The 72,089-nt window shown below is 31.7% G+C and overlaps 1 protein-coding gene across 1 annotated transcript; it reads right to left on the minus strand.

Annotated features, from left to right (window-relative positions):
* Window positions 1-5,430: 5,430 nt before the first annotated feature.
* LOC145269239 (developmentally-regulated GTP-binding protein 1-like) lies at window positions 5,431-30,279 on the minus strand (the record flags this gene model as incomplete). Its single annotated transcript, XM_080124861.1, has 8 exons — window positions 5,431-6,079; window positions 10,463-10,596; window positions 18,592-18,714; window positions 20,455-20,567; window positions 22,606-22,791; window positions 24,056-24,225; window positions 26,481-26,550; window positions 30,139-30,279. Coding segments are annotated over 7 exons (903 nt in total), but the record flags the coding sequence as incomplete, so codon positions are not given.
* Window positions 30,280-72,089: the final 41,810 nt, after the last annotated feature.

The following is a 72,089-nucleotide window of genomic DNA, read 5'->3' on the forward strand; positions in this document are numbered from 1 at the left end:
AAGGCACTTTGCCACTATCAGGGGGAAACATCTACTAGGGTACTATGTAGGGATTTGGGCAGGGAGGTGTTGGTTCACGTTGCACTTGAACTTATGCATGTCAGTACAGTTGGGGAAGCAGTGACCTGGAATGGAATTCCAAATTCTAGCAGTTCTGGGGAAGAAACTACTGGAGTAGAAAGATCTTTTAAATGTAGGGATCTCTACAGTGTGGGGGTGGGATTTTGCAGCTTGTCAGGTCTGTCGAGGGTGTTTACGTTGTGGGGGCACAAGTGCTTGCAGTTCATCAGAGCATTCACCATTATAATACTTGTAGAACAGGCAGAGGGATGCAACGTTTCGACGATGGGACAGAGGCTGAAGCTTAGATGCCAGTTTAGGGCCTATCAGATTTGCGACTCTCTTTTGAACCCTGTCAAGGAGTGAGAGACTAGTAGCCGATGCACCAGCCCAAATATGACAGCAATACTCCATACATGGGCGAATAGTGGCCTTGAGAGAGAGCCCACCTTCCTCGCAGCGGCCCTGGCAATGCTCTCGATGTAATTGTTCCAGCTATAATTATCATTTTCATTATGGATCAGTAATATAATTTTACTACTGTTAATATATTCTAATAAATTATAATATATTAAATAACTATAAAAACTAAAACTAATAATTAAAAACAAAAAAAATCATGATTAGATACTAAAACATAACTTATAAATTAGCGCTAAATTAAATTATAACTGATCAAATAATAAACACTAAACCTCGACATAAATGTAAATATCAAAATGTTAAATTGTATAAATACTGAAAGATTAAACACTAATACTAAAATAATACTTTAAAACCAAAAATATACCAGAGAATAAGTGATAAGCTGTTCTAAAAATAAACTTATTACTAGTAAAAATATCTTGCTGATCCATATAAGAAAATGATGATAATAATAATGGCATATTAAAAATTAGCAATTATTAGAATAACGATTGCGCTCAAATTCGAGTTTGCCCTTTACACGCCTTTGCAGTAATATTTATGCCCCAAAACTGAAAAATGTGGCTGATTACTTGGACCTGAAAGTTCTAAACTAGCATAATTGTCTGGCATCTCAGTACTTTGTACAAAACTAGCATTTTAGCCGTGGGAGTTTGGGGGTTTTGTGTTGAGCCAAACAAGGAAAAACGCGTGGTAGCAGGGAGGAAGGCTAGAACCCGTTACGTGTTTGCGTGTATGACCACTGGCAGTGACGTAGGTTTAAATTAAAGCTAGAGAAAAGAAAGCACGGCATGACTTACAAATACATCGTGGATTAAAGCAACCCCCTAGCTATTTGTCGCGTGAAGTAATAATTACACTTATATATATTTTTCCTTTATTTTTAACTTTGACACAGTAACCATTATTGATTAAGGGTCATATGAATTTATTACGTTAGATCCATGGCCAAGGAAACTATATCTAACATTTCAATGGTTTATACTATAAGTTGTACACTTTCACTTTTATAGATATATCCATTTCAAAATTACTCGGACTTGTAGCGACATGATTCCATTTCCGTTGGATTAAAACTTGTCTCTTTTTTCTTTTTTTTTTTTAGCAACCAGCCGAAACTTCTCCCAGAAGAAGACCACTCCCATCCAAAATTTCTACAAGAACAGGATAGCCGCCGCCACTTCAGGGTCCTGGATATGACCTTAAACTGTATCCGATGGTAAAGCTCCATAAGCGGGCTTGGGGAGTGTGGAGCCACCCTTTAATTACCATTGCTCCCAGGTCCACTCTGACCCGGAGTGGTAGTACCTGTTAGGGTCCCCACTGTGGGTTACATATTTTTCTTCTAATAAACCTTTTAAAACTATAAGTCTATTTTCTGTGTTATCTATTTGTTATACATCATGTTTATTGATATCTGGTAAACGATTTATAAGCCCAGAATTTAATTGTGATATTCGTTTTCAGCATACTCGAAAACATTAAAAAAAATCGACATAGAATTACATATCAAATATAAAAAAAAAAAAGAAGCTAACCCTGACCCCCAACCCTAATCCATCCTAGAGACAATTTGATCAAAGAGGAGCAGCATGAATATCAGCAATAATGTATGCAAAAAAAAAAAATTACTTAATATTGGTTTGAACTATAAAGAACTCTGCACTTGGTGAGTTTTGGTCATTTTTGGATATATTACTATTTTCGGCATGACCATTAAATACTTAATATTGGTTTTGTCTTTAAACGACACTTAAAGTCAAACAGCATTTTTGAAGTAGTTTTTAACAAACATACAAATTACTTTGAACTATAAAGAACTCTGCACTTGTAGAGTTTTCGTAATTTTTGGATATATTACTATTTTCGACGTGACAATTAACTACGTATGGAGGTTGGCTTTGTTTTAATATGCAGGGAGACGACGGTCTCATGACAGTCACCTCGGTCTTGTTCTAATTTGAGCCTGAACACTTGTTATGTTCCAAAGTAAATAAACGCTTTAAAATAAGTTAAAACAAAAAGAACTTCTCAGATATTAATCAAGGCAGATAATTCAAGTCAGAGTTACCTTTAGGAAACCATATGAAAATATACTCACAAATATATGTATATATATATGTGTGTGTGCTTTCTCAAGGGAGATAATAAAAATAAGAGTTATCTCCCTTTAAAAAAACATGAAAATGTACTAAAAAATATATATATATATATATAGTAATTTATGAAATATATATGGCGATTAAGCTACACTGAATATTCGGCGTTGCATCCACTATAGGATTTGTCAGGCTAACGAATCCTATAGTGGATGAAACGCCGAATATTCAGTGTAGCTTAATCGCCATATATGTTTCATAAATTACTAACGAGCTCTACCAACGTATTGAGCAGTTTTGAAGTAAATACTTAAAGTTTATGCATAAATCTATACTTTCGTATATTAATTTTATGTGAGTAAATGAAGTAGTTATATATATATATATACAACTTCTTAATTTACTCACCTAAAATTAATATACGAATATTCGTTTTCAGCATTCCTGACCAAATTGAGGGTTGGCCCCTTTCATATTCCGGCTGTACAAACATGGTCACCAGTGATTTGGTCACCAAAAATTATATATATATATATATATATATATATATATATATATATATATATATATATGAGCAAACACTTAATAAAATATATGAAAAAAACACTTTGAAATGAGTTAAAAACATATTTAATCTGAAAAGGAAACACTAGATAAATGGATAGTCCTTAATCCGCGGAGTTTTGAAGAAATACTTTCCTTCTCATCAGAGGGTAGGAATTAGCAAAATGCAGGATCGGATTTTGCATGCAGAAGTATTTGATGAAACAACAAGTAAGTCAAAGATCTTACTTGAAAACGAAAAAAAAGTGAAGCAGAGGGAATATGGTGAAGAAAAAGGTGATTACATATTATAAGCTCTATTTCCTATTTGGTTTTATCGAGCTTTTACATCTGGCTGAGATCATTTTATGAATATTAATTCTTTAATATTTATAATATACTTTAATTTTACTATCTTGGATCATTTTGGTAAATTTAATTGTAATTTATATATATATATATATATATATATATATATATATATATATATATATATATATATATATATATATATTGTTCTCCAAACGAGGATATAATTCCACTTAGTCTTTTTTGCTCCTAATGAACCCTGCTCTAGATGCCGCATCTTCACCATGCTACCTAGCATCTTCTCTACTATTCTGATGAGAAGCATTAGGCTTCGAAATGCCCTGGCATTAATATTGGCCATGCAGACATTAGATGGCTTGCGCTTTCAATCGCTGAGTGGCAAAACCTACACTGGCCATTTGTTTGTAGGCCAGCCATTTTTTTAAATCCATTTGTAAGTAAGCCCTGATCTTGCCTGGCTACAATAAGTCTTTCCTCATCAAATGGCAGTCTCCCACTCTTGAGCCATTGGAGTGAAGCATCTTTGTCTATGTATTGCTGGTTCAGCTCCTCCAGGAACTTCCCTGCTCGCTTATTTTGTTTCCATCCTTTCTATTTCGGTGTATTTTTTTCTTGTGTATCGTCACGTGTGTATATAGATATGTGTATACAGATAAAACACATTTACCTTTCAGTTATGAAAGCATGAACACAAACAGTTTACAAAATATGATAACTCTTTATTCTACCAGCCAGTTGATTGATGAATCAACAATTCAAGCCTTTGTTGTATCTTCCCATCTTCGCTTCAAGAGGGTTTCAGCTAACTTGACTCTCCCTAAGTTGCTCCTCAACTCTGTCTTTCTTCTTCTAACTGACATGAATCCATCTCAATATATTGGAATTTCCCCCTTTTAAAAGCATGCCTCGCCATGTGAATTTCATTCACGTGGATTTCACCTATGTATGTCCAAGCATGCCTTTAGCAAACAAAGAAATTCCTAAATGAGTTGTTTCATTTATAACCTATTTATTTCATCATTGTTTCTAAACTGCATTGTTCATATCTAACTCTGACATAAATATTTAGTTATTTCCAAGAACAATGAAAATCGTTCTACATTCCTACGATTTCAATATGTATTCTTTTTTAAACTTTTCTTACTGGGTTCGATTCTAACCTTTTCCAAACATCATTTTCAAACTTATCTAGTTTGCTCTTTTAATTACTGGGGTCTGTGGCCTTTGCTTTTTTACTTACGTCTGTCCCCTTCTCATGTAACAATACATATGAAAGTGGTATGAATGTCCTGTTTCTTTTTTTCTAAGGGCATAGCTTCACTCTCTGACTCTCTCTCCCTGGCTGTCAGTGTGACTATGTGATTATCTCTAATTATTATCTCTGATTATCTGCCCTAACTTCGAACCTTGTTTCAATATATTGAGAATCACCCTTGTTTATGACGTCAGAGGCTTTCAATATGTATTCTTTTTAACTTTTCTTACTGGGTTTAATTTTAACCTACTTTTCCGAATCTCATTTCCAAACTTATCTAGTTTGCTCTTTTAATTACTGGGGTTTCCGTTTCACATGCAACGTCATGATAGTTCTTTTATCATTATGTTAATACGGAGCTGAGATGAGAATGATCCGATGAGTAATCTGAGTCCTTTAGATCCGACGACCTCAGTAAGAAAATTAAATCTCGACAACATAGAGAGATGGTTTGTCCACGTTGAAAGAACGGACGAGAGTTCCTGGGTTCATTGATGTCGAGCAGTTGAGGTAACATGTTCAGTTCACAAAAGAAAAACCAAGGAAAACATAAAATAAGAGTGGACTTGAGAGAAAGAGGGATAAATAAAGACCTGACCAGAGATAGGTCAGTTTCGAAATCAATTTTTAAACCAAACATTACACTGAATATGATGACAAAGCAACCAGAAAAAAACGGAACATAATAACATGTTAAAGAAATATGGGCACAAGAAAGAAATTTAACCATTTTTTTTTTTTTTAAAGAACAAGATTTGGTGTATTTTTATTAAAAATCTCCTGCAACAACCAGAAAAAAAAAATAAAAATAAAAAAAAGAAATAATAACAAATCACTTCTTTTTCACGTCTCCTGACGTCACGAGAAACTCAAATTTCATCATTTTTATCATGGGAGGATGGAGGGAGAGTGACAACTCCTTATATCATTGTTTTTGTTTTGTTTGATTTTCTTCGAACGGGGGGGGGGATATAAGGGTACCGTGAGGGGTTTCTTAAAAGATATATATAAAAAAAAGGAGGGTGGGATTAGGATTAGGGTTACTGCGTTTTTAAAATCTTTTTTTTGTGTACTGTGTTTGTAAAAGAAAAGAAAAACGCTTTCAGAATGCGAGGAAGGAGTACTGTGTTTTCATTTTTTATTTGTTTATTCATTTTTTTTTTTACTTCATCATTTTCCCATGTTCATTTTTGGTGGATAAGGAATTGCGAGTGTCAGAAGGAGGAGGGAAAGGGACGTGGTAACTGGAAGTTGAGGGAATCCTTTCTTTCTTTTTTTTAAATTTTATTTCGTTCTATTTTATTTTTTCTTAAGTCCGAACTGATTCAGCAGAGACCGTAAAGGGCAGGCCAGAAGCTATCACAATCTGAAAAAGAGAAGAAAAGAAAAACACTTAAAGTCTTGATTAACCTTTTCTTTTTTTTTTTTTTTTAACTCATGCTCATCTATAACAAGGCATATCGCCACTTGGACCTAAGGGGCTACTATCATGGATATCGGTGATTGGAGAGACGTCTTTTAATTGTTAAAAGAAAGCAGCTTAGTTTTACTAGCATTAAATGTTACCATCCATTTGCGACCCCATTCCATTACGGTCTGGAGGTCATTGTCAGAACAGATGTACATAAATCTAAAACAATGGCAGAATCGTTACGTTTTAAATTTATGTACATCTGTTCTTCCTGCATATTATAAAGTGTTGTATCATCAGCAAATATACCCATCTCGGACACAATATTATCATGCATGTTATATTGTGTCCTCAACAAATCTTCCCATCTCGGACACAATGGTGTCAAATAATAGAGAATCATTTAAATACTTCAAAGTGTAGTATCTGTTCCGGCAGATGCTGCAAAGCTATGACTAGCACAGACCAGCTATGACTAGCAAAGATCATATGTGGGGGTAACCCCACATATCTGACCTTGGTCACTGAAGGGGCAACCCTTCATACCAACAGTTTCTAATCCAGCTCCCACCTCTCAGGAGCTGGATCCCCCTTTCCCTCCCCCTTCCCCCTATCTCCACATTAAAAAACGGCCTCCTGCCTAATTTGCTCAGTAGCAAAACCCTGGTTGTTTAATGTTTAATATTCAACATCTATATAAAAACTGAACAACCGGTAATTGAGCATTACATGGTAGCTTAACTTTCAAACATTGAGTTATGAAAGCAAAAAATTTTTTTATTACTTTTTTGTTTTTAAATAATTATGTTTATTTAAATTATTGCTATATACGATGGTAAAACTGTTTAGATATTTTAAAAATTATTTTCATTTAAAGAACTATAAAACAAGTATGCATGGTCCGCCACTCCCCCCACCCCATTTAGCTCCAAGAGTCCCCAGGGGTTGTCAAATCCTTGTGAAAATGAACGGTGCAGTTTTAAGCCTTAACATATGTAAATTTGAGTTCTGTACCATGCGAAAAAAAAAAAAAATGACTAAGTCCATCATTTATCTCCACCCCCCCCCACATTTAGCCCCAAAAGTCCCCAAGACCTTAACATATTTAAATTTGAGTTCAGCACCATGCAAAACTACTAAATAGACATACACAGGAAATTTTGGACAAATATGGTAAAATAGTCCCAAAAATGGATTGTTTTTATTAGCCCTAAAAGAGCCCCTGGGGCACACCCAAGAGTTATCGCAAAGTATAGACAAACAAAATTATATAGAAATCAGTTAGTTACAACTTTTCAGAAAGTTTTATAAAAATCCAAGGCATCATTTTTTTTTTTTTTAATAAGCACAAAAGTCTCAATTTTAGCCATTTTAACCCGAAAGGAACCCCTGGAAGGGGGGGGGGCAACCAGAGTTTTCCCGGAAAATCCGTTCTGTTACATTTTTACTCATATCATGTTCAATGTTTGTGCAAAATTTCAAAAAATTCCAAGGTGCAGTTATTGAGAAAAGTGTGGACAACGAACAGACGCATAGACAAGGGTGAATTTACAGCCCTCCCCCACCCATTTTGTCGGCGGACCAAAAAAAAACAAAAAACAATGAAACATTCGCAGCAAACACTCGTCTGGCTACAACAACTGCCAATAATTTCCCTTATAATCTATCTGGGCTTAAAAGTATTCCATGAGCAAAACTTCTTTCCTAAAACTAACCATCTATGGAACACGGACCGCTTTCCAGCTAACTATAACATGGTCGTTTTCAAGTCTAATGTAAACAAGTTTCTGTTCAGCTGTTCTCTTTAATAAACTTACCCAAATATCAATAGTATGTGTGTGTGTGTTAGAAACGACAATAACCCTATTCAGGTTTAACTGGCTTCCTCTAAAGCAAGTTTGATGCGATTATGAAATTCACAAGCGATTCCCAGTCGTGTGTATATCCCCGATGATGATGTTAGGTTTTTGCAACTTTTGCAGGAGGGTGTCGACGTCTTCCTACATACAGCGCCTGAAATTCTCAAATTGGTCAAGTCCTTGACTTTTGACCACTTCTCCACCGTCCTTTCTCTTTTTTCGAGTCTGTGCAAACCCTGGCGCCATAAAACATATTTAGCATCTTCTTTTCTGTTTTGTAGTTTTTTTCTTTTTTTTAATAAATTTCAAATCTTAGCGTTTGCTGTGTAGCAGGAGGTTCATTATTCAGGGACTAGCGAGGGGTACCACGCATTGCCCAGGTGTTTGGAGGTGTGTGTGGAAACTCTCGGGGGGGGGGGGGGTAAAATAATAAAAAAAATGTTTTGGTAGGTAGAGGGGGGGGGGGTAAAATAATAAAAAAAAATGTTTTGGTAGGTAAGTATGAGGATCGAACCCGAACCCTTGAGGCAAAGTTGGAAATTAAAGTGTGAGAAAAAAAACCGTGCGACGTTAACCATTGCGCCACCGCGAGATGCTAACGGAAACACGTTTGAATTTATTTAATTACTTAAATTGGCCGGTGCACATTTTAATGACTTAATGAGGTTAACTTTTGACTGTGGGGTAGCATTTCATTTAGTGCGGGAATGCTTTTTTTTTCCCCAAGATGTTGGAGGGAAGGGGGGAAACATTATAGGAAAAGGCCTAACCTACATGCGGCGAGCGAAAACTGTTGAATATTTATCTTCCCGAAGTCGAACAAATTAAATAGACAGGCAAGCTCCGTTGTTAACTGTGAGATATTACGATTTACATGTGATATAAAAATTTTTAAAAAGTTGTGAAGCAACTGACCGCTTCTCTGAAAAAGCCTTTCTTGGACATACACAAAAAGCCAACATACATTTTCGCTTTTATATATACAGATGGCAAGGAGTTCATATTGGGCGAATACATATAACGGATATAACGATAGTGATAAGGGAGAGGAAGAGAGGCATTTAGATGCACAGTCCTTATATTTCTTACTAGCATGGGTGCCCGGCATTGCCCGGGTATTTGGAGGTGTATGTTGAGCAAAAAGAAAAAAAAAGCGGTCAATTTTTTTTAACTTTGACCCCTATTATGACCTCTTAACATTTATTGTTTTGTGTTCAAATCAAGTTATTAAGTTAGATCCATGTCAAAGAGACCTATATCTAAAATTTCAAGTGTTTAAACCCAAAATTGTCGGAGGAGTTTGGCAGAGTTCTCAAAGGTCAAATCGTTGAGCTTTGACCCCTTAATTGCCAAATTTTTGGTCGAAAACCGATCACGTCGATTTTCCCAAATCTCAGTACCGTGTATATCAAATTTCGAGTCTGTAGACTTAAAATTGACAGAGTTATTGCATAGGGAAATGTAGACACACAGACACTTTCACTTTTTCACTTATCTAATGTTCTTATTTACATGGAAAGGGACAGCCCTTTTTTCTGTAACATGTTTACTGAAGACATTTCTTTATTCAAACCAAACCGGTCTATCTCTCACATGATAGTTATTCATTCCTGTGTTTAATCCCCCCCCCCCCAAAAAAAAATAAGCATCTTATTTGTTTGTAAAAGAAAAAGAAAAAAAATGAAAATGGCAAAAGTCCTTCTGAAAATATTTCAAGATTATTATTTCACTTTCTGTGAAGTATTTTATTTATTTGTTTATTTGTTTATTTATTTATTTGTTTATTTATTTATTTATTTATTTGTTTCTTTATTTATTTGTTTATTTGTTTATTTATTTGTTTGCAGACTATTATCCTCATCTTCATTGTTGCTCTTGTTTCACCACGTTTCGACCAACTTATCCTCTGGCCTTCTTCATGTGGTTAACCACAATGGTATAGGAATGCTGAGTTTTGTAACTTCCATAGTTGTCGTCGTCTCAAGTTCAATATGAACAGACATCTTGCTGCTCAACTCCCTACATAGTATCCCTGCAATTATGTCCTAAATACCACATTAAAGTGGCACTGTGCTGTGCCTGGGGTAAAAAAAAAACCCAAAAAAATTTAAACAAAAAAAAAAATCTGAATCTCCTAACTGCATTCTCAGCAACTACTGCCATCCATAGTTATTGTCATCTCAACACGTTCTTAAAAGTCCAAGGAGGTATTCAACGTCTCTATCCGGGGCCCGTGGCGCAGTGGATAGAGACGTTGAATCTCTACGGTTTTGTCTGAAGATAGCGGTTTCAATCCTACCCAAGGCTGGCCAGAGGCTTACTTGGCCAAAACGTGGTGAGACGCAACAACTATGGAAGGCAGTAATTGCCGAGAATGCAGTTAGGAGATTCGGAGTTCCTATCTTGTCGCGAAACAACGACTAAGAAAGATGAGGATAATAGTCCGCAATAAATAAATTAATAAATAATTGTTACTTACAATTTGCATGGAAGTTTAAAGGTTCGTATAACCCTCACTTCTTGACGATCTGAACAACGTCTTCATCACAAAGGACATGGTCTTTTCCGACCTTCTGGGGTTGATGCTTTACTGAGCTACCCCAAACCAAAGCACTGAAAAAAAAAAAAGAAAGAAAGAAAAAAAAAAGATCAAAGATACGGTTATCAGGGATGTCAGTAGCCAACAACAAAGAAGGCTGAAAGTGAGATTGATTTCCCAACGGGGCCATGACCTCACTAATTTCCCAACTGATGGTTAGGGTTATGAAATGACAAAATGTAGGACAAATCTCTGGTGATTCAGTAAAAATCAGTCTTTGCTTAAAAAAAAATGTCAACTCTGGATAGTTCAGTCCTATCCGATTGAAATAATGAAGAAATAAAGGAGAAAAGATTTTGATGGTTGTTTATTTTGTTTTTTTAAACAAACGCATTTCAGGTGAAAACATTACATACTTGCATGTCATGGAAAAATTAGTATAAATTACAAACAAAAGAAAATGATCCAGTAGAAAAAAATTAAAATTAAAAAGAGAATTTATTCCGTTTTATCGTCTGTTTTTACGTGAAAGAGTTGTGCAACCAATTCAGTATCAAAAACAAGGGGGATAACCTTTGACTTAAATTGATAAATTAAAGGTCATCCATTTTAAAACCAAACATAATTTTGGATGACTTTTTTGTCAAAATTACATCTAGCAAAACTTCTAACGAATCATGTGTCGTAATTTTTAAAAATTTATTCTAAATTCACCATGACACGTAAGTATGTAATAATCGTTTTATTTTTAACTAAAAAAAAAAAAATCAAATTTCATGAGTAAGCAAAAAGGGACAGTTTCTACATCGCCATCTTGAAGAAACATAAGATAACTCCACAATAATTTAAACTTGTGAGATTAGTCTAAAATTTAGTATTAATCGTTTCAAATTATCTAAAAATGATTTTCTTTCTGAAAATAAAACTACCTGATTTATGTGACTTTTGGAATATGATCTTTTTGTTCTATCACGGAAACATACATCAAAGATTTTTCTCGGCAACCATCCAATATTTATTTCTGAGAAAAGTGTTAATTTGTTGCATATGAAAACTGTATATGACATGTGCATTGAAAGTTGGATCAAAGGGGGAGAACTTTGTCGTATGTTTCGCTAAAGTTACCCAATTATTTTCACATATCAAAAAACAAAAAAAAACAGTAAACAACCCCAAGAATACGAAACCAGAAATGAGGCCATCCATTTTTAAACCAAACATAATTTTGGATGACTTTCTTGGTCAAAATTACATCTATATATATATATATATATATATATATATATATATATATGACACATGCATTGAAAGTTCAATCAAAGGGGGATAACTGTTGTATGTTTGACTAAAGTTATTCAGTAGGCATGAAGTTGTCATGTCACAGTAATGAACATATCCAAAACTTAAAAAAAAACGATGAGATAGAAAATTAATTATTAATGAAAACTGTTTTTGAAGACAATTAGCGAAAACAAAGTTTTGCAGAAAAAAAAGAAAAAAAAACATTACTAAGCTACCACCTTACATTCATTAATCCTTATCCTCGAATGGCCATTGGACCTTGATAAATGGTGACTCCCAAGTAAAAAAAAAGGGGGGCAGTTGTGTGTGTGCGTGTTCGATCAGAAAGTCAGAAACTACACAGTGCACATTCACAAAGTTCATATTCTTTTTCGGCATTTTCTCACAACGAATACGAACATACCTTGTTTCTTCCCTGTTAATGTACCTATTCACAATGCCTCCCAACGGGAAAGAGTTAGACACCAGGGTCGTTTTTTAATGTGGAGAAAAGGTACAAAAATAAAAAAATTGTCTCAGTCGTGAAGGACTGCTCCTCCACCGAAAGAGAACAAGAAATGGAAGCGCATCATCAGAAGAACAGATACTACACTTTGATCTTGGCCAAGAAAATTCGAAATATTGAATTTCAAACGAAACCAATGGTATCTACTTAATTGTCATGTCCCAGTAATGAGCATATCCAAAAATTATGAAAAACGATAGGGTAGAATATTAATTATTAATGAAAATAGGTTTCGAAAATTGAGTTTTGCAAAAAAAAAAAAAAAAAAAAAAAAAAAGGGAGGGGGGATGCGAGTTTTAATTTTAACAAAGGGGAGGTAAATATTTTTCTGAAAATCTGGGCCAATTTAGCAAAACTTAATTTCCCCTAATCGTCTTCAAAAGCTGTTTTCATTAATTACTAGTGAGGGGTACCCGGCGTTGCCCGGGTGTTTTTCGGGGTATGTGAAAAAACCCAGAAAATGTGAAAAATAAACGAAGCCTTCACGACGCACAGTTGGAAAAGTGTTTTAAAAAAAACAGGTGCGCGTTTTTGATTGACGTGATGGCGATAGGTATTCAGCAGTTAGAGTTTTGTGCGGGACAGTTTTGAATGAGGTGAATAAATCGGTTTATTTGTTTTTAAAAACCCGCTCCCTGTTTATTAGGAGGAGCGAAATGAAAGCTACAGTCTGATATGACGAAGTCGACATTGAACAAACGTTACTTAGTTCTCTTGAGACAACTGGCTTTCGGCCTGTGATTAGAGTCAAGTTTCGCTTTTTTTTATACCGAATGTAACGCGTGCCGATGCGGGAAATGTGGAATAATTAACGTTTGAAAGTCAATAAAATTAAATAGACAGGCGAGCTCCATGGGTAACTCTGAGATATTACAATTTATAGATGATATAAAAAGTTTTAAGAAGTTGCGAAATGAGCGCTTCTCTGAAAGAAGCCTTTTGCGGACATCGAGGAAAAGCGTACATACATACACACATACATTTTCGCTTTTATATATATAGATTATCGTTTCGTAATTTTGGTTTGTTGGTTGTTTTTGTTTTACGGCATATCAACCCCTTTTCAGGTCATTTAATGCCAAATCCAATGATTTTGAAGAAAATTTTTTTTTAATAGAATATATTTGCTTTTTTTGTTTTTCAAGTCGGTTTCTATTTAACCCATAGTTGGGACCCTAACAGGTACTACCACTCTGGGTCAGAGTGGACCTGGAAGTGATGGCAATTAAAGAGTGGCTCCACACGCTCCAAAACCCACAAGCTGGGGCCTCACCATCAGATATAGTTTAAGGTCATATCCAGGACCATGTAATTTTGGGATATTTTCATTACCGTGACACGACAATTCAGTAGATATCATTGCTTTCGCTTGAAATTCGATATTTCAAATTTCGCTAAAATAACGAAGAAGACAAAAAAAGGCAGTTGTTTGTGTGTGTGTGTGTGTGCGTCCCATCTTTAAATCAGAAACTACACAGTGTACATTCATGAAGTTTATATTCTTTGTCAGCATTGTCTCACACAGAATACGGACATATCTTGCTTCTTCTTTGTTAGTGTAGTGAAGTTTGAAAATTTGAAATATTGAATTTTAATTGAAACCAATGGTATCTACTGAATTCTCATGTCGGTAATAATTTATGAAAACTTAATTTTCGCTAATTGTCATCGAAAACTGTTTTCTTTAATAATTAATTTTCTACCTTATCGTTTTTCATAATTTTTGGATATGTTCATTACTGTGACGTGACAATTCAGTAGATACCATTGGTTTCGTTTGAAATTCAATATTTCAATGTTAGAATTTCGCTACACTAACCAACTAAGAAACTCAACAAAATCAAACACTCGGTTGAGTTGGGTATTCTTGGGTTCTATTATAACAAGGATTAGTTGCACCACATGCAGAACAACAGGTAACTGGTTGGTTGGTTGTTTTTGTTTTACGGCATATCAACCCTTTTCGGGTTATTTAATGCCGAATCCAAAGATTTTGAAGAAAAATTTTTTTAATAGAATATATTTGTTGTTTTCACGTCGATTTCTATTTAACCCATAACAGGTACTACCACTCCGGGTCAGAGTGGATCTGGGAGCAATGGTAATTAAAGGGTGGCTCCACACTCCCCAAAGCCCATAAGCTGGGGCCTCACCACTGGATATAGTTTAAGGACCCCCATTGAGGGACTTTTACCCTCTGCAGGGGGGCAGTCGGCGTATTCTAATGTCCTACCGACAGGGCCACAGGTAACTGGACTACACTATGTCACACTTTGATGATGGCAAACCATTCCTGTAATGATCGGGTCCCTGTTGATTTTGTGGTGGGAGTTTAGTTCTGTGCAGTTCTAGGAGGTCCAGGCTTCATCTTTCTTAGGCACCCTTACAAAGGAATGCCAACGGGGTTGCTAGGCACTTTTTGCAGGGGCACTGACTTATCAATCACACTTTCTGACCCTGGTGTCGGAGTTCTTGCAGTGGGGGAGAACTAAACATAATTTATAGTGTGTGTGTGTGGGGGGGGGGGATATTGTAAAGAAAGTTTTTGATGCAAGGGAAGTAACTCTCGATCAGCAAGAAATTTATAAAGTTGTTCCAAATAGGAATCAGACGCTAAAACCAACCTAACTTGTAGTAAGTGACTAGTGTTTAGTCCGTAGTAGAACCAAGCCAAGCATACAAGGTCCCTCTCCACAAGTGAAAAATTTACTTTCACCATGACTAATGTTTGAGCAAAATTTAAAAAAAAAAAAAAAAAGTGTGTGGTCATTGAGAAAAGTGCAAAAAAAAAAATTAACAGATGGAACGATTCGGGAGCAATTTTTACCCCTATAATGGACCCTGGAAGAATAACCAGAGTTATTCCGGAAAAGCCATTCTGGCAAAAAATTGATTTTCATCATAACTAATGTTTGAGCAAAATTTCAAAAAGAAAAAATAAAACAAAAAAACAAAACCAAGGTGTAGTGATTGAAAAAAGTGCGAACAAATGAACAGATGACGATTTGGGGCCAATTTTACCCCTTTAATGGCTGCTTGAAGGGCAACGAGAGTTATACCAGAAAATCCATTCCGGCAAAAATTTACTTTCACCATGACTAATGTTTGTGCAAAATTTAGAAAAAAAAAAAAAAAAAAAAATCCATGGTGTGGTTATTGAGAAAAGTGTGAACGGACGAACGGGAATAATTACTAGGTCCAATTTCTTTGTTGGAGGATGAAAAACAAATACACAATCAAATAAAACATAACTAAAACACAAATTACTAAACATAGTTTGTAGTGTAAAAGAAAGGTAGTTTGACATGTTTAGTTGTACCTATTTACAATGCCTCCCCACCGGACAGAGTTAGACACCAGGGTCGTTTTTTAACGTGGAGAAAAGGTACAAAAATAAAACTTGTCTCAGTCGTGAAGGATTTCTCTCCCTCTGAAAGAGAACGAGAAATGGAAGTGCCGCATCTGAAGAACAGATACTACACTTTGATCTTGGCCAAAAGGCCAAGTTTGTAGATATAAAAGAAAGGTGGTGATGCAAGGGAAGTAACTCTTGGTAAGAAATTTATCAAATTGTTCAAGATAGAAGTTGGATGCTAAAACCAACCCAACTTGTAATAAGTGAACAGTGTTGAGTTCGTATTATAAAATTAAATACAAAATCAAATAAAGACTTCATCTTATATGGGGTGGGGGTGGGGGTCAAAAACAAAAATCTGTATAATGTATGTACCCATGACAGAATGAAAAATGTCATATTCCAAAAGTCACATAAACTGATCAAATAGTATTAGTTTTAACTAAGAAAACAACATTTTATGAGGATGTGAGAATGAAGTGTGGCGCTCTACCATCTTTAAAAAATAAAGGGAGATAATTTGAAATTTGAGAGATCAAAATAAGCCTTGTAATGGCTACGATTTGCCATTAATCACTTAAAATTGTAAAAAATAAAATAAAATAAGAAAATAATTTTTTATATAAAAAAGAAAAACTATAACAGCCGTTGCATTGTTGTTGTTATAAAAAAAAAAAATGTTTGATGCTAAAAGTAGATAGTGCATCCTTTGCTCAGATGGACGCAAACCTGGTTAAGATTTGAAAATTTGGTACGTGTACAGTTTTAATGAAGACATTAAAAATGGAAATATTTTTAAAAAATGTTATATTGTACGTACTCGTTATGGAATTGAGTTCTCTGAAAAAAAATTCCACTTAATTTGAACAGGTATTTTTTGGGACAGCGAAAAAACAATTTTTTATGACAATGAGCTGAAGGTAGCCATGTTTGAATTTAAACATGTAGACGGAGGGAGGGAGGGATACGAGAAGATAACTCAGTATAAAGTGCGAACACCTCCCCTCTCCCCATGTTAAATAATAGTTTCTCTTCCTTCCTCGAGGTCTCAAAATCGAAACATGGCTACCTTTTGCTCGGTGTCATAAATTGTTTTTCTGCTGTAAAAAAAAACAAAAAAAAACTACCTAATTAAATTTTTTTTTTATTAACATGCTTAGTGTAGCATTGCAGACATCTTGATAGACAACTTCAAAGAAATGACCAATTTCTGCCTTCAAGTATGTGGATATTTTATAGTTAGACTAGCAAGGGTACTGGGCGTTGCCCAGGTTTTTAGAACAAGCGAAGTAATAACTCTGTTTAAATATTTAAAAAACGAACAAAAACAAAAAAACGTTTTAGGATGAAGGTAGGCTCGAACCCAAAGCCTTGAGGTTAATAGCCTGATGACATAACGACACAGCAAAGACTAACTTTAGATGAGTCGAAAATAAGTGTTTATAAACCCAGGTGGTTTTCTAGGTCAAATCTCATGCCATAGCAGCAGCAGCAGCAGGAGGAGAAGCAGGAGGAGCAGTAGAGAAAAAACGAATTCACATCTCAAATTTTGTTGTAAGATAAAAGTCGTTGAAATAAAAGACTTTTACTACGTCATTTCGTAAGCGTTACATATTATGATCTAGATAGCATATAAAAAGTTATAAGAAATAGTAACCCCCCTCCCACCTGGAATCCCAGCGAAAAAACTTTTGCGTACACACACACATTTTCGCTTTTATATATAAAAGTTAGATAGTCATTTTGTTTTTCATCCTGTTAATTGAACCTGGTTTAGTCACCGATAATCATAGCATTCTGTCAAAAACAATGACAATCTATAATATAAATCTCATCTGTCTGTTTAAATGTATGTATGTATGTTTGTATGTCTACCTAAACACACACACACGGTGCTAGTTGGCCGTTGACCCCGAAAAAGGGTTCATTCGCCCTTTGGTGTGTGTTTGTGTGTATGTGTGTGTTGGGGTGGAGAGGACTCCTGTAAACCGTGGTGAAGGTAACCTTTCTAGGAGAAGCAAATCCCTGATTTAAAAGACCATAAAGCGGGAGACCAGTACCCACATTAAGCTGGTCTGCAGTTTAACTTGTTGCTGGCTATCTTGCTCTTGCTTTTTGCTGGATCTCAACATTTTGAACCGAGAGAGAGACTTTGCTGTCGTACAAAGCTAAGACTCTGTAACATCATCTGTGTATGGATACTCCCTCAGGCATTTGTCTATAAAAGTGGTCCTGTGGCAATGGAAAAATTGTGATGCATGGAGGCTTGAAATTCTGGAAGCGTGTAATAATTGATCTCAATGACCGTCTTCGGTGTCATGCTTGCTTGAGCGTATGAATTCATTAGTAGGACTAAAAGAAAAAGTCATTTTTGGGCTCATTGACTTTAAGTGTCTGAGGGAGTGGCACTCGTCTGACAAGACGTTGCTATCATCATGTCTACCTAAAACTTTCAACAGAGGTGATGGACTTTCACGAGATTGGTATCGTTTTGAAGCTCAACCCTTCGGACGAATTGATTAAGTCGTTTTTCTTTTAATTAAGATTAAACAAATTTTATGAGCAAACAAAAAGAAAAAAAAAAAAAAGGAATTGTCTCGCATCGCCAACTTGAAGAAACAAGGGTAGATAACTCCACAATAATTCAAACTCGTGAGATCAGTTTTGTAATGCCTAAAATTCACCATTAATTGCTTAAAAAATTATTTTTTTTATAAAAATAAAACCATTAAACCAATTTACATGATTTTTGGAACATGATCTTTTTGTTCCATCACGGATGCATCACATCATAAGAATTTTTCTGTATTTTTTGTCTTTTAACATAGGGGAAAATTTTGCACAAGAACTTAAAAATTTTGTCAAGTCTGAAAATGAAACATAACCAAATAAAAGAGTAACACTTACTGCTTGAATTCACGCATAATATTCCGATGTATTTTATCGCAAAAGTCCTCAACGCTGCTATGGCCTTCTTTCAGTACGACGGGCGCGCTGTAATCTGGTAGTTGACCCTTTGGTTTTGTGTAACTAGAAATTTAAACAATAAAAATTATGACAAGAAATTGAAGTTGGAAGATAAAAAAAAATGTTCTGTTATGTAAAAAGAAGAATCGAAGAAATTATTATGAGATGCTATAATATGGTTCGTACAGATTTGCAATGTCCATTTTCAAGGCTTTTCAAAGTTCCTCAAGGCTTTCTCCTCACAAAATTCAAGTTTTCAAAACAAACTTTGGGGTTTATTTTTTGGACGAACATAAGTGTCTAATAAAGCGGTAAAATAGTGCTGGAGTTTATACAGGTTTTCAAAGTCCGTTTACAAAGTTTTTCAAGGCTTTCTCTAGACAAACAGTTTTCAGAACAAAATTCAATTTACAATCGACAACAATTTGAAGCAGTGGTAAAAAAATCAAATATATAACAAATAAAAGTTGCTTTAAAATCCACTTGCATAATTCTCTCTGATGTTCTGATTATATGCGAAGGTGGCCAACATGGCCCATCCTGGCTTTGAACCGCCTTTCTCAGTGGGGGCAGGCTGTTCTATTTTCACCTGGAGGATTAGCTTGCGAGCGTTCTTCTCTGATGACACTCAAATACATTTTTTTTTTACTTTTGAAATCACAACTCTATAATAATATGAAATCTGGACCAAATAAAATATCATACTTAAGTGTATTTTACGATTGGGCAAATTGTTTTGAAATTTAAGCTTTGTTTTACAACAAGACAGAGGTACGAAAAAGTGGTAAACAAACAAATATGCAACAAATAAATGTTACCAAAGGCAAGATAAGTTACTCAAGATTAGTTTTTGGCGTTTTAACTGATTTTAAAATTTGTTTTAAGTGTGAAACGTAAGTTGTGCTGAGCGCTTCAGTTGAAAAGAAACCAACATAGCGACAGGATGTTCTTTGGTGTCCTGTTAATTTGTCCAAAAACCGATAAAAAAAAAAACAAGCAAAAGGAAAAGGAAAAAAAAAAAAAGCTGACATATCCCCTGAATAAATGTTACAATGTCACTGTGACATTTATTTGGTGGATTTCTGCCAGTATCAATTTTTGGGGGCAGTTTTTGACCAATTAACGAGATTCTAAAAGCAACAACATCCTGGCGTCATATTGGTTTTCGTTTCAACTGAATCAGCACAATTTACGTTTCACGCTTAAAACAAATTGAGAAAAGTGCAAGCAAATGAATGAACTTTTTATATATACTCCCTAGATTATAATATCTACGATTTACGAAACAAGGTTGCGTCTATCTTTTATTTGAGTGACTTTTGCACACTATTTTCACGGTATTTCTTATTCTCCACGTGTTTGTTTAGCTTTTCCGTATATGAGGGAAACTGAATCTGTATACAAACGAATCTCCCTGGCACTCGAGCTTTGATCAATGCGGGCAAAACCCGTCATATCAGGCAATTGCTATTCATTTGGACACTCCCCTTTTTTATGGGGAGCTGGTTTTCCCCAACATCTCGGGGAAACTGGCTTGCAGCCAAAGTTAAGTGCGGGATTTCATTCCCGTATGGCGTGATGTTTGACCTCATTAAATTCACACACCTGTCACTTAAATTTTTAATCGTTTAATTTCAACCATTCTCATTGCCGCTTCCCTCGTAGCGTCGCAGTAAGTTATCAGGCTATTCGCCTCAAGGTTCGAGCCTACCTGCCTCTCAAAACTTTTTTTTTCTTTTACACCTCCAAACACCTGGGCAATGCCGGGTATTCACGTTAGTTTATATAAAAGAAATTACTTACATCCTAACGAGCTGCAAATAATCCCAAAGTTTTTCCAAAAGGTCATCAAAGTTCCATTTATGATGAGCGGACAGCGGAACACAATGTGGGATCCGGTAAATAATATCCAGTTCCTGGCAACAGATGAAATGAAACGAAACAATTAAGGGGCACAACTATAACAACAATCATACAACTATATTGTCCTTTTGACTACTCTACACTCTTTAACCCTTATCCTTGAGTGGCCTATCGGCCTTGATAAGTGGTGACGTCTATGAAAAAAAAAAAAAAACTTTATTGGGATTTTAGGGATTTATAGCACATAAACCTTGAAGGTCATTTGGTGCTTGTACAGCCGACAGAACAATTTTTTTTATATCGTTTTCGACATACTTCATTGCCATGCTGAAAATAGTAATATATCCAAAAATTACGAAAAATCAGAGTATAAGTATATTTATAATTAAAAGTAATTTATACGGAAAATGGGGTAAAATTGCATTTTTCTTAGACTTTATTGAGTAGATTGTAAGCATAAGGCACAGAGGCTGTTCTTGGTCTTCAGGCCAGGAGCGGAAAAGGAAGTAATCAGTTTTGGTCAATGTGGGGGGCAACCCTTCATATCAGACAATTGCTAATTTTGGATCCTTCCAGAGTGCCCCCTTGGGGGAGCTGGTTTTTCCTCCCCACATTAAAAAAAACGCCTCGTGCCTAATTTTCTCAGTGGGGAAGCAAATAAATAAAAAGCATCTAAATGCAGGGGACATAACTCCGAAAGGAATATTTTAGATTATTTGTGTTATGGCTGCAATATTCGTTCCTATTTACAGTGCCTCCCCACGAACAGATACTACACTGTGATCTTGTCTTGAAGGCCAAGTACGGTGTATCTGCAATATTTGTTACCTATAGCGATAGACTATTTATTTTTTTACTAAAAACACAATAGCAGTTGTTCTACTACATAAATTTTCATAATTTTTGGATATATTACTATTTTAGACATAACAATTAAGTATGTAATATTGTCTTTGCTTAAAACGATATATTTAAAAAATCGATTTGTCGGCTGTCAAGCACCGGTCATTTTGCGCTATGTATTTATATCATTTAAATAATTATTTAAATAATTTAGAACACTAAATAATCTGTATACCTAAAACAACACATGAACCTTCCTGGTCATTTCTTGCCGACAGATTGATTTTTTTTTAAAGCAAAAACAATTATGACATACGTAATTGTTATGCTGAAAATTGTAATATATCCAAAAATTACGTCATAATCACGTTCACACATCGGTTCCTGTAAGCAACGTTGAACCTGGTCAAGGTGCTGTTTTAGTCTCTACTTCAATCCCACATATAAGACCTTGGTCAATGTAGGGGCAACCCTTCATACCAATTGTCACTATCCAGCTCCCCTACTCCCCGGGGACTTGGTCGCCATTTCCCCTACACTCCTCACTTTAAAAATCGGCCTCGTGCCTAATTTGCTCAGTGGGGGAGCAAATATATACCTCAAAGTGTAGTATCTGTTCTTCAGATGCTGCACTTCCATTTCTTGTTCTCTTTCGGTGGAGGAGAAGTCCTTCACGACTGAGACAGTTTTTATTTTTGTACCTTTTCTCCACGTTAAAAAAACGACCCTGGTGTCTAACTCTGTCCCGTGGGGAGGCATAGTAAATAGGTACACACACAGACACAGCGACGAACGGACTTGGCGACGTTAAAAAAACGACCCTGGTGCTAACACTGTCCCGTGGGGAGGCATTGTAAATAGGTACAATTTGTCACTGTGAAGAGGGAGACAACTCTCGTTTACTAAAAGATTTGTCCATTTTTTTTTCATCTCATAATTTAGGACACAATATTTTTTTTTTTTTAAATCAAAACATTAAAAGAAGAAAGCTGCGACAAATTTTTATTTTAATCTAACAAAGTTGATAACACTAATACAAAATTACTTAATTTTACATAGATAACGTTCAAATTTGATCTCGAATAAAGTTCAGTTTAAGTAGTAATCGAACTGTGTTCCTTTTTCTTTTTAAAAGTAAAGGAACAAAAAAAATAAAAATAAAGAAACAAAAACAAAAAAATAAAGAACAAAAAAAATTTAAAAATAAACGAACAAAAAATTTTTTTAAAAGATGGCCGATAATGTTACCTCGACTGAAATCTGATCAATTTTGTTGAGAATGTAGATGCAAGGAATGTAAACTCTGTTTCCTTCCACAACATCAATAAGGTCTTCGGCAGTGGCATCGTAGCGCAAGACAATATCTGCATTGTGGATGCGGTATTCTCCTAGGATCGTCTTCACAGTATCCAAATCCAATTCAGATTGGGACGTCTGGAAAGAAGATGAAAACGGAAATGATCAGGTTGAAAGGAGCAATTAAAAGAAGGAAAAATTAAGGAAAAAAAAAAATGGGGAAAAAGAAAAAAAAAAGAAAAGAAAGCGGAAAAGAAAAAAAAACAGAAAAGACAAAAGAAAAAACTGAAAAGAAAAGAAAGAAAAACGGAAAAGAAAGAAAAACAGAAAAGAAAGAAAATAGGAAAAAAAGGATAAAAAAAGGAAAAAAAATAAAGGAAAAAGGAAAACAGAATAAAAAAGGTAAAAAGGAAAAATAAAGCAAAAAAAGGAAAAATAAAGGAAAAAGGGGCAAAAAAAGGAAAAGAGGGGAAAGGAAAAAAAAAGGAAAAAAAAGGAAAAATAAAGAAAAAAAAGGAAAAATAATAAAAAGGAGAAATAAAGGAAAAAAAAGGGGGAAATAAAGGAAAAAAAAGGGAAACAAAAAAAAAAGGAAAACAAAAACAAATCAAAGCAAAGAAACTTTTTCCATGCAAAATACGATCAACACAAGAAATGCCCTCTTTTCAACGCTTTTTTTACAATTTGTCATTGTTCTGAGGGAGACAACTCTGTTCTACTAAGAGATTCATTCATTTTTTTTCATCCCGTAATTTAGAACGCTAATAATTCTGTCAATAAGTTTTCACAAGCAGTTTACAAAAAACATACTTGGAGAGAGGGGGGCACCACAACACTTCACCCCCCCCCCCTCCATAATGTAAACAGAATCTTTATGAAATACGAAACGGTTTTTCTGCTCAGTTAATGTCGGCGCGTTACTTACAGAAAAACGGTTAATTAAACTGCAGAAGCACCTGACTAAAAATCTATACAAGTTCTATAATTGAATACCCTTCCGCCAAGAAAAGGAACGAAAAACATAAAAGTATGTTTCTGTAAAAAATACTGCGAGCATTATTAGCGTCCTAGATAATGAGATGAAAAAAATGAACGAATCTCTTTGTAAAAGAGAGTTGTCTCCCTCAGAACAATGACAAATTGTAAAAAAGCGGCGTGAAAAGGGCATCACCTACTAGATTTCGAATGACAAATTGTAAAACAGCAGTCTTTTCTTCCCTGTACGTTGTGAGTCTGTTCCTACTCTATCATTATTTTCATGGCAAGTGCTCGCCTGAGCTTCAATCTATGATCCCCCTCCCTAGCCAAACTTTCACAAGAAACCCTTGTCTAGCTATAAGCTGGTTCTTACGACTCTTAGTGATAGCCAACAGACGGACAAGTAATAATGAAAGGTTCTTACCGTTGAAGTGAGATTAATTCCTCCTTTATCTTTCCGTCGGAAGTGAATGTTTGGTGGTGTTTTGTTGAGTCGGATACCAAATCCTTCCAATTCATATTCTATAAGTTTTTTATGCTGCAACGGCTTCAAGACATCGAGCACGATAAAGATAAGACTGCACGTACGAGCAACTGAAAAGCAGATAAACCGAATAATACCCATCAAAAACAAAATTTAAACCGCATTATCAGAATAGCCATGAGAGTACCTGGTCTTCAAATATGGCTAAGACAAATATACACAAACTTTTATTTTCTTTATCCAATGAAACCTGGTCTCACTTTTTTTATTTTTACCGGGGTGGGGGTTGGGTGTACGCCCAGCTTTTGCCCTGTCGTAAAATACGCTTAAATATGATATTTTAATTTGTCCAGATTTTGTATATATTTTTATAGAGTCGTGATTTCAAAAGTAAAGAAAAAATATTTGGGTGCCATCAGCTAGAATTGAAACCAAAAGCAAAACTGTAGCATTCAAAGCTGGTGATGTTACCACATTACCAACGTGACATGCATATGAACTGATCTGTATATCTATAAAAGTGAACGTGTCTGTGTGTCTGTCTGTCTGTGTACATTTCCCTATGCAATAACTCTGTCAATTTTAAGTCTACAGACTCGAAATTTGATATACAGGGTACTGAGATTTGGGAAAATCTTTATGATCGGTTTTCGGACAGAAATTTGGCTGTTAAGGGATCAAAGTTCAACAATTTGACCTTTGAGATCTCTACTAAACTCCTCTGGCAATTTTGGGTCTAAACACTTGAAATTTTAGATATAGGTTCCTTCGACATGGATCTAACTTAATAACTTGATTTGAGCTCAAAACAATAAATTTTAAGGGGTCAAAGTTAACAAAAATTGACCATTTTTTCTTTTTTTGCTCAACATACACCTCGAAACACCCGGGCAACGCTGGGCTGAAATGCTAGTTAAAATTAAAAAATAAACTAAGGGACAGGCAATTCTGGGAAAGAAGCTTTGTTCATGGAATCTGCATTTAGATTTAGGCACAGATAGAGAGTGGGGGAAATCGTATATAGTGGTTGAAGCTAGTCAAGTGTTTTTTTTGTGAAAGTTTGGCAAGGCGGGGAGGAGGGAGCCATAGATTGGAGTTCAGTCGAGCACTTGCAATGAAAATAAGGATAGAACAGAGACAAGCTCGCAACGTCCTTTATATAATGCATGGTATTAGCTACACAAACTCAAACGTTAACTCCAAAAGCTTAAAAAAAAACAAGTGAAGCATGCATGGTCCCCCGTGAATGCACAGTGAACGAGGCATAAAAAATGACTAAGTTCAGCATTTGCCCCCTCTCCCCCATTTTGCCCCAAAAGTCTCCAGGGAACGTCAAATCCTAGTGAAAATGAACTGTGAAGTTTTAGGCTTCAACAAATGTAAATTTGAGTTCTGCACCATGCAAAAAAAAAGAAATGACCAAGTCCATCACTTGCCCCTCCCCCATTTAGCCCCAAAAGTCCCCAAGACCATAACATATTTAAATTTGAGTTCAGCACCATGCAAAACTGCTAAGTAGGCATACACAGAAAATTTTGGACAAATATGGTAAAATAGTCCCAAAAGTGGACTGTTTTTATTAGCCCTAAAAGAGCCCCTGGGTCACATCCAAGAGTTATTGCGAAGTACAGACAAACAAAATTATACAGAAATCAGTTCGTTACAACTTTTAAGAAAGTTTTATAAAAATCAAAGGCAATAATAATAAGCACAAAAGTGTCAATTTTAGCCATTTTGACCCGAAAGGCTCCCCTAGGGAGGGGAGCAACCGGAGTTTTCCCCAAAAATCTGTTCTGTTACTTTTTTATTCATGTCATGTTTAATGTTTGTGCAAAATTTCAAAAAATTCCAAGGCGTAGTTATTGCGGGGACCAATAAAAGGGACGATTGTTTATATTGATTGGATTATTGTTCTCATCTTGAGTTTTTATTGTGTAACGTTCTTTGACCATCTTCATGTTGGTTGTTGTTTCGAAAAAAAAAAAAAAGAAATAATTACTAAGAAGACTATGCTTAGATTTTAATAACATTTGGGAGCCTCTAATTATAGAAAAAGAGCAAACATTGTACACCCTTAAAAATTTGGTGATGGAGGAGAGATAATCCCCTATTGAGTTTGACTAGAGTTGCCTTCCCTTTGTCAACCAATTTTTACACAAATTCGAAACTATAACCATAAAATAGAGACTAACTCACAGCATACGAAAAGCATATACGGAGTAACTTTTCTCTTTTCTTTTCCAAACAACAACCAGCATGCCCGAAGACGGTCGAAGGCCAATCCGACAGGAACGCTGCACAAATAACACTCAGGATGAGAACAATAGTCCGATCAATACAAGTAATATAAATTAAAGGGACTTACCAGCAATGACCTGTTTACCCCGACCTTTACCGTCTTTGGCTCCTTCAATAATACCAGGCAAATCAAGAAGCTGAAATGGAGAGAAAATAAACGGTAAATCCAGCAAAGAATAAAAGTGAACAATTATATATTACTTGGAGGAGAGACTTTGCCCGGTCGTAAAATACGCTTAAATATATTTTAATTTGTCCAGATTTCATATATTATAGAGTCATGATTTCAAAAGAAGAGTCTTATATTATTATAGTGTCATATATTATTATAGAGTCATATATTATTATAGAGTCATGATTTCAAAAGAAGAGTCTTATATTATTATAGTGTCATATATTATTATAGAGTCATGATTTCAAAAGAAGAGCCTTATATTATTATAGTGTCATATATTATTATAGAGTCATATATTATTATAGAGTCATGATTTCAAAAGAAGAGTCTTATATTATTATAGTGTCATATATTATTATAGAGTCATATATTATAATAGAGTCATGATTTCAAAAGAAGAGTTATATTATTATAGTGTCATATATTATTATAGAGTCATATATTATAATAGAGTCATGATTTCAAAAGAAGAGTCTTATATTATTATAGTGTCATATATTATTATAGAGTCATATATTATTATAGAGTCATGATTTCAAAAGAAGAGTCTTATATTAGTATAGTGTCATATATTATTATAGAGACATATATTATTATAGAGTCATGATTTCAAAAGAAGAGTCTTATATTATTATAGTGTCATATATTATTATAGAGTCATATATTATAATAGAGTCATGATTTCAAAAGAAGAGTCTTATATTATTATAGTGTCATATATTATTATAGAGTCATATATTATAATAGAGTCATGATTTCAAAAGAAGAGTCTTATATTATTATAGTGTCATATATTATTATAGAGTCATATATTATAATAGAGTCATGATTTCAAAAGAAGAGTCTTATATTATTATAGTGTCATATATTATTATAGAGTCATGATTTCAAAAGAAGAGCCTTATATTATTATAGTGTCATATATTATTATAGAGTCATATATTATTATAGAGTCATGATTTCAAAAGAAGAGTCTTATATTATTATAGTGTCATATATTATTATAGAGTCATATATTATAATAGAGTCATGATTTCAAAAGAAGAGTTATATTATTATAGTGTCATATATTATTATAGAGTCATATATTATAATAGAGTCATGATTTCAAAAGAAGAGTCTTATATTATTATAGTGTCATATATTATTATAGAGTCATGATTTCAAAAGAAGAGTCTTATATTAGTATAGTGTCATATATTATTATAGAGACATATATTATTATAGAGTCATGATTTCAAAAGAAGAGTTTTATATTATTATAGTGTCATATATTATTATAGAGTCATATATTATAATAGAGTCATGATTTCAAAAGAAGAGTCTTATATTATTATAGTGTCATATATTATTATAGAGTCATATATTATAATAGAGTCATGATTTCAAAAAGAGACTTATATTATTATAGAGTCATGATTTCAAAAGAAGAGTCTTATATTATTATAGTGTCATATTTTATTATAGAGTCATGATTTCAAAAGAAGAGTCTTATATTATTATAGTGTCATATATTATTATAGAGTCATATATTATAATAGAGTCATGATTTCAAAAGAAGAGTCTTATATTAATATAGTGTCATATATTATTATAGTGTCATATATTATTATAGAGTCATGATTTCAAAAGAAGTTTTATATTATTATAGTGTCATATATTATTATAGTGTCATATATTATTATAGAGTCATGATTTCAAAAGAAGAGTCTTATATTATTATAGTGTCATATATTATTATAGAGTCATATATTATAATAGAGTCATGATTTCAAAAGAAGAGTCTTATATTATTATAGTGTCATATATTATTATAGAGTCATATATTATAATAGAGTCATGATTTCAAAAGAAGAGTCTTATATTATTATAGTGCCACTTTGAAGTAGGGGGCTATTTGTTTGGGGTGAAAATTGAATAATAAAAAATAAAAAAATGCACAGAGTGGCATCAAAATTGGTGCGCAGGTTGTTGTCACCAGAATAAAAGGTCCTCTGTGTTCACGTTGCACAGGACCTTGTATGATATTATTTCTATTTACTTTCCTCGTTTACTGTGAAAATGAGATAAACGCCACCCCTGTCACAGGATCATAGGTAAACTAAACCTGGGTTTGTTGTAGACGCATACACTAAAATATGAAACATGGTAATATGTTAAAGATTGTCTTTGCGTCCTTTACTTATTTATTTGTTTAATTGTTTAATTTACGATTCTTTTTACTTTAAATTTTTTGTGTTCTTACATACGTGTTCTTACTTATATGTGTGTGTGTGCATTCTATTCTTACCCAGTTTCTTGCACAGGACCTTCTGGATACTGCAAACACTGATTCTGAATTTCTGAACACTATAACTGGAGATGAATCATGGATGTACGGGAACGACCCAGTGTTAAAGATTTCGCGTTTGCGTCCTTCTTATTTTATTTATTTACTTCTTTTACTTATTAAACGTTAATTTAACGATTCTTCTTACTTTATGGTAAAGTCTGCGTGTTCTTATTAATACGTGTTCTTATCTATATTGGTGTGTGTGTGTGTGTGTGTGTGTGTTCTATTCGTACACAGTTTCTTGCCTTGAAGGGTCTCGACATGTATGCGCAAATATATAATGTGTACATACCTGCTTGCCTTGTCCAGCGGATGATATCTTCTTGTCACTGGCTCCATCTCATGGGGAGCGGTACTTACTGCTGCAGATGCATCGATAACACAAGACGGATTGAAGCTTCAATTTGTTTCATTAAAAAGGCAAGTCTATGTCTCGAACCAATGGTTGTCAGAGGAGAGACCCTAATGTCACGTCTGCTTCATCTGCAGTCCAAAACCAACTCTAACCCATGGTCGCCAACCGGAAACCTACGACCACAATTCCTGTTACCCCTAATTTCCGGTGCATCTAACTAAGTTGACAAAAGGTAACTTGAGTTTGACGACTGTCAAATCTAACCTTCTGTGACCCCACTAAACTGGCTGGTGGGAATTGAAAATATATCTACATAACTTGCTATTTCTACAACTACCTGGATAGCATTTAAGCTAGGATTACAAATCCTACAGACGTTGAAATGGATTGGTTGTTTTTGTTTTACGGCATGTCAACCCTTTTCAGGTTATTTAATGCCAAATCCAGTGATTTTGAAGGAAAGTTTTTTTATAGAATATATTTGTTTCTATTTAACCCATAGTTGGGACCCCAACAGGTACTACCACTCTGGGTCAGAGTGGACCTGGGAGCAATGGCAATTAAAGGGTGGCTCCACACTCCCCAAAGCCCGCAAGCTGGGGCCTCACCATCGGATATAGTTTAAGGTCATGTCCAGGACCCGTTGCAATGGAATACTTTGAATAATTGCAAGGTCGAATACTTTTAGACAGGCCTCGTAGAAATAAATGAAATAGTAAACTAATGCCCCTTTTGTATATATTAATCGAATTGTGAACAGACAGACAGACAGGACTACAAATTTATATATATAGATTAATTTTTCAAGTATTTCTAGCATCATCAGCGAACTTGTGAACGGAAATGATGGGAAGCTGACTCACCTGAATTTTAGCTCCCTTGTACCTGATCACACCCGGAACTGTGGTCAACGTGGTGAACTCATAGGCGGCCACCTCGGAATAGACTCCGGCCAAATTGCTAAGGAGAGTTGATTTGCCCACCGATGGGAAACCTGGAATGAATACCAACACGCGTCAATTTTTAGTCAACTTTTGGGAAAGAAATCTATACGAAAGAGCCATATTTCTGTCTATCCGGCTCGCATCGTTTATTTTATACTAGTGATATGATATTTTAATTTGTCCAAATTTTATATATATTATTATAGAGTCGTGATTTCAAAAGTAAAAAAAAAAAAATATTTGGGTTCCATCAGCTAGAATCGAAACCAAAAGCAAAACTGTAGTATTCAAAGCTGGTGATGTTACCACAGGACTAACTTAAATATATTTTAATTCGTCCAAATTTTATATATATATTATTATAGAGTCGTGAACTCATAGGCGGCCACCTCGGAATAGACTCCGGCCAAATTGCTAAGGAGAGTTGATTTGCCCACCGATGGGAAACCTGGAATGAATACCAACACGCGTCAATTTTTAGTCAACTTTTGGGAAAGAAATCTATACGAAAGAGCCATATTTCTGTCTATCTGGCTCGCATCGTTTATTTTATACTAGTGGGGTGGGGTGGGGGGGTGCCTGGGTGTAAAATACACTTAAATATGATATTTTAATTTATCCAGATTCTGTATATACTATTATATATGTATACATAATTATAGAGTCGTGATTTCAAAAGTAAAAATAAAATAAAAATTAGGGTGCCCTCAGTTAGAATCGAAACTGAAAGCTGGTGATGTTACCACTATCATCTCATCTCCGTCATCTTTCAGGACGCTTCACCACTGAATCTACACGACTTCTCCAGTTCTCTCGATCTCGCATGATAGTTTGCAGGTGGCAAACACTTTCCAATCCGGTGTCCTATAACAGGTTATCAATATAGGTTATTCTTCTTCAACCACAATTTGGGTGTCCATCTGTTGGTATCCAGAGAACTAGCTTGATGGCTTCCTCTTTGCTGTGCCTCATGCAGTGGCCAGCTACGCTCCTCCTTCTCTGCTGTACTTTCAGTGATACTGGTACTGGTGGTTTGTTTGTGTGGCTCCTCCGTGATGTATTAAGGGCCATCCTGAGCATCTGAGTGTAACAGCCAACTAGTCTCTTCTTCAGCGCATCTTCACAGTAACAAATACTTTTTTTTACTTTTGAAATCATGATTCTATAATAATACTAGACTGCCCGTGACCCATTGGGTCAGTATGTGATATTAGCTATGGAAGTCATGTATGAGCGTGACGCTTGTGACGTAAAGAAAACAGTTTTTTTGTTGAAATAACAGAAAAATTTCTATGAAAGTATATTAAAATGAAAAAAGAATATACATAGATTTCTACGAGTCGTTCTGTTTATTATAATTGATTATTTTTGAAAAAAAAATACCGTTACTGAATTATAAGTGGTTGACCATACTTATAGGTAAATGTGCACTGAACAGATACCATAATACTTATTATAGTTAAATTCAAATTTTGATATCTGTTTTTTTTTTTTACATCGTTCATTTCTGTATTACATTTAAGTTATTCTAAACCCCACTCTTCCCATGTTAAATAATAATTTCGAAATAATAACATTAATATTTCAGTGCGCAGGTTATGCGCTCATGCGCAACCGGATGTCGTAAGCCGGAAAGTGGGTTACATACATCGTTACAAGGTCATTTGAGTTTTATAATTATATAGATATACGAAATCTGGACAAATTAAAGTATCATATTTAAGCATATTTTATGCCTGGGCAAAGCTAGCTGCCCCACTCCCACTAGTTTAGAGTTGAGAAAAAAAAAACAATACAAAAAGGCATATCTTTCATTACTGCAACAATAATTTCAAGTCCAGAGTATAGAGTGGCAACATGAATAAATATAATTTGATGCTAGTCCACAACCCATCGTTATGAACAAAAACAAATTTTTATAATGTACATACCTGTGATGGAAAAAAAATATTGTACACCTAAAATCACATAAATTGATTAAGCAATTTTATTCTATGTTTCTGAATTTTTGAGATGAGGATTGATTATTCGTATCATTTGGATTCATCGGACTACTGTTCTCATCTTGAGTTTTATTTTCACAACGTTTCGGTCGATGTAAACTTTTTCAGGTGCATCTTGTCAAACTCAGGAATCGGGACAGAATTTTGAATGGAACCCTTTTATTTACTTCAAATGGATAGTATGTTCTTGTTCTGTCAGCCATGACATGAGAAGTGTGGCAATTACACTCCATTAACCTTAGAGGTAGGACATAGTTTCAGTGGTAGTAGGTACACTATGTGTAGTATCAAGTCTTCTGGAAGGACATTTGAAAAAACTAGCAATCCCTGATATGACTTGGGCGGTCTTAAGACCACTGCTATTGTTGATACCACCAATATCCTTAGGGGAAAAAGCCTCGTCTTTGAAGCTCCTGGTTTTGAGTCAGGATTGAGGGAGAGTCTTCTGAGAATGAATCCCATTTCTTTTCAGAGTCGTTATAAAACAAAATCAGAATTATCATTTGTACTCACTAGGAGTTCTCACACAGGTAACCATCAGAGATTACTTACTGACAAAAACTGGTAGTGTTTCCTGGAGTCTGAGTGACAAAACGTTTCCTCAGATATCCAGTATTATTTACAATTGATTTTTCCAAGTACTTTAACCATTTCACCACAGGTTTTTTTAAACGAATGTGTTTTCTAATGCTCTTTACCATGTTAAGAATGGCTTTCTAAAATCTCTCAAAGTTCCTCCCTTAACTTGCAAAATGGTGCAGAGAGAAAATTTGATTTTAAATATAATATTGTGATTAATGCAGATTTCCTATTTATTATAATACTAGCGGCGGGATGGGGTACCCGGCGTTGCCCGTGTGTTAAAAAGAGGTGTAAAAGAAAAAAAAAATTTTGGTCGGAAGGTAGGATTGAACCCCAAAGCCTTGACGCGAAGGTGGAAACGAAAGCGAAAAAAAGCCAGTCACCTAACCATCTCGGCCACGAGGGAGAGGAACTGATAAGGGCGTCATATGAAGGTTTACGAAGCGAAATAAACAGGTGCGAGGAAGTGGTGTGGTGTCTGACCTAGTTTTGTGCTGCAGGCCAGATAATTCGCTTTCGCTTTTCAAAGACGCGACGAACTGATAAAATTCGGGCTAATTAAATACACACGCGACCCCCGTTGTTAAGTCGTAGTTATGATGATTTAGACGCGATATAAAAAGTTTTAAGTATGAGCGAGCCTACCCAGAAGGCCTGGGAAAAAAGTCTTTCGCGGACATACACAAAAAACAAACACACATACACACATTTTCGCTATTATATTTATAGATTACTAGCGAGGGGTACCCGGCATTGCCCGGGTTTTTGGAGGTGTGTGTGGAAACTCCGGGGGGGGGGGGTAAAAAAAAAATGTTTTGGTAGGTAAGGATCGAACCCGAACCGATGAGGCAAAGTTGTAAATTAAAGTGTGAAAAAAAAAAAAAAAAGTGCGACGTTAACGATTGCCCCACCGCGAGATGCTAACGGAAACACGTTTGAATTTATTTAATTACTTGGATTTGGCAGGTGCCCGTTTTATTGAGTTAATGACGTCAAGTTTGCCTGCGGGATGGTATCATTTACTGCGGGAACGCTCCCCAAGATGTTATAGGAAAAAGACTAACCCACATGCGGCGAGCGACAAATGTTGAATATTTATCTTCCCGAAATCGAGAAAATTAAACAGATAGGCGAGCTTTGTTGTTAAGTCTGAGATATAACGATTTATACGTGATATAAAAAGTTTTTAAAAGTTTTGAAGCGACCGACCGCTTCTCTGAAAAAAGCCTTTTGTAGACATACAGAAAAAGCGAACACACATACATACATTTTCGCTTTTATATTTATAGATAATGACCTGAATTGTAACTATCACGGAAAGCAAAGAAATGCTTATATTCCAGGTCAGGGAGTTAGAATTGCGTAACGCAAAATAAAGATGAACAATTAAATATTTAAAATATTTACATTTCTGGAATGTCAGTTGATGTATTTATAAAACACGAATAACATAAACAATAATTACACAATAACTCCACAATAATTCAAACTAATTCAAAATAATTCAAATTAATACCTTGAAAAATTGGAAAATTTTCATGTCCTCAAAGGTGAAAGAATGTGGTGATTCTGGAATCATTCATCTGTTGTTTTTAATGTTTCCTATCGAATCGAAAGCTTTTAATGCTATTCTTTGGTATTTTTTGATGATTTTCTTTGATTTAGACATAAAATAAATACAAAATTAATACCTTGAAAAATTGTAAAATGTTCATGTCCTCAAAGGTTAAAGAATGTGGTGATTCTGGAATCATTCATCTGTTATTTTTAATGTTTCCTATCGAATCGAAAGCTTTTAATGCTATTCTTTGGTATTTTTTGATTATTTTCTTTGATTTAGACATAAAATAAATACAAAATTAATACCTTGAAAAATTGGAAAATGTTCATGTCCTCAAAGGTTAAAGAATGTGGTGATTCTGGAATCATTCATCTGTTATTTTTAATGTTTCCTATCGAATCGAAAGCTTTTAATGCTATTCTTTGGTATTTTTTGATGATTTTCTTTGATTTAGACATAAAATCAATACAAAATTAATACCTTGAAAAATTGTAAAATGTTCATGTCCTCAAAGGTTAAAGAATGTGGTGATTCTGGAATCATTCATCTGTTATTTTTAATGTTTCCTATCGAATCGAAAGCTTTTAATGCTATTCTTTGGTATTTTTTGATTATTTTCTTTGATTTAGACATAAAATAAATACAAAATTAATACCTTGAAAAATTGGAAAATTTTCATGTCCTCAAAGGTGAAAAGAATGTGGTGATTCTGGAATCATTCATCTGTTGTTTTTAATGTTTCCTATCTAATCGAAAGCTTTTAATGCTATTCTTTGGTATTTTTTGATGATTTTCTTTGATTTAGACATAAAATAAATACAAAATTAATACCTGTAAAAATTGGAAAATGTTCATGTCCTCAAAGGTTAAAGAATGTGGTGATTCTGGAATCATTCATCTGTTATTTTTAATGTTTCCTATCGAATCGAAAGCTTTTAATGCTATTCTTTGGTATTTTTTGATGATTTTCTTTGATTTAGACATAAAATAAATACAAAATTAATACCTGTAAAAATTGGAAAATATTCATGACCTCATAGGTGAAAGAATGTGGTGAATCTGGAATCATTCATCTGTTATTTTTAATGTTTCCTATCGAATCGAAAGCTTTTAATGCTATTCTTTGGTATTTTTTGATGATTTTCTTTGATTTAGACATAAAATCAATACAAAATTAATACCTTGAAAAATTGTAAAATGTTCATGTCCTCAAAGGTTAAAGAATGTGGTGATTCTGGAATCATTCATCTGTTATTTTTAATGTTTCCTATCGAATCGAAAGCTTTTAATGCTATTCTTTGGTATTTTTTGATTATTTTCTTTGATTTAGACATAAAATAAATACAAAATTAATACCTTGAAAAATTGGAAAATGTTCATGTCCTCAAAGGTTAAAGAATGTGGTGATTCTGGAATCATTCATCTGTTATTTTTAATGTTTCCTATCGAATCGAAAGCTTTTAATGCTATTCTTTGGTATTTTTTGATGATTTTCTTTGATTTAGACATAAAATAAATACAAAATTAATACCTTGAAAAATTGGAAAATTTTCATGTCCTCAAAGGTGAAAAGAATGTGGTGATTCTGGAATCATTCATCTGTTGTTTTTAATGTTTCCTATCTAATCGAAAGCTTTTAATGCTATTCTTTGGTATTTTTTGATGATTTTCTTTGATTTAGACATAAAATAAATACAAAATTAATACCTTGAAAAATTGGAAAATGTTCATGTCCTCAAAGGTTAAAGAATGTGGTGATTCTGGAATCATTCATCTGTTATTTTTAATGTTTCCTATCGAATCGAAAGCTTTTAATGCTATTCTTTGGTATTTTTTGATGATTTTCTTTGATTTAGACATAAAATAAATACAAAATTAATACCTGTAAAAATTGGAAAATATTCATGACCTCATAGGTGAAAGAATGTGGTGAATCTGGAATCATTCATCTGTTATTTTTAATGTTTCCTATCGAATCGAAAGCTTTTAATGCTATTCTTTGGTATTTTTTGATGATTTTCTTTGATTTAGACATAAAATCAATACAAAATTAATACCTTGAAAAATTGTAAAATGTTCATGTCCTCAAAGGTTAAAGAATGTGGTGATTCTGGAATCATTCATCTGTTATTTTTAATGTTTCCTATCGAATCGAAAGCTTTTAATGCTATTCTTTGGTATTTTTTGATGATTTTCTTTGATTTAGACATAAAATCAATACAAAATTAATACCTTGAAAAATTGTAAAATGTTCATGTCCTCAAAGGTTAAAGAATGTGGTGATTCTGGAATCATTCATCTGTTATTTTTAATGTTTCCTATCGAATCGAAAGCTTTTAATGCTATTCTTTGGTATTTTTTGATGATTTTCTTTGATTTAGACATAAAATCAATACAAAATTAATACCTTGAAAAATTGTAAAATGTTCATGTCCTCAAAGGTTAAAGAATGTGGTGATTCTGGAATCATTCATCTGTTATTTTTAATGTTTCCTATCGAATCGAAAGCTTTTAATGCTATTCTTTGGTATTTTTTGATGATTTTCTTTGATTTAGACATAAAATAAATACAACATTAATACCTTGAAAAATTGGAAAATGTTCATGTCCTCAAAGGTTAAAGAATGTGGTGATTCTGGAATCATTCATCTGTTATTTTTAATGTTTCCTATCGAATCGAAAGCTTTTAATGCTATTCTTTGGTATTTTTTGATGATTTTCTTTGATTTAGACATAAAATAAATACAAAATTAATACCTTGAAAAATTGGAAAATGTTCATGTCCTCAAAGGTTAAAGAATGTGGTGATTCTGGAATCATTCATCTGTTATTTTTAATGTTTCCTATCGAATCGAAAGCTTTTAATGCTATTCTTTGGTATTTTTTGATGATTTTCTTTGATTTAGACATAAAATAAATACAAAATTAATACCTTGAAAAATTGGAAAATGTTCATGTCCTCAAAGGTTAAAGAATGTGGTGATTCTGGAATCATTCATCTGTTATTTTTAATGTTTCCTATCGAATCGAAAGCTTTTAATGCTATTCTTTGGTATTTTTTGATGATTTTCTTTGATTTAGACATAAAATAAATACAAAATTAATACCTTGAAAAATTGGAAAATGTTCATGTCCTCAAAGGTTAAAGAATGTGGTGATTCTGGAATCATTCATCTGTTATTTTTAATGTTTCCTATCGAATCGAAAGCTTTTAATGCTATTCTTTGGTATTTTTTGATAATTTTCTTTGATTTAGACATAAAATAAATACAAAATTAATACCTTGAAAAATTAGAAAATGTTCATGTCCTCAAAGGTGAAAGAATGTGGTGATTCTGGAATCATTCATCTGTTATTTTTAATGTTTCCTATCGAATCGATAGCTTTTAATGATATTGTTTGGTATTTTTTGATGATTTTCTTTGATTTAGACATAAAAAAAATACAAAATTAATACCTTGAAAAATTGGAAAATTTTCATGTCCTCAAAGGTGAAAAGAATGTGGTGATTCTGGAATCATTCATCTGTTATTTTTAATGTTTCCTATCTAATCGAAAGCTTTTAATGCTATTCTTTGGTATTTTTTGATGATTTTCTTTGATTTAGACATAAAATAAATACAAAATTAATACCTTGAAAAATTGGAAAATTTTCATGTCCTCAAAGGTTAAAGAATGTGGTGATTCTGGAATCATTCATCTGTTATTTTTAATGTTTCCTATCGAATCGAAAGCTTTTAATGCTATTCTTTGGTATTTTTTGATGATTTTCTTTGATTTAGACATAAAATACATACAAAATTAATACCTTGAAAAATTGGAAAATTTTCATGTCCTCAAAGGTGAAAGAATGTGGTGATTCTGGAATCATTCTGGAATCATTCATCTGTTATTTTTAATGTTTCCTATCGAATCGAAAGCTTTTAATGCTATTCTTTGGTATTTTTTGATGATTTTCTTTGATTTAGACATAAAATAAATACAAAATTAATACCTTGAAAAATTAGAAAATGTTCATGTCCTCAAAGGTGAAAGAATGTGGTGATTCTGGAATCATTCATCTGTTATTTTTAATGTTTCCTATCGAATCGAAAGCTTTTAATGCTATTCTTTGGTATTTTTTGATGATTTTCTTTGATTTAGACATAAAATAAATACAAAATTAATACCTTGAAAAATTGGAAAATGTTCATGTCCTCAAAGGTTAAAGAATGTGGTGATTCTGGAATCATTCATCTGTTATTTTTAATGTTTCCTATCTAATCGAAAGCTTTTAATGCTATTCTTTGGTATTTTTTGATGATTTTCTTTGATTTAGACATAAAATAAATACAAAATTAATACCTTGAAAAATTGGAAAATGTTCATGTCCTCAAAGGTTAAAGAATGTGGTGATTCTGGAATCATTCATCTGTTATTTTTAATGTTTCCTATCTAATCGAAAGCTTTTAATGCTATTCTTTGGTATTTTTTGATGATTTTCTTTGATTTAGACATAAAATAAATACAAAATTAATACCTTGAAAAATTAGAAAATGTTCATGTCCTCAAAGGTGAAAGAATGTGGTGATTCTGGAATCATTCATCTGTTATTTTTAATGTTTCCTATCGAATCGAAAGCTTTTAATGATATTCTTTGGTATTTTTTGATGATTTTCTTTGATTTAGACATAAAATAAATACAAAATTAATACCTTGAAAAATTGGAAAATTTTCATGTCCTCAAAGGTGAAAAGAATGTGGTGATTCTGGAATCATTCATCTGTTATTTTTAATGTTTCCTATCTAATCGAAAGCTTTTAATGCTATTCTTTGGTATTTTTTGATGATTTTCTTTGATTTAGACATAAAATAAATACAAAATTAATACCTGTAAAAATTGGAAAATATTCATGACCTCATAGGTGAAAGAATGTGGTGAATCTGGAATCATTCATCTGTTATTTTTAATGTTTCCTATCGAATCGAAAGCTTTTAATGCTATTCTTTGGTATTTTTTGATGATTTTCTTTGATTTAGACATAAAATAAATACAAAATTAATACCTTGAAAAATTGGAAAATTTTCATGTCCTCAAAGGTTAAAGAATGTGGTGATTCTGGAATCATTCATCTGTTATTTTTAATGTTTCCTATCGAATCGAAAGCTTTTAATGCTATTCTTTGGTATTTTTTGATGATTTTCTTTGATTTAGACATAAAATAAATACAAAATTAATACCTTGAAAAATTGGAAAATGTTCATGTCCTCAAAGGTTAAAGAATGTGGTGATTCTGGAATCATTCATCTGTTATTTTTAATGTTTCCTATCGAATCGAAAGCTTTTAATGCTATTCTTTGGTATTTTTTGATGATTTTCTTTGATTTAGACATAAAATAAATACAAAATTAATACCTGTAAAAATTGGAAAATATTCATGACCTCATAGGTGAAAGAATGTGGTGAATCTGGAATCATTCATCTGTTATTTTTAATGTTTCCTATCGAATCGAAAGCTTTTAATGCTATTCTTTGGTATTTTTTGATGATTTTCTTTGATTTAGACATAAAATAAATACAAAATTAATACCTTGAAAAATTGGAAAATGTTCATGTCCTCAAAGGTTAAAGAATGTGGTGATTCTGGAATCATTCATCTGTTATTTTTAATGTTTCCTATCGAATCGAAAGCTTTTAATGCTATTCTTTGGTATTTTTTGATGATTTTCTTTGATTTAGACATAAAATAAATACAAAATTAATACCTTGAAAAATTGGAAAATGTTCATGTCCTCAAAGGTTAAAGAATGTGGTGATTCTGGAATCATTCATCTGTTATTTTTAATGTTTCCTATCGAATCGAAAGCTTTTAATGCTATTCTTTGGTATTTTTTGATGATTTTCTTTGATTTAGACATAAAATAAATACAAAATTAATACCTTGAAAAATTGGAAAATTTTCATGTCCTCAAAGGTGAGAGAATGTGGTGATTCTGGAATCATTCATCTGTTATTTTTAATGTTTCCTATCGAATCGAAAGCTTTTAATGATATTCTTTGGTATTTTATGATGATTTTCTTTGATTTAGACATAAAATAAATACAAAATTAATACCTTGAAAAATTGGAAAATTTTCATGTCCTCAAAGGTGAAAAGAATGTGGTGATTCTGGAATCATTCATCTGTTATTTTTAATGTTTCCTATCGAATCGAAAGCTTTTAATGCTATTCTTTGTTATTTTGTTATGATTTTCTTTGATTTAGACATAAAATAAATACAAAATTAATACCTGTAAAAATTGGAAAATGTTCATGTCCTCAAAGGTTAAAGAATGTGGTGATTCTGGAATCATTCATCTGTTATTTTTAATGTTTCCTATCGAATCGAAAGCTTTTAATGATATTCTTTGGTATTTTTTGATGATTTTCTTTGATTTAGACATAAAATAAATACAAAATTAATACCTTGAAAAATTGGAAAATTTTCATGTCCTCAAAGGTGAAAAGAATGTGGTGATTCTGGAATCATTCATCTGTTATTTTTAATGTTTCCTATCTAATCGAAAGCTTTTAATGCTATTCTTTGGTATTTTTTGATGATTTTCTTTGATTTAGACATAAAATAAATACAAAATTAATACCTGTAAAAATTGGAAAATATTCATGACCTCATAGGTGAAAGAATGTGGTGAATCTGGAATCATTCATCTGTTATTTTTAATGTTTCCTATCGAATCGAAAGCTTTTAATGCTATTCTTTGGTATTTTTTGATGATTTTCTTTGATTTAGACATAAAATAAATACAAAATTAATACCTTGAAAAATTGGAAAATTTTCATGTCCTCAAAGGTTAAAGAATGTGGTGATTCTGGAATCATTCATCTGTTATTTTTAATGTTTCCTATCGAATCGAAAGCTTTTAATGCTATTCTTTGGTATTTTTTGATGATTTTCTTTGATTTAGACATAAAATAAATACAAAATTAATACCTTGAAAAATTGGAAAATGTTCATGTCCTCAAAGGTTAAAGAATGTGGTGATTCTGGAATCATTCATCTGTTATTTTTAATGTTTCCTATCGAATCGAAAGCTTTTAATGCTATTCTTTGGTATTTTTTGATGATTTTCTTTGATTTAGACATAAAATAAATACAAAATTAATACCTGTAAAAATTGGAAAATATTCATGACCTCATAGGTGAAAGAATGTGGTGAATCTGGAATCATTCATCTGTTATTTTTAATGTTTCCTATCGAATCGAAAGCTTTTAATGCTATTCTTTGGTATTTTTTGATGATTTTCTTTGATTTAGACATAAAATAAATACAAAATTAATACCTTGAAAAATTGGAAAATGTTCATGTCCTCAAAGGTTAAAGAATGTGGTGATTCTGGAATCATTCATCTGTTATTTTTAATGTTTCCTATCGAATCGAAAGCTTTTAATGCTATTCTTTGGTATTTTTTGATGATTTTCTTTGATTTAGACATAAAATAAATACAAAATTAATACCTTGAAAAATTGGAAAATGTTCATGTCCTCAAAGGTTAAAGAATGTGGTGATTCTGGAATCATTCATCTGTTATTTTTAATGTTTCCTATCGAATCGAAAGCTTTTAATGCTATTCTTTGGTATTTTTTGATGATTTTCTTTGATTTAGACATAAAATAAATACAAAATTAATACCTTGAAAAATTGGAAAATTTTCATGTCCTCAAAGGTGAGAGAATGTGGTGATTCTGGAATCATTCATCTGTTATTTTTAATGTTTCCTATCGAATCGAAAGCTTTTAATGATATTCTTTGGTATTTTATGATGATTTTCTTTGATTTAGACATAAAATAAATACAAAATTAATACCTTGAAAAATTGGAAAATTTTCATGTCCTCAAAGGTGAAAAGAATGTGGTGATTCTGGAATCATTCATCTGTTATTTTTAATGTTTCCTATCGAATCGAAAGCTTTTAATGCTATTCTTTGTTATTTTGTTATGATTTTCTTTGATTTAGACATAAAATAAATACAAAATTAATACCTGTAAAAATTGGAAAATGTTCATGTCCTCAAAGGTTAAAGAATGTGGTGATTCTGGAATCATTCATCTGTTATTTTTAATGTTTCCTATCGAATCGAAAGCTTTTAATGCTATTCTTTGGTATTTTTTGATGATTTTCTTTGATTAAGACATAAAATAAATACAAAATTAATACCTTGAAAAATTGGAAAATTTTCATGTCCTCAAAGGTTAAAGAATGTGGTGATTCTGGAATCATTCATCTGTTATTTTTAATGTTTCCTATCGAATCGAAAGCTTTTAATGCTATTCTTTGGTATTTTTTGATGATTTTCTTTGATTAAGACATAAAATAAATACAAAATTAATACCTTGAAAAATTGGAAAATTTTCATGTCCTCAAAGGTTAAAGAATGTGGTGATTCTGGAATCATTCATCTGTTATTTTTAATGTTTCCTATCGAATCGAAAGCTTTTAATGCTATTCTTTGGTATTTTTTGATGATTTTCTTTGATTTAGACATAAAATACATACAAAATTAATACCTTGAAAAATTGGAAAATTTTCATGTCCTCAAAGGTTAAAGAATGTGGTGATTCTGGAATCATTCATCTGTTATTTTTAATGTTTCCTATCGAATCGAAAGCTTTTAATGCTATTCTTTGGTATTTTTTGATGATTTTCTTTGATTTAGACATAAAATCAATACAAAATTAATACCTTGAAAAATTGTAAAATGTTCATGTCCTCAAAGGTTAAAGAATGTGGTGATTCTGGAATCATTCATCTGTTATTTTTAATGTTTCCTATCGAATCGAAAGCTTTTAATGCTATTCTTTGGTATTTTTTGATGATTTTCTTTGATTTAGACATAAAATAAATACAAAATTAATACCTTGAAAAATTGGAAAATGTTCATGTCCTCAAAGGTTAAAGAATGTGGTGATTCTGGAATCATTCATCTGTTATTTTTAATGTTTCCTATCGAATCGAAAGCTTTTAATGCTATTCTTTGGTATTTTTTGATGATTTTCTTTGATTTAGACATAAAATCAATACAAAATTAATACCTTGAAAAATTGGAAAATTTTCATGTCCTCAAAGGTGAGAGAATGTGGTGATTCTGGAATCATTCATCTGTTATTTTTAATGTTTCCTATCGAATCGAAAGCTTTTAATGATATTCTTTGGTATTTTATGATGATTTTCTTTGATTTAGACATAAAATAAATACAAAATTAATACCTTGAAAAATTGGAAAATTTTCATGTCCTCAAAGGTTAAAGAATGTGGTGATTCTGGAATCATTCATCTGTTATTTTTAATGTTTCCTATCGAATCGAAAGCTTTTAATGCTATTCTTTGGTATTTTTTGATGATTTTCTTTGATTTAGACATAAAATACATACAAAATTAATACCTTGAAAAATTGGAAAATTTTCATGTCCTCAAAGGTGAAAGAATGTGGTGATTCTGGAATCATTCTGGAATCATTCATCTGTTATTTTTAATGTTTCCTATCGAATCGAAAGCTTTTAATGCTATTCTTTGGTATTTTTTGATGATTTTCTTTGATTTAGACATAAAATAAATACAAAATTAATACCTTGAAAAATTGGAAAATGTTCATGTCCTCAAAGGTTAAAGAATGTGGTAATTCTGGAATCATTCATCTGTTATTTTTAATGTTTCCTATCGAATCGAAAGCTTTTAATGCTATTCTTTGGTATTTTTTGATGATTTTCTTTGATTTAGACATAAAATAAATACAAAATTAATACCTGTAAAAATTGGAAAATATTCATGACCTCATAGGTGAAAGAATGTGGTGAATCTGGAATCATTCATCTGTTATTTTTAATGTTTCCTATCGAATCGAAAGCTTTTAATGCTATTCTTTGGTATTTTTTGATGATTTTCTTTGATTTAGACATAAAATAAATACAAAATTAATACCTTGAAAAATTGGAAAATTTTCATGTCCTCAAAGGTTAAAGAATGTGGTGATTCTGGAATCATTCATCTGTTATTTTTAACGTTTCCTATCGAATCGAAAGCTTTTAATGCTATTCTTTGGTATTTTTTGATGATTTTCTTTGATTTAGACATAAAATCAATACAAAATTAATACCTTGAAAAATTGGAAAATGTTCATGTCCTCAAAGGTGAGAGAATGTGGTGATTCTGGAATCATTCATCTGTTATTTTTAATGTTTCCTATCGAATCGAAAGCTTTTAATGATATTCTTTGGTATTTTATGATGATTTTCTTTGATTTAGACATAAAATCAATACAAAATTAATACCTTGAAAAATTGTAAAATGTTCATGTCCTCAAAGGTTAAAGAATGTGGTGATTCTGGAATCATTCATCTGTTATTTTTAATGTTTCCTATCGAATCGAAAGCTTTTAATGCTATTCTTTGGTATTTTTTGATGATTTTCTTTGATTTAGACATAAAATCAATACAAAATTAATACCTTGAAAAATTGGAAAATGTTCATGTCCTCAAAGGTTAAAGAATGTGGTGATTCTGGAATCATTCATCTGTTGTTTTTAATGTTTCCTATCTAATCGAAAGCTTTTAATGCTATTCTTTGGTATTTTTTGATGATTTTCTTTGATTTAGACATGAAATAAATACAAAATTAATACCTTGAAAAATTGGAAAATGTTCATGTCCTCAAAGGTTAAAGAATGTGGTGATTCTGGAATCATTCATCTGTTGTTTTTAATGTTTCCTATCTAATCGAAAGCTTTTAATGCTATTCTTTGGTATTTTTTGATGATTTTCTTTGATTTAGACATGAAATAAATACAAAATTAATACCTTGAAAAATTGGAAAATTTTCATGTCCTCAAAGGTGAGAGAATGTGGTGATTCTGGAATCATTCATCTGTTATTTTTAATGTTTCCTATCGAATCGAAAGCTTTTAATGATATTCTTTGGTATTTTATGACGATTTTCTTTGATTTAGACATAAAATAAATACAAAATTAATACCTTGAAAAATTGGAAAATTTTCATGTCCTCAAAGGTGAAAAGAATGTTGTGATTCTGGAATCATTCATCTGTTATTTTTAATGTTTCCTATCTAATCGAAAGCTTTTAATGCTATTCTTTGGTATTTTTTGATGATTTTCTTTGATTTAGACATAAAATAAATACAAAATTAATACCTGTAAAAATTGGAAAATATTCATGACCTCATAGGTGAAAGAATGTGGTGAATCTGGAATCATTCATCTGTTATTTTTAATGTTTCCTATCGAATCGAAAGCTTTTAATGCTATTCTTTGGTATTTTTTAATGATCTTTTTGTATTTAGACATAAAATAAATAAAAATTTCTAAGTCCAAACAAGAGGGGATGTAGGTATAGATAGGTGACAATCTTATAGACCAGGGCATGTCAGCGTGTATTCAATTGAAAAATTTCTAAGTCCAAACAAGAGGGGATGTAGGTATAGATAGAGTGCAATCTTATAGACCAAGTCATCTCAGCGTGTATTCAATTGAAAAATTTCTAAGTCTAAACAAGAGGGGATGTAGGTATTGATAGAGTGCAATCTCATAGACCAAGTCATCTCAGCGTGTATTCAAGTGAAAAATTTCTAAGTCCAAACAAGAGGGGATGTAGGTATAGATAGGTGACAATCTTATAGACCAAGTCATCTCAGCGTGTATTCAATTGAAAAATTTCTAAGTCCAAACAAGAGGGGATGTAGGTATAGATAGAGTGCAATCTTATAGACCAAGTCATCTCAGCGTGTATTCAATTGAAAAATTTCTAAGTCTAAACAAGAGGGGATGTAGGTATTGATAGAGTGCAATCTTATAGACCAAGTCATCTCAGCGTGTATTCAAGTGAAAAATTTCTAAGTCCAAACAAGAGGGGATGTAGGTATAGATAGGTGACAATCTTATAGACCAAGTCATCTCAGCGTGTATTCAATTGAAAAATTTTTAAGTCCAAACAAGAGGGGATGTAGGTATAGATAGGTGACAATCTTATAGACCAAGTCATCTCAGCGTGTATTCAATTGGAAAATTTCTAAGTCCAAACAAGAGGGGATGTAGGTATAGATAGGTGACAATCTTATAGACCAGGGCATGTCAGCGTGTATTCAATTGGAAAATTTCTAAGTCCAAACAAGAGGGGATGTAGGTATAGATAGGTGACAATCTTATAGACCAAGTCATCTCAGCGTGTATTCAATTGAAAAATTTTTAAGTCCAAACAAGAGGAGATGTAGGTATAGATAGGTGACAATCTTATAGACCAAGTCATCTCAGCGTGTATTCAATTGAAAAATTTCTAAGTCCAAACAAGAGGGGATGTAGGTATAGATAGGTGACAATCTTATAGACCAAGTCATCTCAGCGTGTATTCAATTGAAAAATTTCTAAGTCCAAACAAGAGGGGATGTAGGTATAGATAGGTGACAATCTTATAGACCAAGTCATCTCAGCGTGTATTCAATTGAAAAATTTCTAAGTCCAAACAAGAGGGGATGTAGGTATAGATAGGTGACAATCTTATAGACCAAGTCATCTCAGCGTGTATTCAATTGAAAAATTTCTAAGTCCAAACAAGAGGGGATGTAGGTATAGATAGGTGACAATCTTATAGACCAAGTCATCTCAGCGTGTATTCAATTGAAAAATTTCTAAGTCCAAACAAGAGGGGATGTAGGTATAGATAGGTGACAATCTTATAGACCAGGGCATGTCAGCGTGTATTCAATTGGAAAATTTCTAAGTCCAAACAAGAGGGGATGTAGGTATAGATAGGTGACAATCTTATAGACCAAAGCATCTCAGCGTGTATTCAATTGAAAAATTTCTAAGTCCAAACAAGAGGGGATGTAGGTATAGATAGGTGACAATCTTATAGACCAGGGCATGTCAGCGTGTATTCAAGTGAAAAATTTTTAAGTCCAAACAAGAGGGGATGTAGGTATAGATAGGTGACAATCTTATAGACCAAGTCATCTCAGCGTGTATTCAATTGGAAAATTTCTAAGTCCAAACAAGAGGGGATGTAGGTATAGATAGGTGACAATCTTATAGACCAAGTCATCTCAGCGTGTATTCAATTGAAAAATTTTTAAGTCCAAACAAGAGGGGATGTAGGTATAGATAGGTGACAATCTTATAGACCAAGTCATCTCAGCGTGTATTCAATTGAAAAATTTCTAAGTCCAAACAAGAGGGGATGTAGGTATAGATAGGTGACAATCTTATAGACCAAGTCATCTCAGCGTGTATTCAATTGAAAAATTTCTAAGTCCAAACAAGAGGGGATGTAGGTATAGATAGGTGACAATCTTATAGACCAAGTCATCTCAGCGTGTATTCAATTGAAAAATTTCTAAGTCCAAACAAGAGGGGATGTAGGTATAGATAGGTGACAATCTTATAGACCAAGTCATCTCAGCGTGTATTCAATTGAAAAATTTCTAAGTCCAAACAAGAGGGGATGTAGGTATAGATAGGTGACAATCTTATAGACCAGGGCATGTCAGCGTGTATTCAATTGGAAAATTTCTAAGTCCAAACAAGAGGGGATGTAGGTATAGATAGGTGACAATCTTATAGACCAAAGCATCTCAGCGTGTATTCAATTGAAAAATTTCTAAGTCCAAACAAGAGGGGATGTAGGTATAGATAGGTGACAATCTTATAGACCAAAGCATCTCAGCGTGTATTCAATTGAAAAATTTCTAAGTCCAAACAAGAGGGGATGTAGGTATAGATAGGTGACAATCTTATAGACCAAGTCATCTCAGCGTGTATTCAATTGAAAAATTTCTAAGTCCAAACAAGAGGGGATGTAGGTATAGATAGGTGACAATCTTATAGACCAAGTCATCTCAGCGTGTATTCAATTGAAAAATTTTTAAGTCCAAACAAGAGGGGATGTAGGTATAGATAGGTGACAATCTTATAGACCAAGTCATCTCAGCGTGTATTCAATTGAAAAATTTCTAAGTCCAAACAAGAGGGGATGTAGGTATAGATAGGTGACAATCTTATAGACCAGGGCATGTCAGCGTGTATTCAATTGGAAAATTTCTAAGTCCAAACAAGAGGGGATGTAGGTATAGATAGGTGACAATCTTATAGACCAAAGCATCTCAGCGTGTATTCAATTGAAAAATTTCTAAGTCCAAACAAGAGGGGATGTAGGTATAGATAGGTGACAATCTTATAGACCAGGGCATGTCAGCGTGTATTCAATTGGAAAATTTCTAAGTCCAAACAAGAGGGGATGTAGGTATAGATAGGTGACAATCTTATAGACCAAAGCATCTCAGCGTGTATTCAATTGAAAAATTTCTAAGTCCAAACAAGAGGGGATGTAGGTATAGATAGGTGACAATCTTATAGACCAAAGCATCTCAGCGTGTATTCAATTGAAAAATTTCTAAGTCCAAACAAGAGGGGATGTAGGTATAGATAGGTGACAATCTTATAGACCAAGTCATCTCAGCGTGTATTCAATTGAAAAATTTCTAAGTCCAAACAAGAGGGGATGTAGGTATAGATAGGTGACAATCTTATAGACCAAGGCATCTCAGCGTGTATTCAAGTGAAAAATTTTTAAGTCCACACAAGAGGGGATGTAGGTATAGATAGGTGACAATCTTATAGACCAAGTCATCTCAGCGTGTATTCAATTGGAAAATTTCTAAGTCCAAACAAGAGGGGATGTAGGTATAGATAGGTGACAATCTTATAGACCAGGGCATGTCAGCGTGTATTCAATTGGAAAATTTCTAAGTCAAAACAAGAGGGGATGTAGGTATAGATAGGTGACAATCTTATAGACCAAAGCATCTCAGCGTGTATTCAATTGAAAAATTTCTAAGTCCAAACAAGAGGGGATGTAGGTATAGATAGGTGACAATCTTATAGACCAAGGCATCTCAGCGTGTATTCAATTGAAACATTTCTAAGTCCAAACGAGAGGGGATGTAGGTATAGATAGGTGACAATCTTATAGACCAAAGCATCTCAGCGTGTATTCAATTGAAAAATTTCTAAGTCCAAACAAGAGGGGATGTAGGTATAGATAGGTGACAATCTTATAGACCAAGTCATCTCAGCGTGTATTCAATTGAAAAATTTCTAAGTCCAAACAAGAGGGGATGTAGGTATAGATAGGTGACAATCTTATAGACCAAGTCATCTCAGCGTGTATTCAATTGAAAAATTTCTAAGTCCAAACAAGAGGGGATGTAGGTATAGATAGGTGACAATCTTATAGACCAAGTCATCTCAGCGTGTATTCAATTGAAAAATTTCTAAGTCCAAACAAGAGGGGATGTAGGTATAGATAGGTGACAATCTTATAGACCAGGGCATGTCAGCGTGTATTCAATTGGAAAATTTCTAAGTCCAAACAAGAGGGGATGTAGGTATAGATAGGTGACAATCTTATAGACCAAAGCATCTCAGCGTGTATTCAATTGAAAAATTTCTAAGTCCAAACAAGAGGGGATGTAGGTATAGATAGGTGACAATCTTATAGACCAGGGCATGTCAGCGTGTATTCAAGTGAAAAATTTTTAAGTCCAAACAAGAGGGGATGTAGGTATAGATAGGTGACAATCTTATAGACCAAGTCATCTCAGCGTGTATTCAATTGGAAAATTTCTAAGTCCAAACGAGAGGGGATGTAGGTATAGATAGGTGACAATCTTATAGACCAAAGCATCTCAGCGTGTATTCAATTGAAAAATTTCTAAGTCCAAACAAGAGGGGATGTAGGTATAGATAGGTGACAATCTTATAGACCAAGTCATCTCAGCGTGTATTCAATTGAAAAATTTCTAAGTCCAAACAAGAGGGGATGTAGGTATAGATAGGTGACAATCTTATAGACCAAGTCATCTCAGCGTGTATTCAATTGAAAAATTTCTAAGTCCAAACAAGAGGGGATGTAGGTATAGATAGGTGACAATCTTATAGACCAAGTCATCTCAGCGTGTATTCAATTGAAAAATTTCTAAGTCCAAACAAGAGGGGATGTAGGTATAGATAGGTGACAATCTTATAGACCAGGGCATGTCAGCGTGTATTCAATTGGAAAATTTCTAAGTCCAAACAAGAGGGGATGTAGGTATAGATAGGTGACAATCTTATAGACCAAAGCATCTCAGCGTGTATTCAATTGAAAAATTTCTAAGTCCAAACAAGAGGGGATGTAGGTATAGATAGGTGACAATCTTATAGACCAGGGCATGTCAGCGTGTATTCAAGTGAAAAATTTTTAAGTCCAAACAAGAGGGGATGTAGGTATAGATAGGTGACAATCTTATAGACCAAGTCATCTCAGCGTGTATTCAATTGGAAAATTTCTAAGTCCAAACAAGAGGGGATGTAGGTATAGATAGGTGACAATCTTATAGACCAAGTCATCTCAGCGTGTATTCAATTGAAAAATTTTTAAGTCCAAACAAGAGGGGATGTAGGTATAGATAGGTGACAATCTTATAGACCAAGTCATCTCAGCGTGTATTCAATTGAAAAATTTCTAAGTCCAAACAAGAGGGGATGTAGGTATAGATAGGTGACAATCTTATAGACCAAGTCATCTCAGCGTGTATTCAATTGAAAAATTTCTAAGTCCAAACAAGAGGGGATGTAGGTATAGATAGGTGACAATCTTATAGACCAAGTCATCTCAGCGTGTATTCAATTGAAAAATTTCTAAGTCCAAACAAGAGGGGATGTAGGTATAGATAGGTGACAATCTTATAGACCAAGTCATCTCAGCGTGTATTCAATTGAAAAATTTCTAAGTCCAAACAAGAGGGGATGTAGGTATAGATAGGTGACAATCTTATAGACCAGGGCATGTCAGCGTGTATTCAATTGGAAAATTTCTAAGTCCAAACAAGAGGGGATGTAGGTATAGATAGGTGACAATCTTATAGACCAAAGCATCTCAGCGTGTATTCAATTGAAAAATTTCTAAGTCCAAACAAGAGGGGATGTAGGTATAGATAGGTGACAATCTTATAGACCAGGGCATGTCAGCGTGTATTCAATTGGAAAATTTCTAAGTCCAAACAAGAGGGGATGTAGGTATAGATAGGTGACAATCTTATAGACCAAAGCATCTCAGCGTGTATTCAATTGAAAAATTTCTAAGTCCAAACAAGAGGGGATGTAGGTATAGATAGGTGACAATCTTATAGACCAAAGCATCTCAGCGTGTATTCAATTGAAAAATTTCTAAGTCCAAACAAGAGGGGATGTAGGTATAGATAGGTGACAATCTTATAGACCAAGTCATCTCAGCGTGTATTCAATTGAAAAATTTCTAAGTCCAAACAAGAGGGGATGTAGGTATAGATAGGTGACAATCTTATAGACCAAGGCATCTCAGCGTGTATTCAAGTGAAAAATTTTTAAGTCCACACAAGAGGGGATGTAGGTATAGATAGGTGACAATCTTATAGACCAAGTCATCTCAGCGTGTATTCAATTGGAAAATTTCTAAGTCCAAACAAGAGGGGATGTAGGTATAGATAGGTGACAATCTTATAGACCAGGGCATGTCAGCGTGTATTCAATTGGAAAATTTCTAAGTCAAAACAAGAGGGGATGTAGGTATAGATAGGTGACAATCTTATAGACCAAAGCATCTCAGCGTGTATTCAATTGAAAAATTTCTAAGTCCAAACAAGAGGGGATGTAGGTATAGATAGGTGACAATCTTATAGACCAAGGCATCTCAGCGTGTATTCAATTGAAAAATTTCTAAGTCCAAACGAGAGGGGATGTAGGTATAGATAGGTGACAATCTTATAGACCAAAGCATCTCAGCGTGTATTCAATTGAAAAATTTCTAAGTCCAAACAAGAGGGGATGTAGGTATAGATAGGTGACAATCTTATAGACCAAAGCATCTCAGCGTGTATTCAATTGAAAAATTTCTAAGTCCAAACAAGAGGGGATGTAGGTATAGATAGGTGACAATCTTATAGACCAAGGCATCTCAGCGTGTATTCAATTGAAAAATTTCTAAGTCCAAACAAGAGGGGATGTAGGTATAGATAGGTGACAATCTTATAGACCAAGGCATCTCAGCGTGTATTCAATTGAAAAATTTCTAAGTCCAAACAAGAGGGGATGTAGGTATAGATAGGTGACAATCTTATAGACCAAAGCATCTCAGAGTGTATTCAATTGAAAAATTTCTAAGTCCAAACAAGAGGGGATGTAGGTATAGATAGGTGACAATCTTATAGACCAAAGCATCTCAGCGTGTATTCAATTGAAAAATTTCTAAGTCCAAACAAGAGGGGATGTAGGTATAGATAGGTGACAATCTTATAGACCAAAGCATCTCAGCGTGTATTCAATTGAAAAATTTCTAAGTCCAAACAAGAGGGGATGTAGGTATAGATAGGTGACAATCTTATAGACCAGGGCATGTCAGCGTGTATTCAATTGGAAAATTTCTAAGTCCAAACAAGAGGGGATGTAGGTATAGATAGGTGACAATCTTATAGACCAAGGCATCTCAGCGTGTATTCAATTGAAAAATTTCTAAGTCCAAACAAGAGGGGATGTAGGTATAGATAGGTGACAATCTTATAGACCAAAGCATCTCAGAGTGTATTCAATTGAAAAATTTCTAAGTCCAAACAAGAGGGGATGTAGGTATAGATAGGTGACAATCTTATAGACCAAAGCATCTCAGCGTGTATTCAATTGAAAAATTTCTAAGTCCAAACAAGAGGGGATGTAGGTATAGATAGGTGACAATCTTATAGACCAAGGCATCTCAGCGTGTATTCAATTGAAAAATTTCTAAGTCCAAACAAGAGGGGATGTAGGTATTGATAGGTGACAATCTTATAGACCAGGGCATGTCAGCGTGTATTCAAGTGAAAAATTTCTAAGTCCAAACAAGAGGGGATGTAGGTATAGATAGGTGACAATCTTATAGACCTAGGCATCTCAGCGTGTATTCAAGTGAAAAATTTCTAAGTCCAAACAAGAGGGGATGTAGGTATAGATAGGTGACAATCTTATAGACCTAGGCATCTCAGCGTGTATTCAAGTGAAAAATTTCTAAGTCCAAACAAGAGGGGATGTAGGTATAGATAGGTGACAATCTTATAGACCAGGGCATGTCAGCGTGTATTCAAGTGAAAAATTTCTAAGTCCAAACAAGAGGGGATGTAGGTATAGATAGGTGACAATCTTATAGACCAAGTCATCTCAGCGTGTATTCAATTGAAAAATTTCTAAGTCCAAACAAGAGGGGATGTAGGTATAGATAGGTGACAATCTTATAGACCTAGGCATCTCAGCGTGTATTCAATTGAAAAATTTCTAAGTCCAAACAAGAGGGGATGTAGGTATAGATAGGTGACAATCTTATAGACCTAGGCATCTCAGCGTGTATTCAAGTGAAAAATTTCTAAGTCCAAACAAGAGGGGATGTAGGTATAGATAGGTGACAATCTTATAGACCAAGTCATCTCAGCGTGTATTCAAGTGAAAAATTTCTAAGTCCAAACAAGAGGGGATGTAGGTATTGATAAAGTGCAATCTTATAGACCAAGTCATCTCAGCGTGTATTCAATTGAAAAATGTCTAAGTCCAAACAAGAGGGGATGTAGGTATCGATAGGTGACAATCTTATAGACCTAGGCATCTCAGCGTGTATTCAAGTGAAAAATTTCTAAGTCCAAACAAGAGGGGATGTAGGTATAGATAGGTGACAATCTTATAGACCTAGGCATCTCAGCGTGTATTCAAGTGAAAAATTTCTAAGTCCAAACAAGAGGGGATGTAGGTATAGATAGGTGACAATCTTATAGACCAAGTCATCTCAGCGTGTATTCAATTGAAAAATTTCTAAGTCCAAACAAGAGGGGATGTAGGTATAGATAGGTGACAATCTTATAGACCTAGGCATCTCAGCGTGTATTCAAGTGAAAAATTTCTAAGTCCAAACAAGAGGGGATGTAGGTATTGATAAAGTGCAATCTTATAGACCAAGGCATCTCAGCGTGTATTCAATTTAAAAATTTCCAAGTCCAAACAAGAGGGGATGTAGGTATAGATAGGTGACAATCTTATAGACCAAGGCATCTCAGCGTGTATTCAATGGAAAAATTTCTAGATCCAAACAAGAGGGGATGTAGGTATAGATAGGTGACAATCTTATAGACCAGGGCATGTCAGCGTGTATTCAATTGAAAAATTTCTAAGTCCAAACAAGAGGGGATGTAGGTATAGATAGGTGACAATCTTATAGACGAGGGCATGTCAGCGTGTATTCAATTGGAAAATTTCTAAGTCCAAACAAGAGGGGATGTAGGTATAGATAGGTGACAATCTTATAGACCAAAGCATCTCAGCGTGTATTCAATTGAAAAATTTCTAAGTCCAAACTAGAGGGGATGTAGGTATTGATAGGTGACAATCTTATAGACCAGGGCATGTCAGCGTGTATTCAAGTGAAAAATTTCTAAGTCCAAACAAGAGGGGATGTAGGTATTGATAAAGTGCAATCTTATAGACCAAGTCATCTCAGCGTGTATTCAATTGAAAAATGTCTAAGTCCAAACAAGAGGGGATGTAGGTATCGATAGGTGACAATCTTATAGACCTAGGCATCTCAGCGTGTATTCAAGTGAAAAATTTCTAAGTCCAAACAAGAGGGGATGTAGGTATAGATAGGTGACAATCTTATAGACGAGGGCATGTCAGCGTGTATTCAATTGGAAAATTTCTAAGTCCAAACAAGAGGGGATGTAGGTATAGATAGGTGACAATCTTATAGACCAAAGCATCTCAGCGTGTATTCAATTGAAAAATTTCTAAGTCCAAACAAGAGGGGATGTAGGTATTGATAGGTGACAATCTTATAGACCAGGGCATGTCAGCGTGTATTCAAGTGAAAAATTTCTAAGTCCAAACAAGAGGGGATGTAGGTATAGATAGGTGACAATCTTATAGACCAGTGCATCTCAGCGTGTATTCAATTGGAAAATTTCTAAGTCCAAACAAGAGGGGATGTAGGTATAGATAGGTGACAATCTTATAGACCAAGGCATCTCAGCGTGTATTCAATTGGAAAATTTCTAAGTCCAAACAAGAGGGGATGTAGGTATAGATAGGTTACAATCCTCTAGACCAAGTCATCTCAGCGTGTATTCAAGTGAAAAATTTCTAAGTCCAAACAAGAGGGGATGTAGGTATAGATAGGTGACAATCTTATAGACCAAGGCATCTCAGTGTGTATTCAATTGAAAAATTTCTAAGTCCAAACAAAGGGGATGTAGGTATCGATAGGTGACAATCTTATAGACCTAGGCATCTCAGCGTGTATTCAATTGAAAAATTTCTAAGTCCAAACAAGAGGGGATGTAGGTATAGATAGGTGACAATCTTATAGACCAGTGCATCTCAGCGTGTATTAAATTGAAAAATTTCTAAGTCCAAACAAAGGGGATGTAGGTATAGATAGGTGACAATCTTATAGACCAAGGCATCTCAGCGTGTATTCAAGTGAAAAATTTCTAAGTCCAAACAAGAGGGGATGTAGGTATTGATAGAGTGCAATCTTATAGACCAAGGCATCTCAGCGTGTATTCAATTGAAAAAATTCCAAGTCCAAACAAGAGGGGATGTAGGTATAGATAGATTTCAATTCTATAGACTAAGGCAAGTCAACGTTTATTCAATTGATAATTTCTAAGTCCAAACAACAGGGCATGTAGTTATAGATAGATGATAATCCGTAAGACCGAAGCATCTCAGATTGTATTCAAGTCCAAACAAGAGGGGATGTAGGTATAGGTAGATGAGAATCCTATAGACCGAGGCATCTCAGCGTGTATTCAATTGAAAATTTCTAAGTCCAAACAAGAGGGGATGTAGGTATAGGTAGATGAAAATCTTATAGACCAAGGCAAGTCAACGTGTATTCAAATGAAAATTTCTAAGTCCTTACAGGGGTGGACGTAGGTATAGGTAGATGAGGAACTACTAGACCAACACATGTCCACGAGTATTCAATTTAAATTTATAAGTTCCAAACAGTGTAAATAAGTGTCTGGAAGTGCCCGATCGACGCCTACTGCCATGTTGGGTGCATGTAGGCGTAGCAAAATGCCTTCTGATCTGCTAGGCACATCGGGACTTAGTTTTTTTTCTGTCCTTTCTCTGCACCGTGTAGGTTGGCGTCTGGATGTGCCTCATCGATGCCTTGGCATATAAACGTGTAATCAAGTTAAAACTTCTAACTTCAAAACGGGAGTTAGGTACCGGTAAATGAGAAGCTTATCAATCTAGACATGTTGAAATTTATAAGTTCACACATAGTGGATAGCAAGGCGAGGAATAGGGATATAGAATAAGAAAAGAGAGATAGACAGATCTAGATAAATACAGAGGTATAAAGAGAGACAGGCAAGGGAGATACATTTCATGATTCAACTTATATGCTAATAAGAAATAGTTGGTATATCAGGAACACAAGCATTGTATTTACTAGTTAATTTTACATCAGAATACACTTGTAGATTTTATGTAGCTTTTTTTTCTATAGGGAACATGCAAATAGCAGACATAACATCTAGACATATAAATATATACATAAAACAATTATAGTTATGAGATATATCTTAACTAATCCAAAAAGACAATAATGATGAATATCATCACTTACCTTGGAAAATTATCCAGGCTGTATGCCTACTCACATTCCATCAAACACCAGAAAATCATGAGCAATTGCTTGGTTGATTTTTTTCATTTTTTTTATTTTAATTTTTTTCATACACATTTGTAATTGTGTCTTGTTTTATCAAGTATTTTTGTAGTTAATCTGTGGTCTTGGGAGAGGTGTTAACATGAATCAATTTTGCTTAACATTTTTTATTATGTATATTTTTTCAGTTTACAGAGTCATTGCAGTACCAAGTCTGACACTGTAATTGCTTGAAAAGTATTGCATTGGGAAGGAATCTTTTTTTTTTTTTTTTTTTTTTGAGGTGTGCAGGAATTTCAGTAGGGGATGTTTCTACTGAATTCAGATTCCAAGACAGCAAATTTGTATTTTATTGTTTGTGCATTCTTTTATCAAGTTTTTACAGATGTTTTTGTGTTATGAAAGTGAAAATGAATGAGTTGCAAAGACATTTACATTTTTGCATTCTTTTTTTAATTCTTCACCTTTTTTGTTTTAATGTCCCAAGAGTGAACCAAGACGGATGAGTCTTATTCAGCAGAGTCGAAAAAAACAGGTTACCTTTGGTTGTCCTCAATGGATTTGTCCATAGTATAATGTGTCCAAGTTATTGCCCTAATAAAGTGAGAACCATACCCCAAAACTAATGCAGAACTCTACTTAATTAAATGAGCACTCTCAAAGACAATTTATCTAACATAATTTTGAAATATGTTTTATAAAGTTACCATAGAGCTCTCAAATATATTAGGCACACAAATAGGAAACTTGTTTCAAATACTTGTCATATATATATATATATGTATATATATATATATATATATATATATTAAAAACTTACAGTATATCTATACTTATGTATTGACATTTAGGTTTTCAAAACATACTGCAGAGCTCCTCATGTTTTCTGAATTTTATGCTTTCGTCTACTAATCTATTGAGCACTCTTAAGTATATTTGTGTAGCTGAATTGCCATACATGTTTTTGAAAGTGTATATTTAGCTCTACTAATGTATTGTACTCTGTCAAAATAAATTTATGCAGTTGAAATGCCATATCTGTTTCTCAAATGTTTTATTTAGCTCTACTAATATATTGAGCACTCTGGAAGTAGATTTGTCTAAAATAATTGCAAAAATGTTTCCAACTCTTACTACAAAGCTCTTTAAATGCATTGAGCACTCTTAAAGTAAAATCGTCTTGTATAATTAAACAAAGCAATTTTTAAACTTACTACACAGCTATATAAAACTATGGAGCACATGCAAGCATCATTGGTATATATATAGATAACATAATTATTAGAAGTTATTTTTTTACTTGAAATACATATATATATATATATATATATATATATATATATATATATTCAAGGGAGACAATTTGTATATAGATGACATAATTAGAAGTTATTTTTTTACTTGAAATACATATATATATATATATATATATAATCTATATCTATATATATTCAAGGGAGACAATGTATATATACATCACATAATGATTAGAAGTTATTTTGTATATATATTCAAGGGAGACAATTTATATATAGATCACATAATTATTAGAAGTTTTTTTTTTATTGAAATAAATATATATATATATATATACATATATATATATATATATATATATATATATATATATATATATATATATATATATATTCACGGGAGACAATTTGTATATAGATGACATAATAATCAGAAGTGATTTTTTTAAGGAAATATATATATATATATATATATATATATATATATATACAAGGGAGACAATTTATATATAGATCACATAATTAATGGAAGTCTTTTTTAATTGAAGTAAATATATATATATATATATTTTTTTTTATTTCAATTCCATCAATGAGACATAGAGCAATAAAGTCATGTTATTTACATTTTGACTTAATAATAACCCTTTAAAATAGTGCTCAAAACTAGACAGAGCTGATATTATAAAACGTTTATTTTATTACAGGATAAATAAACATTAAGATTGAACTAGATTTATATAAGAGTGCTCAATAAGACATAGAGCAATAAAGACATTGTATTTAGATTTTTATTTAATAATTACACTTTAAATAGTGCTAAACAAAGGGAGACAATTTGTATATACATCACATAATTATTAGAAGAAATTTTTTATTGAAATATATATATATATATATATATATATTCAATGAGACAATTAGTATACAGATCACATAATTATTAGAACATATTTTTTTTATTGAAATATATATATATGTATATATATATATATATATATAAACCTATATTTAAGGGAGACAATTTATATATAGATCACATAATTATTAGAAGTTATTTTTTTATTGAAATAAATATATATATATAATATATATATGTTCAAGGGAGACAATTTGTACATATATCACATAATTATTAGAAGTTATTTTTTTAATTGATATATTTTTATATATATTTATATATATATATATATTCAATTTTTATATGTATTTTTTTTATTACAGGATAAATAAACATTAAGATTCAACTAGTTATATAAGAGTGCTCAATGAGACATAGAGCAATAAAGACATTTTATTTAGGTTTGTACTTAATAAATACCCTTTAAATAGTATTCAAAACTAGACAGAGCTGATATTATAAAACGTTTATTTTATGACAGGATAAGTAAACATAAAGATTTAACTAGAGTTATATAAGAGTGGTCAATTAGACATAGAGCAATGAAGACATTTATATATATATATATATATATATAATCTATATATATTTTATATATATATATATATAGTCTATATATATATGTTCAAGGGAGACAATAGTTATATAGATCACATAATTATTAGAAGTTATTGTTTTATTGAAATATATATATATATATATATAACTAAATATATATATATAAAATATATATTTATATATATAGATATAACATATATATATAATCAAAGGAGACAATTAATACATAGATCACCTAATTATTAGAAGTTTTTTTCATTGAATTAAATATATATATATATTCAAGGGGGTCGTTTGTATATATATCACATAATTATTAGAAGTTATTTTTTTAATTGAAATATAAATTTTTATATGTATTTTATTTTATTACAGGATGAATAAACATAAAGATTCAACTAGTTATATAAGTGTGCTCAATGAGACATAGAGCAATGAAGACATTTTATTTAGGTTTGTACTTAATAAATACCCTTTAAATAGTGCTAAAAACAAGACAGAGCTGATATTATAAAACGTTCATTTCATTCCAGGATAAATAAACATTAAGATTTAAATAGAGTAATGTAAGAGTGCTCACTGAGACATAGAGCAATAAAGACATTTTATTTAGATTGGTACTTAATAAATACACTTTAAATAGTGTTCAAAACTAGACAGAGCTGAGTTTATAAACCGTTTATGTTATTACAGGATAAGTAAACATTAAGATTTAACTAGAGTTATATAAGAGTGCTCAATTAGACATAGAGCAATAAAGACATTTTATTTAGATTTGTACTTAATAATTACACTTTAGTGGTAAAAAAAGGGAGACAATTTATAGATAGATCACATAATCATTAGAAGTTATTTTTTTTTAAATAAATACATATATATATATATATATATATATATATATATATCAATATATATATATATATAATCTATAAATTTAATTTATATGTTCAAGGGAGACAATTGTTATATAGATCACATAATTATAAGTTATTTTTTATTGAAATATATATATATGTATATATATATATATATATATATATATAAATATATATTTATATATATAAAAGATGTATTTATATATTCAAGAGAGACAATTAATATATAGATCACCTAATTATTAGAAGTTTTTTATTGAAATAAATATATATATATATATAATATATAATATATATATATATATGTTTAATGGAGACAATTTGTATATATATCACATAATTATTAGAAGTGACTTTTTTTATTGAAATATATAAGTCATTCAATTTTTATACGTATTTTATTTTATTACAGGATAAATAAACATTAAGAATCAACTAGTTATATAAGAGTTCTCAATGGGACATAGAGCAATAAAGACATTTTATTTAGATTTGTACTTAATAAATACACTTTAAATAGTGTGCAAAACTAGACAGAGCTGATATTATAAAACGTTTATGTTATTACAGGGTAAGTAAACATTAAGATTTAACTAGAGTTATATAAGAGTGCTCAATTTGACATAGAGCAATAAAGACATTTTATTTATAGTTGTACTTAATAATTACACTTTAAATAGTGCTAAAGAAAGGGAGACAATTTTTATATAGATCACATAATTATTAGAAGTAATTTTTTTAATTGAAATATATATATATATATATATATATATTCAAGGAGACAATTTGTATATAGATCAAATAAATATTAGAAGTTATTTTTTTAATTGAAATATATATATATATATATATATATTCAAGGGAGACAATTTATATATAGATCACATAATTATTAGAAGTTATTTTAGTTATTGAAATATATATATATAAAATATATATATATATATATATATATACATATATATATATATACAATATATATATATTCAAGGGACATAATTAGTACATAGATCACCTAATTCTTAGGAGTTTTTTTTATTGAAATATAAATATATATATATATATATATATATATATATATATATATATATATATATATATATATATATATATATATATATTCAAGGGAGACAATTTGTATATATATAACATAATTATTAGAAGTTATTTTTTTGTATTGAAATATATATATATATATATATATATTCATTCAATTTTTATATGTATTTTATTTGATTACAGGATTAATAAACATAAAGATTAAACTAGTTATATAAGAGTGCTCAATGAGACATAGACCAATAAAGACATTTTATTTAGGTTTGTACTAATAAATACCCTTTAAATAGTGTTCAAAACTAGACAGAGCTGATATTATAAAATGTTTATTTTATTACAGAAAAAATAAACATTAAGATGTAACTAGAGTTATATAAGAGTGCTCGATTAGACATAGAGCAATAAAGACATTTTATTTAGATTTGTACTTAATAAATCCACTTTAAAATAGTAATCAAAACTAGACAGAGCTGATATTATAAAACGTTTATTTTATTACAGGATAAGTAAACATTAAGATTTAACTAGAGTTATATAAGAGTGCTCAATTAGACATAGAGCAATGAAGACACTTTATTTAGATTTCTAATTTATAATTACACTTTAAATAGTGCTAAAAAAGGGAGACAATTTGTATAGAGATCACATAATTATTGGATGTAATTTTCTGTTGAAATACATATATGTATATATATATTCAAGGGAGACAATTGATATATAGATCACATAATTATTATAACTTATTTTTTTTATTGAAATAAATATATATATATATATATATATATATATATATATATATATATATATATATATATATATATTCAAGGGAGACAATTTATATATAGATCACATAATTATTAGAAGGAATTTTTTTTAATAAATATATATATATAAATATATTTATATATATATATATAATATATATATATTTTATATATATATATAATCTATATATATTTTATATATATATATATAGTCTATATATATATGTTCAAGGGAGACAATTGTTATATAGATCACATAATTATTAGAAGTTATTTTTTTATTGAAATATATATATAACTAAATATATATATATAATATATATGTATATATAGATATAATATATATATAATCAATGGAGACAATTAATACATAGATCACCTAATTATTAGAAGTTGTTTTTATTGAATTAAATATATATATATTCAAGGGGGTCGTTTGTATATATATCACATAATTATTAGAAGTTATTTTTTTAATTGAAATATATATATATATTCATTCAATATTTATATGTATTTTATTTTATTACAGGATAAATAAACATTAAGATTCAACTAGTTACATAAGTGTGCTCAATGAGACATAGAGCAATAAAGACATTTTATTTAGGTTTGTACTTAATAAATACCCTTTAAATAGTGCTAAAAACTAGAGAGAGCTGATATTATAAAACGTATATTTCATTCCAGGATAAATAATCATTAAGATATAAATAGAGTCATATAAGAGTGCTCACTGAGACATAGAGCAATAAAGACATTTTATTTAGATTTGTACTTAATAAATACACTTTAAATAGTGTTCAAAACTAGACAGAGATGATATTATAAACCGTTTATGTTACTACAGGATAAGTAAACATTAAGATTTAACTAGAGTTATATAAGAGTGCTCAATTAGACATAGAGCAATAAAGACATTTTATTTAGATTTGTACTTAATAATTACACTTTAGTGCTAAAAAAGGGAGACAACTTATAGATAGATCACATAATTATTAGAAGTTATTTTTTTTAAATAAATACATATATATATATATATTTTATATATATAATATATATATGTTCAAGGGGGACAATTGTTATATAGATCAAATAATTATAAGTTTTTTTTATTGAAATATATATATATGTATATATATATATATATATATATATATATATATATATATATATATATATATAAATATATATTTATATATATAATATATATATTTATATATACAAGGGAGACAATTAATACATAGATAACCTAATTATTAGAATTTTTTTTTTATTGAAATAAAAATATATATATATATATATATATATATATATATATAATATATATATATATATTCAAGGGAGACAATTTGTATATATATCACATAATTATTAGAAGTTTTTTTTTTAATTGGAATATATATATATGTAGTCATTCAATTTTTATATGTATTTTATTTTATTTCAGGATAAATAAACATTAAGATTCAACTGGTTATATAAGAGTTCTCAATGAGACAGATAGCAATAAAGACATTTTATTTAGGTTTGTACTTAATAAATACCCTTTAAATAGTGCTAAAAACTAGACAGAGCTGATATTATAAAACGTTTATTTTATCCCAGGATAAATAAACATTAAGATTTAACTAGAGTAATATAAGAGTGCTCAATTAGTCATAGAGAAATGAAGGCATTTTATTTAGATTTGTACTTTATAATTACACTTAAAGTAGTGCTAAAAAAGGGAGACAATTTGTATATACATCACATAATTATTAGAAGTAATTTTTTATCGAAATCTATATAAATATATATATATATATATATATATATATATATATTCAATGAGACAATTAGTATATAGATCACATAATTATTAGAACTTATTTTTTTATTGAAATAAATATATATATATATATATATATATATATATATATATATATATATATATATATATATATATATATATTTAAGGGAGACAATTGTTATATAGATAACTTAATTATAAAAGTTATTTTTTTTATTAAAATATATATATATATATAAATATATATATATATATATATATAATATGTATATTTATATATTAAAGGGAGACAATTAATACATAGATAACATAATTATTAGAAGTTTGTTTTTAATGAAATAAATTTATATTATATATATATATATATATATATATATATATATATATATATTCAAGGGAGACAATTTGTATATATATCACATAATGTATAGAAGTTATTTTTTTAATTGAAATATATATATACATATATATATATATATATATATTTATTCAATTTTTATATATAATTATTAGAAGTTATTTTTTTAATTGAAATATATATATATATTCAAGGGAGCCAATTTGTATATATATCACATAATTATTAGAACTTACTTTTTTATTTAAATAAATACATAAATATATATATATATATATATATATTCAAAGGAGACAATTTATATATAGATCACATAATTATTAGAAGTTATTTTTTTTCTAAATGAATATATATATATATATATGTATATATATAAATATATATATATATAATATATGTATATTTTATATATATAATCTGTATATATATGTTCAAGGGAGACAATTGTTATATAGATCACATAATTATTAGAAGTTATTGTTTTATTGAAATATATATATATATAAATACATATATATATATATATATAAAATATATATTTATATATATATATATATATATATAATATATATATATATTCAAGGGAGACAAGTAATACATAGATTACCTAATTATTAAAAGTTTTTTTTATTGAAATAAATATATATATAATATATATATATATATATATATATATATATATATATATATATATATATATATATTCAAGGGAGACAATTTGTATATATGTAACATAATTATTAGGAGTTATTTTTTTAATTGATATATATATATATATTTATATATATTCAATTTTTATATGTATGTTATTTTATTACAGGATAAATAAACATTAAGATTCAACTAGTCATATAAGAGTGCTCAATTAGACATAGAGCAATAAAGACATTTTATTTAGATTTGAACTTAATTAATACACTTCAAATAGTGTTCAAAACTAGACAGAGCTGATATTATAAAACGTTTATTTTATTACAGGAAAAATAAACATTAAGATTTAACTAGAGTTATATAAGAGTGCTCAATTAGACATAGAGCAATAAAGATATTTTATTTAGATTTCTACTTATTAATTACACTTTAAATAGTGCTAAAAAAAATGGGAGACAATTTGTATATAGATCACATAATTGTTAGAAGTGATTTTTTTAATTGAAATATATATATATATATATATATATATATATATATTCAAGGGAGACAATTTATATATAGATCACATAATTATTAGAAGTTATTTTTTTTAAGTAAATATATGTATATATATATATAAATATATATAATATATATATTATATATATATATAATCTATATATATATGTACAAGGGAGACAATTGTTTTATAGATCACATAATTATTAGAAGTGTTTTTTTATTGAAATATATATATATAAATATTTATATATATATATATTGACATTTTAGATTTATCATTGAGAATCATAACAGTTAGAATAAAATTATTAAAATTTATATTACATTATGTCATATTCACACAAGAATACCAAAAAAATTGTGGTTATCTAAATTGACGTTTACATTTTTTTTTAAGTTATTACCTTGCTCTACTGATGTATTGAGCACTCTACATATAAGTCCTATCATTTGAATTTCTGTGTATATATTTTAAATATTAACAGTTAGCTCTAAGTCTTATCATCAAATTGCCATACATATTTCCAAAAATTTAACAACTATCTCTACTAATTCATTAATCATTGTATATATTTAACTTTCTGTCTCTCATTATTTATCTATCTATCTATCTATAGAATTGAATATGTCTGTCTGTGTGTACATTTCTCTGTCAATTTTAGTCTACATATTCCAAATTTTGATACAAAGGGTACTGAGATTTTAGAAAATCTATGTGATTTGTATTTGAACAGAAATTTTGCAATTAAGGGGTCAAAGTTCAATGATTTGGCCTTTGAGAACCCTACTAATTTCCTCCGACAATTATGGGTCTAAACACTTGAAATTTTACATATAGTTTCCTTGGACATGGATCTAACTTAATATCTCCATTGGAGCCCAAAACAATAAATTGTAAAGGTTCATAATAGGGGTCAAATTTTTTAAAATTAACCGTTTTTCTGCTTTTTTTTTTTGGTTGGGGAGGGGGGCAGCATACACCGCTAAACACCGGGGCTAAGGCAGGAACTCATGCTAGTATAATATATATATATATATATATATATATATATATATATATATATATATATATATATATATATATATATATTTTCATATATATATATATATATTCATATATATATATATATATATATATTAATATATATATATTCATATATATATATATATATTCATATATATATCAATTAAAACATAACTTCTATTTCCATTATTTTCATATATATATATATATATATATGCATATTTATATCAATTAAAACATAACTCCTAATAATTATCTGATCTTTATACAAATTGTCTGCCTTGAATATATATATATATATATATATATATATATATATATATATATTTATGTGAATTAAAAAGAATAAGTTCTAATGATTATGTGATCTTTATACAAATTGTCTCCCTCGAATATATATATATATATATATATATATATTCAAGGGAGACAATTTGAATATAGAAGACAGTTATTAGAAGTTATTTTTTTAATTGAAATAAATATATATATATATATATATATATTTGAATTAAATAACTTCAAATAATTATGATCTATATAAAAATTGTCTCCCTTGAATATATATATTATATATATAAATATATATATATATACATATATTTCAATAAAAAAATAACTTCTAATAATTGTCGTCTATATACAAATTGTCTCCCTTGATTATATATATATATATGTATATATATATACATACACATATTAAAGGGAGACAATTTGTATATAGATGACATAATTATTAGAAGTTATCTTTTTTATGCTTAATTGAATTTTAATGCTTAGTTTTTCCATCAATTGTTTTACTTGGGTAATTTTTTGTAATGTATATTTGAAAAAAATCTATGTGCTAGTTGAGATAAGAAATAAGGAAAATTCTTACCTGTTACTTCCCAGGTGTTATCTCCACTTTTTCTCTGTTCTGCTTCTTGCTGAAACTCATGGCAATTTCATGTTTGTTTGTGTTCTTTGTTACATATATATATTTTTTAATGTGAGGATTTTTTTTCTTTTAATAATTTAAAAACTTTTTTTTTATTTATATAATAAAGAGAGACAACATAACTAATGGATTTTTTTTAAATGATATATTCAACTTTCTGGTTATGATCAAATGTACTACTTTATTTTATTTTTTTTTTTTTTGTAGTTGCATAAGTTAGCTGATGAGAAGAAATACAAGCAGAACTGCATTCATTTAAATAAAGCTAATAGTTTAGAATTTGATTTTACCCAGATGTGCATGTACACAAAGAAAGAAACACTTACTTGAGGACTTCTGTAACTACAGGAAACATGTGGCAGCTAGGATAGGTGATGCTGCTGGATTCAGTTGTTTTTTCCAATCCACATAATTCTCACAATAGCTTATAGTAGAATTCCACCATGATCAAGGGGAGTACCTGAAATTACAGAAATATACACACAGAAGGAAAGAAAAAGAATACTTACTCTACTTCTATGACAATGATTGCTGCGAAGACTTCAAGATGCTAATGTAGGAAGAAACAGATAGACATACATCATACGCAGTTTAAGTGTACCCAGATGTGCTTGAACGCAAAGAAAGAAATACTTGATTCAAACTGCACAAGACATGTGGCAGACAGGAACGGTGATGCTGCTAGGTTTCATTGCTTGTTCCAATCTATAAAAAAGAGATGATGTTTATAGTGTTTATAATCTACTGCTGTGTGAAAGCTGGAACAATGGAAACAGTTAAATTAAATTATCAAATCACAAAGACTGAAATCGAAATAGAAAGAAGAAAGGGTGATACTATACTCATCTTCCTGTTGGTGCAGACCACTTGCTCGTGACTGTTCGTTCGCCATGAAACTGGAAAGTAAAATAAATAAAAAAAGAAAAAAAGAGAGGTTCCACCGGGGAAAGCTCGTGTCTGGGCAGCGAGGTGATGAACTCCCGAAAGGAGGGGCACTATATAAAAACAAGCTTTGCTGCGAACATCTCCTAAAAAGCGGTTTCTACTCAGAATAACAGGCGGAGCAGAAAACAGAGGTGTTCTCTCTACCCAACAGGATTCGTAAAGATACCAATAGTTTGTGTTCATAAGACGGCGATGATCGCTCACAAAACTGGCATTCCTACTGTCATGTCGGAGGACCGTCATATATAATTGCACTACCATTTCGTATTGGAGGACGGTCATATATAATTGCACTACCATACCGTTTCGGAGTTCCTAGACAGTAGGAATAATAAAAGCGGCCTTAAAGCGGCTTGTGAGCACACAATCTAGTCGAACTCTAGTCGTCCTTAGTCGAATCGAGGCAAGCCTGCATTATATAGTAACACGAGCACGTGTCGCCTGCTTAGAGGGTAGCCCCCTTCGGGAGATTCGAAAGCGCACCTCACAGCGGAAGAGCTTCGGAACCAATCGGACCGTACCCAGACTTGCAGCTATTTGTTAACTTGGAAGTGGAGTCAACACCCCGACACTGAGAAAAGAGCTTTCCAAAAGCTCAAAACCAGTTGCATGCAAAGTCGGGGAAACTGGGAGCAGGCTGGGGAGAACACGGGGCCTTGCAGGGAGGCCCATTTTTCTCTTTCGTTCGGTTTACATCTTTCGGGTATTGTTCTCCTTTCAGCCTGCCCCCATCACGCCTTTTTGCTCGCCACATGCAAGCGTATAAAAAGACGACCAGATGACGGACGCAACAAACTAATGCCGACATTTTCTGGATTTTTTTTTTTTTTTGCCAGAGCCCATTTAGCCGTGTAGCTATTAAACTACAACGTTACACCCCCCTACCACGGTGAGGATAGGGTTGGACTTTAGGGGGGAAAATACACATCCAGTATTTTATCCAATAAAAGAACGGTTTATAAACTGCACAATTGTCAGGGTAATTCTACAGTTTATGGACCGCCCTTAAATAATATTATATACATGCTTTCATCTAACAAATTTTAAAAAAAGGCGTTAATTTAGATTTAAATTTTAATATTTTTTCCCCAGAACAGCACGGATTATAAACTGCACAATTGTCACGGTAATTCTATAGTTTATCGACCACCCTTAAATAATATTATATGTATGCTTTCACCTAACAAATTTAAAAAAAAAGACGTTAATTTAGATTTAAATTTTAATATTTTTTCCCAGAACAGCACGGTTTATAAATTGCACAATTGTCACGGTAATTCTATAGTTTATTGACCACCCTTAAATAATATTATATGTATGCTTTCATCTAACAAATTAAAAAAAAAAGACGTTAATTAAGATTAAATTTTAATATTTTTTTCCCAGAACAGCACGGTTTATAAATTGCACAATTGTCACGGTAATTCTATAGTTTATTGACCACCCTTAAATAATATTATATGTATGCTTTCATCTAACAAATTAAAAAAAAAAGACGTTAATTTAGATTTAAATTTAAATATTTTAACCAAGAACAGCATGGTCTATAAACTGCACAATTGTCACGGTAATATTTGTTGGCTGGCTTTCTAACAGTATAATAAAATATAAAAAGACGTTAAACGTTAAAATCGTGTAAACTACACAAGTGTCGAAATTTGAAAAGAAATTCGACGTGTTTATGAACTGTGCTCATACTAACAACGTTCATTTGAACACTTGTGCAGTTTACACAACTGAAATAAATGCGTCATCTACTTTGAAACGACAAGAAATACCTTTTTTTTTTTTTACATCAGAGAAGTAGACAGAGGAGCGGCAGGGCGGCGGCTTAGCTGGGTCGACTGGCTGGTCATCTATTCTTCCGGAACTCATCTCGCTGCCAGGGTCCAAACTGAATTTACAGCCCGTTTTAGGCCTCTTTTTATATTTCACCATCGCCGTGAAAACCGTTAACTTTTCCGGGAAAAACCGAACAGTTCGCAGTCGATGTCGCAACCTTTTTACCTTTTATGGAGTTTGTGTTACCTAGCTGCCTTTTCATTGGTTGATTTAAACTTGTTTAGTTGAAGAGTGAACGTGGCGTGATATGCGCGCACGCACGCACGCACGCACACACAGAGTAATACTTTGTGTTTGTGTGTGTTGGTGTCTTTATGCGAGTGTGTGTATGTGTGTGTGTGTGTGCTGAGTTAAATTTGTTTAGTTTGAAGAGTGAACGTGGGCGTGTGTGTGTGTGTGTTTATGCAAGTGTGTGTGTATGTGGGTGTGTGCGTCGTTGAGAGAGAGAGAGAGAGAGAGAGAGAGAGAGAGAGAGGTTAGCACCCGGTAATTTAAAAAGTTATAAAAAGTTAAAAATATAATATATATATATATATATATATATATATATATATATATATATATATATATATATGGTCGCCAGTGATTTACATTTCAAAATACACGCATTAATAAAACTAGCTCCAAGACTATTTTTCTCTGCTAATTTTCCTTGCGATATTCGTTTTCAGCATACCTGAAAAAACTGACGGTTCGAGTTTTCCGGGTACGGTTTTTCCGGAGACGAGTTTTCTCGGGACAAGTTTTCCGGGCACTGGTATAAGTGCTATGGGTTCATCAGAGCACATCCCATTAAAGTACTTGTAAACAGGGATGCAACACCGAGGAGGCGATGGGACAGACGTTGGAGATTGACCTATAGCACGCACGGGGCCTATTAGATTAGATACTCTTTTTTTTGTTGTTTTTGTGCTCAACGATAAAAACCGACTTCTTCATTTGTGTTTGCTTCTCATTTTCGCTTTTTCTCTGATAAGTGTTTCGCTAGTGTGAAAAAGAAAACATGTTCGAACGTTTGCTGACATTTATTGGATGTGTTCCTACCAGTATTTTGCTTAATTTTCGAGTTTGGAGCGATTATCGAGTCTCACAAGATGTCTGTAAAATGTCAGACACTTCTTTATTGTTCTAACTTAAAACCGTGCGCTACTTTTGTTTGTGTTAAATAAACGTTTTAAAATAAGTTAAAACAACAAAAATGTGATCTAGGTAGAAGAGTAACTTACCTTGCCTTTGGTAACATTCATTTTCTTATATATTTATTTGTTCACTACTTTTTCGTTTTGTTCTCTTGAATGCGAAATATTCGCCATGAAATTTCCACGGGTCACGATTATTTCGTTTTATTAATCTTAAGTTTCATAGAATAAAAAGTTCTGACACAACTTTGTCGAGCGATTTATAATCGATTTCATTTAACTTCTGTTTGACCCCGGCACGTACGATCCTTTCTCTCCTTCCCCCACTCTCTCTCTCTCTCTTCTTTAGCTTGGTGACAAGCGAT

The sequence above is a fragment of the Euprymna scolopes genome, chromosome 45 (assembly GCF_053919585.1).
Source record: "Euprymna scolopes isolate OS-2025 chromosome 45, ASM5391958v1, whole genome shotgun sequence".
Taxonomy (NCBI): Eukaryota; Metazoa; Mollusca; class Cephalopoda; order Sepiida; family Sepiolidae; genus Euprymna; species Euprymna scolopes.